The sequence below is a fragment of the Pipistrellus hanaki genome, assembly GCF_964339955.1.
Source record: "Pipistrellus hanaki genome assembly, chromosome: Y".
Classification (NCBI taxonomy): Eukaryota; Metazoa; Chordata; class Mammalia; order Chiroptera; family Vespertilionidae; genus Pipistrellus; species Pipistrellus hanaki.
Window position 1 is genome coordinate 284,219 of NC_140525.1, and position 72,089 is coordinate 356,307.

Consider the following 72,089-nt stretch of genomic DNA (forward strand, 5'->3'; position numbering starts at 1 on the left):
CCAATGACAATGCAAGAATCTTAAAGGCTGCAAGAGGGAGACAGAAAGTTACATACAAGGCATCTCCTAATGGAATAGCAACTGATTTCTCAACAGAAACACACAAGGCCAGGAGGGAATGGAATGAAATATACAAAGTGATGCAAAAGAAGGGACTGAATCCAAGACTACTATACCCAGTAAGACTATCATTCGAAATTGATAGTGGGATCAGAAGATTTACAGACAAAAGAAGGGCTAAGAGAATTCATCTCATCACTAACCAACCAGCAATGCAAGAAATGCTAAAGGGACTGCTCTAAAAGGAAGAAAGAGAAAGGCAAGAAGAAACACAAACGCTAAGGAAGAATATGTCAACAGGCACTTATCAATAGAAACATTACATGTAAATGGATTAAATGCACTAGTAAAAAGACATAGGGTAGCTGAATGGATACAAACACGTGACCCATATATCTGCTGTCTACAAGAAACCCACCTTAGAGCAAAGGATTCACACAGACCACGAGTGAAGGAATGAAAAAAAATTTCCAGGCTTACAGAAAAAAGAAAAAAGCTGGGGTTGTGATACTTATATCAGATAAAATAGACCTCAAAGTAAAGGCTGTAACAAGAGATAAGGTAGGCCACTACATAATACTAAGGGAAGCAATTCAGCAAGAAGATATAACTCTGGCAAACATATATGCACCCAATGTAGAAGAACCAAAATACATAAAAAATCTTCTAGAAGATATCAAGGGAGAGGTAGGCATCAATGCATTCATAGTAGGAGATTTTAATACACCACTGACATAAATGGATAAATCCTCTGGACATAAAGTCAGCAAAGAAACAGCAACCCTAAACAACACACCAGACCAGACGGACCTAATTGACATCTTCAGAAAATTACACTACAAAGCCAAGGAATATACATTCTTCTCAAGTGCTCATGGAACATTCTCAAAAATAGACCACATATTGAGTAACAAGCAAAGTCTCCCCAAATTCAAAAAGATTGAAATCATTTCAAGCATTTTCTTAGATCACAATGACATAATATTAGAAATAAACTATAATAAAAACATTCCCAAAAATTCCAACACCTGGAAGATGAATAGCATGCTACTAAACAATGATTGCATTATCAATGAGATCAAAGAAGAAATTAAAAACATCCTGGAGACTAATGATAATAAAGACACAGCACTGAAAAACCTATGGGTCACAATGAAAGCAGTCCTAAGAGGGAAGTGTATAGCTCTACAGGCCTATCTCAAAAAACAACAAAAATGGTTAATAAATAACCTAACTCAACAACTCTAAGAATTAGAAAGAGAGTAACAAGAAAAGCCCACAGTGAGCAGAAGGAAAGAAATAATAAAGATCAGAGCAGAAATGAATGACATAGAGACCAAAGAAATAATAAAAAGGATCAATAAAACCAAGAGCTGGTTCTTTGAAAGGATAAACAAGATTGATGAACCTTTAGCCAGGCTCACCAAAAAGCAAAGAGAGAGGACCCAAATAAACAAAATCAGAAAACAAAGAGATGAAATAACAACAGACCCCACAGAAATACAAAGGGTTGTTACAAAATACTATGAACAACTCTATTCTAATAATCTAGACAACCTAGAGAAAATGGACACATTCCTAGAAAAATACAACCTTCCAAAACTTAATCAAGAAAATACTAAAAATCTCAATAGGCAGATAACTATGGATGAAATTGAAGCAGACATCAAAAAGCTTATAGCAAACAAAAGCCCAGTGCCAGATGGCTTCACAGGAGAGTTTTACCAAACATTCAAGGAAGAATTAAAACCTATCCTCCTCCGACTATTCCAGAAAATTCAAGAGGTAGAAACCCTTCCAAGCTCCTTCTATGAAGCCAGCATCACCCTAACACCAAAACCAGATAAAGATAACACGATGAAAGAGAATTACAGGCCAATATCCCTCATGAACATAGATGCGAAAATCCTCCACAAAATTCCAGCAAATCGGATCCAGCAGTACATAAAAAAGATCATACACCATGACCAAGTAGGATTTATCGTGGGGATGCAAGGATGGTACAATATTTGCAAATCAATAAACATGATACATCACATAAACAAATTGAGAGATAAAAATCACATAGTCATATCAATTGATGCAGAAAATGCATTTGACGAAATCCAACACCCTTTCTTGATATAAACCCTCAGCAAAAACCATATACCTCAACATAATAAAAGCTATATATGACAAACCCACAGCCAACATCATACTCAATGAGCAAAAACTAAAACCATCCCTCTAAGAACAGGAAGAGGACACGCCTGTTCAGCATAGTGCTGGAAGTACTAGCCATCACAAGAAGAAGAAATAAAAAACATCTAAATTGGAAAAGAGGTAAAACCATCCTTATTCGCAAATGACATGATACTGCACATAGAAAACCCTAAAGACTCTATCAAAAAATTATTAGACTTAATAAATGAATTCGGCAATGTAGCAGGATACATAATCAATGCCAAAAAATCTATGGCATTTCTATACACCTATAATGAACTTACAGAAAAAGAGACTAAAAAAGCACTCCCATTTACCATCACACCAAAAAAATCAAGGTACCTAGGAATAAACTTAACTAAGGAGGCAAAAGACGTATATGCAGAAAACAATATGACAATGAAAAAAGAGATCAAGGAAGATGTAAACAGATGCAAGAACATACCATGTTTATGAATTGGTAGAATCAACATCGCTAAAATGTACATACTAACCAAAGCAATATATAGATTTAATGCACTCCCCATTAAAATATCAACAGCATATTTCACAGACCTAGAAAGAAAACTCCGAAAATTTATCTGGAATAATAATAAAAAAAAAAAGACCCCAAATAGCCAGAGCAATCCTGAGAAAGTGGAATAAAGTAGGAGGGATCTCAATACCAGATTTCAAGCTGTATTACAAAGCCACGGTACTCAAAACAGTCTGGTACTAGCACAAGAATAGACATACAGAACAATGGAATAGAACAGAGAACCCAGATATTGACCCAAACCACTACACTCAATTATTATTTGCCAAAGAAGGCATGAACAGACATTGGAGTCAAGACAGTCACTTCAACAAATGGTGCAGATACATGCAAAAAAATGAAACTAGACCTCCAACTTACACCATATACAAATACGTATAAACTTAAAGTGGATACAGGACTTAAACATAAGACAGAAAAGCATAAAAATACTAGAGGAATCCACAGGCAGGAAAATCTCAGACACATGCCGCAAGAACTTCTTCACTGTTGCTGCTCCTAGGGCAATGGAAGCTAAAAGGAAAATAAAGAAATGGTACTACATCAAAATAAAATGATTTTTCACAGCAAAGGAAACCATCAATAAAACAACAAGAAACCCCACTACATGTGAGAACATATTTGCCAACGATATCAAGGATAAAGGTTTAATCTCCAAAATTTACAGAGAACTCATACAACTTAACAAAAAGAAGATAAACAACCCAATCAAAAAGGGTCACTGAGCTATATTGGCACTTTTTGAAAGAAGACAGAAGGAATGCCACGAGGCACATGAAAACATGCTCAAAGTCACTAATCATCAGAGAGATTCAAATCAAAACAATTCGGTACCATTTTACCAGTCAGAATGGCTATCATCAACGAATCAGCAAATGACAAGTGTTGGCGAGGCTGCAGAGAAAAAGGAACTCTTTTACAGTGCTGGTGGGAGTGCAGACTGGTGCAGCCACTGTGAATAGTAAGGACTTTCCTTAAAAAACTAAAAATGGAACTCACATTAGACCCAATGACCCCACTTCTAGGAATGTATCCCAAGAAACTAGAAACACGAATCAGAAAGGATATATGCACCCCTATGTTCATACCAGCTCAATTTGCCATAGTTAAGATTTGGAAACAGCCTAAATGCCCACCAACAGATGAATGGATTAAAAAACTGTGGTACATTTACTCAATGGAATAGTATACTGCAATAAAAAAGAGTTCCTACCATTTGCAACAATATGGATGGAGATGGAGAGCATTATGCTAAGTGAAATAAGCCAGATAGAGAAAGATACACATCACATGATCTCACTCATTTATGGAATATAGTGAATGGCATAGACTAACAAACAAAAACAGACCCAGAGACTGAGTAACGTTGATCAGAACCTCAAACCCCAGGGAAGGAGGGGATTGCTGGGAGTAAGGGGGAGAAATCAAGCAAGAGAATTGTGGGCATATCAATGGCTACAGATAACATGGGGGTGGAGTATGAGGGGATAAGGCAGGGATAAGAACACATAGGTAAAATAATAATAATAATAATAATAATAATAATAATAATAATAATATGAGAGAGAGAGACAGATGGAAAGAGAGAGAAGAAAGTTGTGAGGTAACCAGAACCCCAAGAACACCTGAGAATGCCTTTACTGCCATGTTAGCAGGCATCAACAGTACGGTAATATAACCGAGGGCTATTGGGTAAGAATTTCTGGACTTATATTCCTAATCCTTCATGGGTGGGAGCCCTTACCTGGGCTGATCCTCCTGCCCAAAGTACTCACTGATGATACCTAACACCTTGGTCATCCAGGAGAACCACAGGTGGGACAAGGAAGTGTAATTATACAGCAATCACCATCAATCTCCCTTCTGTGTGACACAAAATAAAACCACTGCTCCTTTGTGTGTAAAATTAAACAGAGGTTTCTGGCTGGTGAATAAACCAAAGGAAGGGACCAACACTACTTCCTCCTGGGACAGGTGTAGAAAATGAAACAAACACCTTGTCTATACAAAAAGAAATTGACAGCGAGTTTAAAATGGAATTTCCATAGCACAGAGAAAAGAATATCCTTACATGATAATATTCTACAAGGTCACTATAATTTTTCTCAGATTTGGGTTGTCCCCTTTACCTATAATAGTACCTCACACCATGGGGTATTAATAAAAATCATTCATTTTATTACATATATATATATATATATATATATATATATATATATATATATATATTGGTAGTGATTAGAGACAAAGTAACACAGCTCTTACATCAGCATATTGTACAATTTTCCTAAACAAGCATACAAACCAATCCTTTGAATGTCTGGCAGCAATTTAAAACAACATGAAAGGACTTCTTCCCTCCCACTATGCAGAGAGACCCCTGGGAAGGCACCTGAGCATTCTATATTGGCCCGTCTTACACTTGTGGCCAAAAATGAACCTCTTCTCATGGTTCATGTGCCCACAACTATTGCCTGACCTTTTAGTTCATGCCGAGGCTGAAGCACCATGTGGCTGGAATCATGGATCTCTTGCCTGCCCAGTGGGGGAGCTGGACCCTCTCTGGAGAAGAAACATGGGTTCCCAGAAATTTTAGGATCAAAGCCCGGACCTCACCGCCAGGTGAGGGGTAACCTCACATCACCCTGCTTGGCCCAGAAGGATGGCTGGTTAGCCAGAGATGGGTAAGATTCCTCAGGTAAGGAACAACCTAAAACAGGCACAGTCGCAGAGGGGCCAACAGGAGAGAACTTGGGGGTGAAGAGGTGGGGCACAGACGCTTATCAACCCCCCAGCAGCCTGGCAGGCACCTGAACCTTCTCCCATTCTGAGGGAGGTCTCCTGTCCCAATGGCGGCTTTGCTTCCCATGCAAAGCTCAAATTGGGACCTAGATAACAGACAGAGACTTGGCTGACAACAGCTGCCCTCTCACTGCAACAAGACTTATTTGAGAGGTCTTATACCCATGGTGTGGGCAAGTGGGTTTATAATATCAAAGTCCAGCCAAGTAGCAGGAATGCTCAGGCCCTTCTCAAGAAGGGAAATAATCAATTCCACTAATATACACATGGTAAATAAGATTGTTGCTAGAGGGTTGATTTGCCAGATGAATAGTAGCCAACTTCTCAGAGGAAATTATTGTGGCTAATGGAAATAAATGAATATTCTAGAAAAACTGATTGCACTGTACAAAAAGCGTTAAGTGTTAACAAAAGTTCTTATTGGCAGAGTGTCCCACGGTAAAATTGCACAACATGTTATGAACCTAAAGCAGTCACAGTGTAGGGCAAATAAGTTAAAATGTGAAAGCTACCAAGAATACAGAATAAAATTTCCAAAAGTCTCCTATTATTTAAAGTAAAAAAGGGAGTGACAGTGGAAGATTATCATGTAAGAGAAAATATCCTGAGAATAATTTACATCAAAAAAATTTGTACTTTAGAAAATTAACCTTCATTTGAAACGCTAACAGCAAGATACCCATGAAAAGACACACATAGTGTCAAAACAAGCCAGGGGGAAATAATTGGGGAGCGGGGGAAAGAAAAAGAATACCAAATCAAATTTAAAGAGAATACCCATTTATTAACTTTTGGTCAAGAATATGTTTGCATATTTTCAGAAAACAACTCAGAGGACCATCTGGAATCCTGTAACAGAGAGGAATAGACACAAGCACTCCAGCTATGAACAGAGAAAGATACAACTCAGAGATGGAAGATGCTGATGACGCCTCAGCATACCAGCAGATAGCAGCTGCTTGTTGCTGAAGGATGCCCAGGACCAAACCAGAGATGATCGGACCTGTCTTACGACCATTTGTCCACCAACCAGATCTGAAATATCATGGCTGACATGTACACATAAGGAACTATTTGACATTGATATTGGGACTCATGAGAACTGTTGGCCCAGAAAGGAACTCACTACAGACTGATTCATTTGCCTCTCAGCATAACCATGATTGCTTGTCGCAGTTTAGGTGCTTACAAGGGTATTTCTTGGATCACATGATCTCACACATCTAGAGGAAAAAATGAACAACATAAACTGATGAACAAAAACAGACCCAAGAAAGAAAAGCAGCGATCAGACTCTCAAAACTCAGAGGGAAAATAGGGGAGATTGGGGTAAACGGAAGAGATCAACCAAAGGACTTGTGTGCATGGACACAAGTGGCCATGGAAAACAGGGGGGTGGAGGAATATGTGGGGAGGGGGTTGGGATGGGAATGGAGGGGATAAGGACAATTATGTGAGACCATAATCAATAAATTAATTAATTAATTTAAAAATATTGAAGGCTGAAGACTGAACAGGCTTGGCTTCCCTGCTGTGACTGGGGTGGGCAGAGAAGCCTCCAGCCTTGGCTTCTCTGCTGAGGACTGAATGGAGAAGCCTAGCTTCCAGGTTTGGCTTCTCAGCTGCAGCCAGAGCAAAGGCCTGGGTCCGGGGTGCTAGAGAAAAACTAGTGCCAGCAGCCACTGGGTGAGGAAGAACTATTGCAAGAATCTTCATGCAATGGGCCTCAGGAATATGACATATTTTGAACAATGGAGAAAGTGGAGAAATGGGATATTATTTTTCTGGAGAATGGGAGATTTGCAGGTAGTCCAGGAAGAAGAGAAAACACGTGTCAGGATAATTAAGAAACCATATGACAGAGGTTATGTAGCTGACAGAAACCTGCTTGAATCCTCATGTAGCATATCATTGAGAATTAAAGGACCAAGACTCGGCCACCCTGAAGCTGCTGTGGAGGATATTGAATTTCCGCTGTTAATTAACAGGCAAAAGTCTCAGAGAGAAACTTTGCACACCCCCAGCCCACTCCTGTCCAAAAGACTCAGAGAGGGAAACCTGCTTGAGGACGGTAGTTGCCTTTGCCTGGTTTGAGTGAAACATGGTACACAAGAGGGCTTCAGCAGGTGTCTATTAGCTAGAATCCCCTGCATTCCTATGACAGTATCAATCAGGTGTGTGCGGGAGCTTCCCAGACACTGTTGGTCCCAGGAGGAAGGGTTATCCATTCCATAGTGGCTGCTGGGACCAGTGCTGGAGATGGTGGCATTCCAGCTCACCCAGAACACCTCCTGATCCCACAGCTGGACAGGGAAGAGGTGGTATCTGGTAGGCTGGGCCCAGGACCTGGAGAAGAGTGAGAAGGCAGGGAGGGGTGACTCAGGTGAACCTGGAGGGGAGGGAGAGGAGTCAGTCCAGATAGCCACATAAACTGTCCTTTGGAACTGTCTCCTGGGTCCTGAGGGAGGACAGAAAGGGAAGTAGAGCCCAGGCCTTGGGAGAGACCCCATAGAGCTATGCCTCCTGAGACTCTGACACTTGTACAGGATGCCCACGACTGACTCTCTAAATCTCTCCAGAGCCAGCTTCTCAGGTGAGGAGGGATCTCCATGCAAATTTGTTCCTGAGCTCTGAGGATTCTAAGTTCTTTTGTTCCAAGCTGTGAGACTTAGCAACCGGGATAGCAACTGATGGACACTCAGTTCCAGGCAGGACTGGACCAGGACTGGTGGGGCAGCCTAGGTCCTGTCCTCTTCCCAAGAAGGTGCTTTGAGGCTGGTCCCAGGGCCTGGAGCTGTGGGAGCCCCTCCTGTCAGTGAGCCGCTGGCCTTCAGGTGAGTGTATGTATCTACACACCGGACCTCTCCCCCAACAGTCACACCCCTGGGAGGGCCACCAGACCTCTCCCCCAACAGTCACACACCTGGGAGGGCCACCAGACCTCTCCCCCAACAGTCACACCCCTGGGAGGGCCACCAGACCTCTCCCCCACCATCACACCCCTGGGAGGGCCACCAGACCTCTCCCCCAACAGTCACACCCCTGGGAGGGCCACCAGACCTCTCCCCCACCATCACACCCCTGGGAGGGCCACCAGACCTCTCCCCCAACAGTCACACCCCTGGGAGGGCCACCAGACCTCTCCCCCAACAGTCACACCCCTGGGAGGGCCACCAGACCTCTCCCCCACCATCACACCACTGGGAGGGCCACCAGACCTCTCCCCCAAGAGTCACACCCCTGGGAGGGCCACCAGACCTCTCCCCAACAGTCACACCCCTGGGAGGGCCACCAGACCTCTCCCCCAACAGTCACACCCCTGGGAGGGCCACCAGACCTCTCCCCCAACAGTCACACCCCTGGGAGGGCCACCAGACCTCTCCCCCAACAGTCACACCCCTGGGAGGGCCACCAGACCTCTCCCCCAACAGTCACACCCCTGGGAGGGCCACCAGACCTCTCCCCCAACAGTCACACACCTGGGAGGGCCACCAGACCTCTCCCCCAACAGTCACACACCTGGGAGGGCCACCAGACCTCTCCCCCAACAGTCACACCCCTGGGAGGGCCACCAGACCTCTCCCCCAACAGTCACACCCCTGGGAGGGCCACCAGACCTCTCCTCCAACAGTCACACCCCTGGGAGGGCCACCAGACCTCTCCCCCAACAGTCACACACCTGGGAGGGCCCTACCCTCTTCAAGTCCAGTCTCTCAGAGGCCTGAATCTGGGAGAAAGATGCCGGCCACAGGTGAAGGTCTCTGCTTTTCCTACTGGGCTCCTGGATACTACCCCAAAAGGATTTTCAAAAGGTTTGGTTCACCCAAATCTGAATGCACATCCTAAGGAATGCACACCAGGCACCCTGAGTGCTCCCTAAGACCTATCACATCAGCTAACCCTGCAGCAGACTGGCCATCTAGAAGCCATTGCAAGTGCCTGTTACTAAATCAGGAGGCTATTGTACAAGGGGTATCATGGAAGCACATGTCAGCCCCAGATTCCTTCCTGATTAGCCCACCCTGCTCTTACTCCTGGCTTAATCTGTCTCCTCTCAGTGTCTTCACCAGAAAGAAACAACAACTGACAGCATGAAATTTCAAAGTGTCCTGGCAGGAGTCTGGCTAGAAAACCACCTCCCAGTTATGCATCCTCTGCCCTCTGTCACTTATCATCTACCTTGTACCCCGGTCTCTCTTGTGTTCTCATATTGGCCAAGCGCTTTACTCTCCCAGCATTTGTGCCGTCTGTCCTAACAGCAGAACAGGATCCTTCCAAGCCCTCCAATGGCCCCTTCTTGCTCAGGCCTCAGGCAGGAGTAGTCTGTCTTTGTAAGTTTCCATACCAGACCCTGTGTTTCTTGACAGAATTCCCCTATTTTCCAGCGTATAAGACGACATTTGAAAGGAAAAACGTCAACAGGAAATCGGGGGCAAAAGACCAAAATTGCACAACAATTTCCTGCAGATCTTGACAGCAAAGAGAGTCTTTTCGTTGAAGTGGGGGGTAGTCTGATACAGCGAATATAGGCCTAAGTCTATGTTTTAACTGTAAAATTAGTGGGGTGTCTTATACGCCGAAAAATACGATAGTTACAGAGAGACAATTGTAGACAATGGTATCCTTTGCTTCCATTGTGTGTGTGTGTGTGTATGTGTGTGTGTGTGTGTGTTCATTCTATTCCACCCTAAATCTTGTGAGGAGAGACTGTGTGAAGCTCTCAGCATGCCATTTGCAGCCACCATAGGGCAAATACATGCCAAATGCATCTAGAAGAGAGTAGGGAGGGTAGGCTGACCCTCTAGTTCCCAGGTGAAGCAATTGAGGTTTTTGGTGTGGTTGTTGTTTTCTATCTGCTCTGCTCTTGGTGACAGTCCCAGAACCACTGGGGATGAGTGCCGTGGCCTCATTTGTACTCATCCATTCATCCATGTAGCTGGAAACCTAAAACTCTGCTAGTTCATAGGCATGGGGAACTTCTGGAGGAATTACAGACAAAGGCAGCCTCATCACCCTGCCTGTCACTCTCAGACCCATGGCCTCCCCACACCCTATGGTAAAGAGATGCAGGGCCACCTGCATGGCAGGGACACAGTGCCCAGTGCCACTATCCCTCTCAGGAAAAGTCTCACAGTTTGAGGAGTCTGAGTATTTCCCAAGCCTGAGTGAGGAAGGGAAAGGGACACAATGTGTCTGAGGCTGCCTGTCACTACTTGAGCCAAAATAAGCAGAGACAGAGTTGAAGCACAGGTTAGCGTTTATCCAGACAATGCAGTCAGCAGGCGCCCTCCCTGGCAATGCTGCTCTGACCCCCTGGGGAGAAGATGGCTACCTTTAGCTGCCAGCTACAAGTGTTACAGGGAGAGGGGAGGGGAGGGCCTGCAGTCAGCCTTCAGGAGCGCAGACTCTACAACATGGTAGCTAATCTTCTATCTCCCTAGCAACAGCTCAGCCTCTTCCTGGGAAGGCAGAATGGTTGGTGAGCTTTCCTGAGAAAGACCTCCGGTCGACCTAGCCCCAGCCCAGGGTCAAAGCATGCCCTGTCCCTGGTCTGTTTCCAAAATGCAATCCCTTTCTGAGTAATGGGCCCATGGAGGCAGCTTAAGTTTTTATACAGCCTGGTTCGTCCTCCAGGGTCCCAGGGCCTCTTATTCCTATTCTGTTAGGTGAGTAATGATTAAACAACTGTGGCCCTGTTCTTCTTACATGCCCTTCCCCCCTGTCAGAAGCTCATTTCAAAGACCCCAGGGAGATGCCTCAGGCCAGCTTGAATGACAGGTATCAGCCCCCTGGGTCCCCTAGAGGAGCCACCCCAGAAGAGAGCCCAGGTTCAGGTTAATCTGAGGGCAGCTCTGCCAGAGGCTGTGCACCAGGGGTGGCGAGTGAGAGGTAAGCTGGGGGTCCGGGCCTCCCGTTTCTCCCTCCCAGCGAGTCCACTCCACCCACGCTCACACCGGAAGCACCGCGTCCCCTACACAGCCACCCACCAGTTCCCGTCCCCACCCCTTGCAGTTGGTGTGCGGGCCCCAGCGCCCCCCTCGTGGGCCCCCCGGAGACCCCGCTCGCGGTCTTGGGATCTCGCGAGGTTTCGCTCCTAAGGACCCAGAGCGCAGCTCCAGGAAGCTTGCCAGGCGGCCACCGCTTCTGTCCCTGCAGCCGCTGTGCTGTGCAGGAGACCAGGTGGTGAGGAGCGCGGCCTGTGGGAAGGTAAGTCCACACTCTGGTTCTTGCTTTCTCCGGGGTGAACTTGAGCTGGTCACTGGTATTCCGCAGCCCCTCCCCCGCCGGCACTTTCCCTCTGAAAATGAGGTCCCCGGGGTTGGAGTGAAGGCCTGAGGGCACAGCCTGGCTCTTTGGCCCGAGGCCAGGCCCCAGCGGCGCAAACATGGCGGCGCTCACTGCGGAGACGGACACGCAACAATCCACGGAACTCCGTCCGGCATTGGCGTTGATTGTTTGATCTCAGCTGGCCGACTTTGTCCTTGACAAAGAGTGGCCCCCACTCCCCACCCCTGCCCCGGGATCTGCTCCTCTGGCTCCTCTGGCTCCTCAAGTCTGTGGGCGCTCAGGCCAGCCCAGCTCTCAGGCCTGCTCCAGGGCCTGGGGGGCAGAAGGGGCAGAAACGTGGCCGCTGGACGGCGGTCAGTGTCCGCTTGGGAAAGGACAGAGCATACGGCCTGTGGCCTACATTGTCCTCTGCTTCCGCCGCCGAGAAAGCGGAGGCCAGGTTGGAGACAGGAGGTGATGCCCCCTGCTTCCCTGTTTCTGGATCCATTTTTGTTCATCAGTTCCTGTTGTTTATTATAACCCACACCTGAGTGAGATCACGTGATATCTGTCTTTCTCTGACTGACGGAGGGCCTTCGCTCAGCATGAAGCTCCTCAGCCCCATCCATGCGGTTGAAATGGTAAGAGGCCCTTCCTTTTCCTGGCAGCGTAGTTCTCCAGTGTACAGATGCACCACAGGTTTTCAATCCGCTCATCTGCTGATGGGCAGTCTGGCCGTTTCCAAATCCTTGCTATGGAGAACTGTGCTGCTGTGAACATAGGGGTGCATGTATGAAGGTGAGCAGGCATCCCGCTTTTGGCGGGACAGTCCCGATTTGTAACAATTTGTCTGCGTCCCGCGCTGTTTTACAAGAGTCCCAGAAAGATTCTTTCCAACAATCGGGATTTAAAAACAAACAAACAAACAAAAAACGGCACGGGACGCAGGACAAATTGTTAAAAATCAGGACTGTCCTGTCAAAAGCAGATGTCTGGTCACCTTAGCAAATATCCTTTCTGATTGGTGTTTCTAGTTTCTGGGGTATAAAAGTGGATTACTGGATCATTTGGGAGTTTCATTTTTATTCTTTTGACTAAAAGTACTGATTTCCACAGTGGCTGCAGCAATCTGCTTTCTCACCAACAATGCACAAGGGTTCCTTTTTCTCCCCATCCTCGCCATTTGTTGATTTGCTGATGATAGCCATTCTGACAGGTGTGAGATGGTACCACATTGTGCTTTGTTTCGCATCTCTCAGATAATTAGTGATTTTGAGCATGCTTTCAGATGTCTGTTGGGCTTCCGTCTTCTTTTGACAAGACTCTGTTTAGGTTCATTGCCCATTTTTATGGGTCATCTTTTATTAGGTTGTATAAATTCCCAGTAGATGTTGAACATTAAACATTTATCAGTGATAACATTTGCAAATATGTTCTCCTATACATTGGGTTTTGTGTTGTTTTGTTGATGGTTCCTTTTGCTATGCAAAAGCTTTTTATTTTGATGTAGATCCCATTTTTTCTCTTTAGCCTTCAGAGCTAGATCAGTGAAGATATTGTTTGGGCATCTGTCTGAGTTTTGCTGTCCATGTATTCTCCTAATATTTTTATGGTTTCATATGTTCTGTTTAAGTCCTTTATTCATTTTGAGTGTATTTTTGTATATGGTATAAATTGGTGGTCTAGTTTCATTTTTTTTTTTTTTGCATGTATCTGTCCAAATTTCCCAGCACCATTTATTAAATAGTCTGTGTTGAATCCATTGTATGTTCTTGCCTCCTTTGTCAAATATTTATTGAGCATAGTGGGCTGGGTTGATATCTGAATTCTCTATTCTATTCCATAGGCCTATATATCTGATCTTATGCCAGTACTAGGCAGTTTTGAGAATAATGGCTTTGTAATACAGCTTGGTATTTGAGATTATTAATATCTCAATATCTCGTATTGAATTTCCCCCCTACTTTGTTCTTCTTTCTCATGATTGCTGGAGATATTCGGGATCTTTTATTTATTCCAGGTGAGTTTTGGGAGAGTTTCCTCTAGGTCTTTGAAATATGCTGTTTGTACATTGAATTCATAGATTGCTTTGCATAGTATAGATATGTTTGGATGGTGATTCTACGTTCTTGCTCCTGTCTATGTCTTCTTCTATATATTTTGTCAAAGTCTTGTAGTTTTCCGAGTAGAGATCTTATACCTCCTTAATTTATTCCTAGGATTATTTATTTATTTATTTATTTATTGGTGATATGGTAAATGGGATAGTTTTTTAAATATTTTTCTGTAAATTTACTATTGCTGTATAAAAATGCCATAGATTTCTTGGTGTTTTTTTTCTCTCCTGCTCCATTGCCAAATTCATTTATTAAGTCTAATCATTTTATGGAGTCTTTTGGGTTTTCTATGTACAGTATCATGTTATCTGCAAATTATGATAATTTTATTTTTTTGTTTCCAATTGGGACGCTATTTATTTCTTATTCTTGTCTAATCACTGTGTCTAGCATTTCTAGTTCTATGTGGAACAGCAGTGGTGAAAGCAGGCATCCTGTCTTATTCCTGTTCTTAAGGGAAATAGTTTCAGTTGTTTTTTTTTAATATATTTTATTGATTTTTTACAGAGAGGAAGGAGAGGGATAGAGAGTTAGAAACATCGACGAGAGAGAAACATCGACCAGCTGCCTCCTGCACAACCCCTAATGGGGATGTGCCAGCAACCAAGGTACATGCCCTTGACCGAAATCAAACCTGGGACCCTTCAGTCTGCAGACCGACGCTCTACCACTGAGCCAAACCAGTTTCGGTAGTTTCACTTTTTGACCATTCAATATTTTGTTATTTGTAGGTTTGTCAAATAAGGCTTTTATTATGATCCTTCTATTCTCACTTTGCTGAGTGACTTTATCAGAAAAGGGTGTTGAACTTTGTCAAGTGCCATTTCTGCATCAATTGATAATATAATTATGTGACTTCTGTCTCTCAGTCACTTTATGGGATGTATGACATTTATCAACTTTTGGATATTGGACCAGCCTTGCATCGTTGGAATAAATCCCAATTGTTCTGGTGTATGATCTTTCTGATGTAATGCTGGATCTGGTTTGGTGGAATTTTGTTGTGGATTTTAGAATCTGTGTTCATCCAGGATATAGAGTTGTAACTATTTCATGTGGTGTCTTTATCTGGTTTTCATGTTAGAGTAATGCTGACTTCATAGAAAGAGCTTGGAGGTGTGCCTCTCTCTTGCAAATTTTGGTATAGTCTGAGAAGGATTAGTTTTAGTTCTTATTTTAAAGTTTGGTGAACTCCACTGTGAAGCCATGTGGTTCAGGGCTTTTGTTGGCTGGAAGCTTTTTAATTCCTGTTTCAATTCATCAGTAGCTATTAGCCTATTTATGTTCTATTTTTACTTATTCCTGATTGAGTTTTGGAAGCTTGTATTTTTTTAGGAAGGTGTCCATTCCATCTAAACGGTCCAGTTTGGTGGAAGTATGTCTGCTCAAAGGCTGGGCAAAGAGAGCTGAATGTTGGAAAGCCCACGCATGGGGACTGATTCCCAGGGCCTGAGAAAGTCCATAGATGTGGGGATTGTTCTGGAAACCAGGATGGGCATCCTTCAGCCTCCTCGCTGCCTCTCTGGTTCTCTGGAACCAGAAAATGAGCTGGGATGTAGTTTTTCCTTCTGTATACTGTAGCAAGTCATGTTCTCTAAAAGAGCTCGGATGAATTGGGGAGATCTCTCTCCTGATTTCTGTCGTCAGTGGGTGTCCCAGCGTCAGGCTCGTGAGAGGTTGTCTGACATCCCAGGGATGCATGATGAGGGCTTCCAGCCTTCTGAGCACATTCTAAGTACCACTCTCCCACTCAGAAACAAAACAGAAAACAAAAGGTTGGAAGGACAGATGCCTTGGGATCCCAGTAGGAATCATGTGCTCAAAGGCTGCTGTGGCCTGTACATAAGTGAGAGCCGTGATGAGGGCAGGTGGATGGGGACCGGAATGTGGTGAAAACATCCCCAGAGTCATGTATGGGTGCTGGGAGTCGGCAGGAAGGACAGCCCTTGATGCAGATGTGCTCCTGCCTCCAGGGCCCCAGCTCATGCCCCGGGAAAGCAGGCTCTGCATGGAAAGAAGAGTGTTTCTTGCTCTTGAAGAAGACAAATTCAGCTCAGACTTTCTTTCCTGGTCATTCTAAGTGGTCCCTCCTGCCTCCTTGTAACTCCTGGATGCTGGGATCTCATGGAAGCTGCCTGAGCTTGGGCTCCTACAATTTTCCAGGTTCTTCCTGGTGCATGTAATGTCAGTGTTAAAGAGAAATACAGCCCCCCATGTGGCACCACTCCTGCTAAAAGCCCAGGAAAAAGTCAAGATAAACTTCCTGAACTCATTACAGTTTGAACCTTTTCCAGAAGTTTAATCCACCAGTCTGGAATTTCTGGTAAACATCACTGTGGTAATATGTCATATGATCCCTATCTCTGGAATAGGAGAGTTGTTTGAACATTACATTGGAGGGGATAGAGAAGAGCCCGTAGAAAATATTTACCTCTATCTCTATCTCTATCTCTATCTCTTCTCTTCTCTTCTCTTCTCTTCTCTTCTCTTCTCTTCTCTTCTCTTCTCTTCTCTTTCTCTCTCTCCCTTCCTCCTCTCTCTCTCTCTCTCTCTCTCTCTCTCTCTCTCTCTCTCTCTCTCTCTCTCTCTCTCTTCTCTCTCTCTCTCATTGTGCAGCATACAGCATATCTTTATAAGCCAAATTATAGTACACCATGAAATCCTAAATGGGAAGGTGTTTCTGCATTCTGTGCTTAATCCTGAGAGGGGACACTCTTCCCTTACTATCTGAGAGTGAGTTTTAGGCCTGGGCTCAGAAGGAAATTTTTGAAGCCAATTTACATGGGCTGTTCCATAGGGTTGAGCAAACATTAGTTACCCATACAGACTTTGGCAGTCATGTTTAGGGCCAGACCCCTGGAACTTGCCTGGGTCTAATCTGTTGCCTGTGGAAGGTCAGGATGTGGAATGGGAGGCCTGAACTAAAGAGAATGCCCTCTGGGAGCAGCTCCTTGATTAGGATACATAGGTCTTTTGGCCCATGTGAATATTTCTCTGTGTCTCAAAATTCCAAATTGCTCATGACTGTTGACCCTCAGTGGCTTTTAGATTTGGATAAGTCATGTTCCAGGTACTGCTGCCACACTCTCCTCTGGCTTCTTCACAGCGGAAGTTTTTACATTTAATTTTCTCAAGCCAGTTTGCTGAGTTTATCTCTGGAGGGAATGGACTTTACCTCCACAGAGGGGGTGTGATTGAATCCCCTGCCTGTACTCCCATCAGCTTGGTTTTAAGGGATCCACCCATTTCCTTCTTAACCACCAGCCTTTTCAGTTCTCTAGTTTACCCAGTCAGAGCCTGTGAGTTTCCCAAGGGTGCACTCTGTCTTGGCTGATTCCCTTGGTTCCATTACAAACTTGCACCCCTCCCTTCTCCTGATCAATCCCTAGATGTGATTTTGGCCCTTCCCCCTTTGGGGAAGGCTTGATCTTCAAAATCTGGAAGACCAACTGTCCTGTTACTCTTTGAATGGACAAGGATTGGCAATTGAGGTAACATCAGGTGTCAGGGACTATTTGGTACTCAATACTATTATGATACATTGTATTCCTTTTTCTCTTGAGAAGATACCCTGTCTGCCTAATGGTGTGTTAACACAAACATTAAGGAATTTAGATGTGGTACCAACAACCCATCAAGTCTACTTCCAGGTTGATTTCATTTTCTCTTCTTTTCATGAATGGATTCAGTTGGAGGTGTGCGGAGGGCACAACCCAATCAGGTAAACTGCCTGGAGAACCAGTTCTAAGGTTCAGCTTTCAGTTGGAAGTTGCCATTTCAGCTAGGATGTCAACAGGAAGGTGTGGCTAGATGGGGTATAATGGTTTCGAGGCGGCAGAGGAGGGATCAGAAGCAAGAGCATGAGAGACACTGCCCAGGTCTGAGCAGAGGGCTCCCTGCACCATGTCTGCTCTGGTAGTCAGGATCCTGAGATGGTCCCCAAGGAGCTTAACGTCAAGGTCCCACAGATAACTTTCATTTATTTCCTTATAAATGAGCAGACTTTGCCTTTTCCTCTATATGCAGGTTAGCCTTAATCCAAAACGTTCTGCTTTCTGCTTTGATATATTCCATTCGCAAAGGTTTAAGGACAAGTTTCCCTGCTTCTGAAAGTAGAATATCCCTAAGGAACCTATTGTAGACCAAATTAGAAAAGTTCTTTTTTAAAAGCAGGTCTTAGGGAATTCTGTAATAAAAGCCAAGTGATGTTTAGTAAGAGAGGAAGGGAGAAAGAGAGAGAGAAAAATTGATGGGAGAAATGTCCATCAGCGGGTTTCTGCCCACCCTCTATTGGTGCAAGGGTCGGGGGGGGGGTTCTCAACCAACTGGGCAACACTGACCAGGGCTTGCAGTCTCTTTTGGGAGGGGGCTTAGTTGGGGCATGTGAGCCCTCTGTTGTCATGGATAAAGTGGTCATTCTAATATTCATAGAAGGGACACACAATAAACTAACATCTCAGACTTAATGGTTATTTTTCTCATCCCCAGCTCCCGCATGCTTTAGAAAACTTTTTTGTTGCTTTTACTGTTTCTCATTTAAAATGTCTCGATAGCCACAAAGTACGCATTGTGTGGGTGTTCCTTAACCTTCCCTATCTATTTTACTTGTTGGAGCTTAGCAAGAGGCAGTGCTGGACCAGGGACTGCTGCCTACTCCAGGGGCTTTCAATCCATCAGCAATAATAAGAAAGGTTTCCCTGAAAAGGGTGGGGCCATCTCTCTGGTTTCCCAGTACTCATTGCACAGCAGAATTACAGGTAGGCAGTGAGTACATGTGGGAGGGGTGCAGTGGTCATCTCACCACTCCTTGGTGCCTGATGAGCTATATATCCTGCCACCAGCCTAGGAGAGGCAGGGCTGAGTGGCCTTGCGGCCCCTAAGCAGAAAATGGGATTGGAGTAAGTTGGGAGGCTGCAGTTGTTGCCAGAGCAGTGCCTTCGGTCCTCAGCTGCTTTCTCTGAAGAGACAGGAAAGGGGGTGCTCATGCTCAGCCTGACAGGATGCCTCTCTTTGGCTGTCTCCCCGAATCCTTTTCAGAATTGCTTCATCAGAATGAACCACCCGTCTCAACGCAGACTCCTGGACCTGGCATGCCAGAGCCTGTTGAGGGATGAAGCCTCGGCCATTGCAGCGGTGGAGTGGCTGCCTATGGAGCTCTTCCCACCTCTCTTCACGGCTGCCTTGGCTGGGAGGCACAGCAACGTCCTGAAGGCTCTGGTGCAGGCTTGGCCCTTCCCCTGCCTCCCTCTAGGAGCCCTGATAAACCATAGACAGCCTTACATTGATATTTTGCGAGCTGCATTTGATGGGCTCGATGCCCTGCTTGCCCAGGAGACTCGACCCAGGTGAGGGGGATTCAGTGGCCTGGTTGGGCCCCGGGGGTCTGAGCAGTTACAGCTGGGATATAGGATCGTATAGGGCCACAGGGAGAACTCAGGCAGGCCTTGGAGCCACTGCTGGGGTCATTCTGGGAACAGGCTTCACATATATAGGGCTGATGAAAATGAGAGGGTGACCCGAGGGACATGATACCCCCTTCCTGGTGCCACCTAAAGGTACCATAAAGGGGGACCAAGAATGATCCCAGTAGAGCAAGGAGCATCTGATTTCTGGGGTGAGGAGTAAAATTCTAGTCAGGTGTCTGGCCCTGGTGCCAAGATTCCTAGACTCATAGTCATTGTCTTATTCCCTGTTATCTCATGCACCTGGGTCTACCTGCTATTTTCTCTGCAGAAGATGGAAACTGCAGCTTCTGAATTTACAGAAGAGAGCTCATCAGGAGTTCTGGATCGTGTGGGCAGGAACCAGTGCTGATGTGTGCTCACTGCTGGATCCTGAGGCCCCACAGCCCATGAGGAAGAGGGGGAAACTGGACAGCATAAAGGTGGGGCCAAATCTACCCTGGGCCCCCATGGAGGTGTTAGTAGACCTTTGTCTCAAGACACGTGTCCTTGATGAGTCCGTCAGCTACATTATTAAGAAAGTCAGCGAGAGGAGAGGTTTGCTGCACCTTTGCTGTAAGAAGCTGAAGGTTTATGCCATGTCAAAGGAAAACATTAACATTCTGTGTATGGTGCAGCTCAACTCTGTCCGGGATTTGAAGTTAAAATGTACTGGGAAACTGTCCACTCTGAGGAAGTTCACTCCTTTCCTGGGCCAGATGGGCAATCTGCGTCGGTTCCTCCTCTCCCGTGTCTTTACGTCTTCTCACACCACCTTGGAGCAGGAGGAGCATTGTGTTAGCCTGTTCACCTCTCAGTTCCTCAGGCTTTCCTGCCTCCAGAAGCTCTATTTGGATGATGTCGCCATCCTCAAAGGCCGCTTGGACCAGATGCTCAGGTGAGGGATGGCGAGGTTTCTCTGCAGACCAGAGCAAGCCCCTTCTCATTTCATTCTACATTGACAGGACCTCCTAGGTGCCATTCATCAGCACTGCTACAGAGCCTGAGTCACTAGAGGCTGCACACAGTCAGTGTCTTGTTCACTGCTCTGTCCCCTTGCATATTGTCAAGTAACTTCCCCCGCCCCCCAGACAAAGGTAGGATGAATGAACTAAGAGAGATGCTACTAAATAGACTCCTTACTAGGAATCGAATGGGGGCTTTGGGTGAGGTGATGGGAGCTCGGGAATCCTAAGTGGTGTGCAAGGGAAGATTGTGCAGTGGAATCGTGAGGATGGCAGGGAGGAGAGGAAAGCCCATCAGAAGTGAGGTTTCAGGGATTTAGGTCCACACTTATTGATTTGGTGATGACAGCCTTTCAATCCAAACCTGCCTCTAATCACCTGTCTGCCAAAGGCTCCGGCTAAGGGAATGCCTCGTAAATGCAGGATTCTGGAGGGAGCAATAATGAAAAGAGACATGTGGTTTAGGAATAATACAGCGATGTAAATTCCTGCAAGGTGCCAGCCCCTGGATGTTGCCTGATCTTACCCAGGTTAGCCTTTTCTACCTCTCTGCCAGTAGCCTCATTGGCTACGTGATGAGGGTAACAGGAGGGTCCAGGCTTTGTCTAGAAGGAAGCTCGAGTTGAAGGCATTTTAGGTCATGTCTCCAATACTGAAGTTCACTGGTTGCCTACTGCTTGAGATCCTTTCTGATCTTCCCTCACATTTACTTCCCATCATTCATGCTCACAACACCTGAGGGTGCCTGAGGGTGGGTGTATGATGTGCTCCCGGTGACAGATGAACAAATGAAGGGTGTGATGTTTCATGGAGCTGAATCCCTCGCAGAGCAGGTAGGAGATGGAGAACGGATTCCACTCAAATTTGCACTGACTAAATCACACTTTTCACTGTGCAAGGTCCTGGGCTTGATCATCATCTGGAAGACCTGACACTAAGGTGACATGGGCCTTTTTACCTTAAGGCCCGTCTCATGCTCGCTTCCCTCTGTCTAACCATTCCACCCCCCCCCCCTCTCACCTAACTGCTCTGTGTCTCCCCAGCTGCCTGAAGACCCCCTTGGAGACTCTGTCCATCACTAGCTGCATGCTCTTAGAAAGTGACTTGAGACATCTCTCCCAGCATCTGAATGTGAGCCAGCTGAAAGTCCTGAATTTAAGGAGGCTCAACCTGACCCACGTCAGTTCTGGGCCCCTCCAATTGCTGTTAGAGAGAGCCTCCCCCACCTTGCAGGAGTTGGACTTGGATGAGTGTGGGATCATGGACTCCCAGTTCATGGACCTCCTGCCTGCCCTGAGCCACTGCTCCCAGCTCATGACCCTAGGGTTTTGTGAAAACACCATCTCCATGACCGTCCTGGAGGACCTGCTTCGCCACACCATCGGGCTGAGCAAGCTGAACTGTGTGCTGTATGCTGCCCCCCTGGAGAGTTACGAGGAAAGGAGCAACATCATCGACCTGGGCCGACTTGCCGAGGTGCATGCCATGCTGAAGAATATGCTGCAGGAGTTGGGGCGCCCCGGCATGGTCTGGTTCTGTGCTTACCCCTGTCCTCACTGTGGCTATAGAATCTTCTATAACCCAAACCCCATTCTGTGACCCCGTTACATGTCTGTCTAGCTGGGTGCATATCGCATAGGCTTTATTCTGGGCTCTTGGATACCTAAGCCCGCACATAAGTGAATCTTAAAGGAACCCAGCAGCCAGTTTGAGACAACTACTCAGTGGGGGGAGAGGGAGAGAGATATCTAATTCTGAGGAGGTTTGATAGTTTCTTTGGGGAGATGTATCCTAAGGAGTTAGAAATTTGCACCTGAATCTCTAGTGGGGGAGGGATTCAGGCTTGGGAGATAGATGTGGTAATTACCTTTGCTTGATTGGCTGTGAATAAATGTCAGTAATAAAGGGAACTGAATGTGAACCATCTAGTGTCCTCTATGACATCTTAACACAATTCTCCCATCTGCAGTTACTGCTCAAATAAGAGGGATGTTTCCTGATCCTGCTGCATCCCCTGCTCCTCTGAAGCCCCTAAAATATTCTGGGTGCCCAGTGTTCAGAGGCTCCCATGAGCTCATGGAGAAGGGCCCTTTGTCAGCATCTTTTTTTTAAATTTAATTTACTACATTTCTGCCCTGTGCAGTGATCACACTTCCTCTGCAACAGGGCAGGCTCAAGTAAGTGATCATGTGGAGCCTCTAGGGAGGGGAAGTGGCCTTAATGTCCAAAGCCAAGTTCCAGGAGGGGGCTGCACTATTGGGATCATGTTAGCTGTGCTGGTCCGTTGATGCCTGACCTGTCCTCTTGAGATTGAACCTAGAGGATTACTGAGGAAGCCAGTCCCTAGTTCTGCCACTCATTTGCCACCTATTGATTGGAGTCTGGGGGCTGGAGGAGGGACTAAGAGGTCTGCCTTTGAAGCTGCTCAATAGTCATTGCTGCCACTAATTGATCAGATCCCATTCCCTCAACTCCCTAGCCTGGCATGGTGAAGCCTTCGGTCCTAGTTGATGTTATGACCCTAGCTCTTTATTATATAGATGCGGGGGGCTGATCTGGCGGGATCTCCCTTTTTTGCATCCCGCAAGGAAAGACAGATGAACGGACCGGTTCTAAGTGGAGGTGCCCAGGGAATATAAAAATAATAGAAATAGAGAGAAGACACAGATAGATTTTAAGCTGAGCTGAGAGCTGGGAGGGCCGCCGAACTGACTGACGACCTCCTGAGCCACGCAGCACATCTATTTATACTCCAGTCCAACAAGGGGGTTTCACAGGAAAACAAGGAGCCCGGGAGGGCCCACTCCTTTCTCCTGGACGAACACAAGTCAGGAACTAAGAACATCTCTACACGCCCAGGGCGGGAGTGCAACTGACATGATTCTGCCAACATCCAGGGCCCAGTCAGCAACAATCTAAAGAAAGTCCAGCTGTCTTCCCATTTGGCCCTCTACATCTCACCTTTTTTTTCTTTTTTTTAATTTAAACATTAAGAATAAAACTCCAAATTAAAACAATTGCAAACAATGCCAATGCAAAACTAAACTACGTACATGTTGTCATTTTCAAAACTTGAATGTCAAGAGCAAAACTCTGGCTATTAAATGATAACAAAACAATACCAATGCAAAACAACAATATGAGAAATCAGAACTATGGACATATTAAAATTTTTAGCTACCAAATGAAAGAAAGTGTCTTTTGCGCCTGGTGTTTATTTACTCAGAGTCCTTGGACTTGGCTGCGCAAGACTTCAGAAGACTGGAAGCTAACGGATACTAGCACGAGCAGGTACAAGGTTGAAGAAGTAGCTTCCACTTCAGTCTTTAACTCTTGAGATGACTCCATGTTAGCACCACAGACCCTTACGTAGCTTTCAGTTTTCTTCTGCTGCTTTGCTGTCAATGAGCAACTCTCAGTCCTTTTGGGTGAAGGGACATAGGAGCTTCTCTGAGTCCAATGTGGTGATGGACGTAATGCTCCAGTACCCGAATTGGCTGCACTGCTCCTTCTTCCTTGCCCTTGGTCCTGGGCAACCTGCAGCAATGCACAGGTGCTTACTGCTATCATGGCAAGGCATCTTCACTATCTTTATTTCTGGACTATTTCTCCTCTGTTCTTTTGAGCTCCTACTTATTCTGTGGCTAGAACAGCCCTATCAGGTCCTCTCTTGGATCCGGTGTTGCAGGAACCCATATAATCTTGGAGTTTTTCTGGAAATATAAACATATTCTCAACCTTTTAATAAATAAATCTTTTCCATAAATTAGAATTGGGATCTTTTTGATTTTTGCCCCCCAAATTTTTCCTTTGGCTTATTCTGACACCATAAGATTTTTCATAGGTGCCTCGTTACCAGCATTATAAATAAAAATTAGTTTTTTAAAGAAAATTTTTTCTGGGTATGTTTCCTTACATAATATTTTTCCATTACTCACCCCCCTTTTTGATGTATTTAATTATTAGGAGGCTTTTTGGAAAATTTTTATAATGCAGTCTTCAAATTTTTAATTTTTCGCACAAAAATATCACTGCTTTAGGGTTAATTGCATGTTAAACAATTTTACCATGAATGAACCACCAATAGAAATTTTAGTTAATACTTTAAATAAATATTTTATTGATTTTGTACAGAGAGGAAGGGAGAGAGAGAGTTAGAAATATCGATAAGAGGGAGTCATCCATCAGCCGCCTCTTGCACACCTCCTACTGGGGATATGCCCGCAACCAAGGTACATGCCTTTGACCAGAATCAAACTTGGGACCTTCTGTCCCCCAGCCGATGCTCTATCCATTGAACCAAACCGGTTTCGGCTAGTTAATGCTTTAGAAACAGCTTTTTGTACAATGTAATTTTCTTGAATGTTTACTTATTTCAATTAGCCAATTTAAATTAACCTGAAAACTTGACTACTATTTTACTGTAAAAATTTGATACTCTAACAGTAATTTTAGTTTATTCAGTGAATATTAGTGAAAGGATTATTTGCATCCTTGAGAAGGTCTTAAGCATTCCTGGTATTAATGGATTTAAATATAGCATCAGCCATGTCTCTGTTGCCTAGGTCCTGGTCTAAACTGGACAAGTCTCCGTTTGTTGCCTGGGTCCCAATCTGAGCTGGGCATGGGAAGCACGAAGCAGCCATGAGGCAGGAGACCTCCCTCAGAAGGGGCAATGTTGGGGGGGGGGTGAGGATCTGTGCCCCACCTCTGTTGACCCCCAAGTTCTCTCCTGATGGCCCCTCTGCGACTGTGCCTGTGTTAGGTTGTCCCTCCCTTGAGGAATCTTACACATCACTGGCTAACCAGCCATCCTCTGGGGCCAAGCAGGGTGATGTGAGGTTCAGTTCTGTCTCCTCGGTAGCCTATGCCCCTATGGCTCCATGCCGAATACCTGCCTTGGGATCCCCTAGCCAGCTGGCGGGACCCTCGCATTGATCACATATCTTGGGGAACCCAGGTCTCTTCTCCAGGGAGGGCCCAGCTTACGCCATTGGGCAAGAGAGAGATCCATGGTACCATCCACAATGAGGCTTCAACCTCATCATAAACAGAGAGCTCAGGAAACAGCTGTGGGCAATTGCATTGTGACAAGAGGTCCTTCTTGGCAAAAAGGACAAGAAGGACCAATATAGAATGCCTTCCCAGGGGGCCTTTCATATAGTGGAAGGGATTAAGTCCTTTCATGTGCTTTTTAAATTGCTGCCAAACGTTCAAAGAATTAATTTGTAAGTTTGATATACACTGGTATAAAATATCAAAAATTATAATGACGTTGTAGAATAATATCATGTAAAGATATTCTTTGCTTTAATCCATGATAATTCAATTTCAAACTGGAAGAAATATTTAGTTACTTTGTTTTGTCCTTCTAAAGAGGCCAAAGCCTTCATAAAATTTGAAATATATGTACATAAGTATCATATGTTAACTTTTATTTGATAAAGCAATCACTAGTTGTTTCTGGTCTTTATTAAAATTGTTTATAAAATTATTCGCTTTTCATTTAGCTAAAAACCTTGATTATAATTTAATAAATCTAATTTACTTAAGTAATTAAAGTAGGTATCTTCATTTTTAAAATAAAGCAAATTTACTTCTGAACTCACAAGCCACAAATGTTGCCCCGCCTCTAGCTTAATTAAAAATGCAGGTGGCTACATAAAGTTAGGATTCAATTAATGTCGTTTTTTAACATTCGTTTAAAATCTTGCTTGGCGTTGACTTGTATTGACATAACCTTCAAACACGTGGTATCTACAGAACGTGTGAAGTGCAATTAACAAGTTTTGCTTGAAAAAGTTTGTGTTTGGTTTGGGTTTTGTTGCAAAACTAGGGCTAAGAATATGGCGGATGAAGAGCATATTCGGCACTGCATGCTTTACGAGTTCCAATTAGGAAGAAAAGCAAGTGAGGCTGCAAAAAACATCTGTAGTGCTCTTGGTCAAGATGCAGTTAGCGCCAGAAAATGCCAGCATTGGTTTGAGAAATTTCGCGAGGGAAATTTTTCGTTAGATGACAAGAGTGGTCGAGGCCGTGTGTCCAATTTTGATCAAGAAGCTCTTCAAGCTCTTTTGGTGCAAAATCCTCAAATTACCCAACAAGAGCTTGCGACAACTTTAAATTGTTCACAAAAAACAATTTCCAATCAATTGCGTGCACTTGGCAAAGTCCAAAAGTTTGGAAAATGGGTTCCTCATGAGTTGACCGACAACAACCGTAATCAAAGAGTCACAATTTGCAGTTCGTTCCTCTCTCGTCAAAACCGTTTGCTGTTTTTAGAGCAAATTGTTACCGGAGATGAACAATGGGTCCTGTATGTTAATTTGAAAAGGCGGCCTCAATGGTTGGACAAAAATGAGGCTCCGCAGCCCACGCCAAAACCTGACTTGCATGCAAAAAAAGTAATGTGTGTTTGGTGGAATTTTAAAGGAATTCTTCATTATGAACTTTTACCATCTAACCAAAGCATTACAAGTGCAGTGTATAGTGCCCAATTGGAAAGGTTAGCCCAAGCTTTAAGAGAAAAAGAACCCGCGCTGATTAATCGGAAGGGCATAATTCTTCACCACGATAACGCACGACCGCATACTGCAAGAATCACTGCTGAAAAACTGCGCCAGTTGGAATGATAAGTTCTCCCTCAACCTGCATATTCTCCTGATATTGCCCCTTCCGATTACCATTTGTTTTGTTCTTTGCAAAACTTTCTTCTTGGAAAAAAATGTAATAATGAAGAATGCCTCAAAAATGCATTGACCGAATTTTTTGCATCAAAATCACAATAATTTTACAACAGAGGGATTAAAATGCTTCCTGAGCGTTGGGCACAAGTAGTAGAAAACAACGGCAACTGTATTGTTGATTAAATTTTGTTGTATTGTTTAAATAAATTCGATTTAAAAAAGTATTAGAAAACGGCATTAATTATTACTAGACCTAATACTTATAAAATATTGGCTTCTCATGTAACTTAATTTATATGACATTGATCATATTGTAAAAGCTAATTTGTAAAGTAACTTAAGTAGGTATCTGTAATTTAAAAAAGAGGCAAAGAAACTTATTCAGTAAAACTTATAGGTTTGACACTTTATTGTTCTGATCCAAAAGCATTAAGTGTCCCACCTTCAGCCAATTTAAAATTACAGGCTGCATGAGGCCTTTTTTGTCTTTCCTGAAATTCTCCTGCTGTTGAAAATTTTGGCTATATTTAAGAAATATATTGTTTTTGCCTTTCTTACAGGCGAAAGGTTCATAACATTTAATATATAGTATATAATTTTTATTTGATAAAGCTTTCCATGTGATTTCAGGTATCAATCTGTTTAATTAAAATATTTATTTTAGGAGAGAACAGACTTTTGAACATTTCTGAAATATGGTAGCAGTCATACTTGGGTGAAAACTACTGTTTGAATTTTAACCCTACTATTCTGACTTCGACCTTCACTTACTTGCTTTGTTCATCGCGCAATGGGCTTAGGGAGGATGAGTTCAAGTTCTGGGCAAGGTTACAGGCAGAACTTTCTTTTTCATAAAAGAGCCAGCCCTATGTGCACTTAGTGGTTATCTCGATGCTGGCCACGAAAACGATGCTGTTCTATCCAATTAAAAAATGCACCTGGCATGGTATTGAGACTGTGGGTATATCTGGTCTCTGGCCTGCAAGGTCAGACAGCTAAGTGTATCTTCATCATTCTTCAAACAGGCTAAAGCAAACTAGAAAGCAACATTTTATCTAGGAAGAACAGCAGAAAATTCCAAACTACAGTTTGTTGCAGAATGGGGGTTTCCCTTCTAAGAACCTTTAAAAATAACTTACCTGCCCCTAAAGCAGTGCAGTTGTGTAGGGTCTGCCTGCGTGTGGTGCTCTTGCACCTGCCCTGGCCAGTTCAATAAAATCTTGTTTGCTTTTTTAAATAAATTATCAGCCTCCAGTGGTCTTATTTTGAACCCAGGGTTCCACCCCGCAACAATTTGAGGGCCCTTGAAACATCCAAAAGTTACTCTCAAAAAACCTCGAAATACTCTTGGAAAGATCAAATACAGAATACATTTATATTTATGATTTAAAGATTATAAACCTAAATTATCTTAGAGAATATCATTTTCATTTAATTTGGATCAATGAATTAATCCTCTTTCTTTTAAACCAGACCAAACAGGTAACATATTTTCAATTCCTAATTATATAAGAGAAAACACATTTTAACTATATAATTTTTCCCCATTTAAGTTACACTTTGACCTTTTATAGCTAACAAGTCAAATATATTTTGCATGTCTTAGATTAAGAACACTTTACATTTCTAAGAAAAATACAAGACATAATTAAGGACCTCAATTCTGTCCTCTAGATTTTTTATGAGGCAAATTTAAACTTTACTTTTTTATTTATAATTAAGTGCCAACTTACAAAAAAAATTTCTTTTTGCCACAGGAGTTTGGAGGAAGTTTGTAGCCATTCAGTGCAAATTACCACCTTCCTTAGCTTACTGGGAGAGTGGTTAGAGCAATTAAGGTTGCTGACCAGCCTTCCTGGTTTCCTGTCAACATGTCTCTTTTAGTGCAACTGATTTGTTTCCGGTATCATGGCAAAAAAAAGACACTTTAAACTTTCAGAACTTTAAAATTTTCAGGTAGCAAATCAACTATTTAGCATTTCTCAAATTAATAATACTTTTACATTTTTAAAGATACATTTCAAATAAAATATGAGGCATATTTAATTAATAGACTAACTTCAATTATCTAGACTTCATGCAAGGCATACTCGGATCAACATTGTCGTATTATAACAATTCAATACATTTAGATTTGAGTTTTTATCATTTGATTAACTTCCAAATTCTTTTGAATTTCCAACCAATAGGCCTGACCAAGGCTTTGGTTTTCAAAATGGTCACAATTTTCCTGCTGGGCAAGTCAAGAGATAAACTCTCAGCCATTCATGTGGGAACTAGACTTGCCTCTGGGCAGACATTTCAAAATTTAAATGCCTTGGGAAACTAGCCTGTATTCATCTCCACCACTTATAAGGCTAAAAACAGTCTGTACACAGCAAAAAGCCAAGCCCAGCTCAAAAACGATACGCACTCATTTTAAACAGGCTTTTCCCCTTTACATGTGCACAGAAATCCCTAATGCATTTATGAATTCATTAAAGCTTTAAGTCATTAGCTGGAAAAAAAGAAGGTGGTGAATACGAGGCCTCTTAAAGTGGCCTTTTTGGAGAATGGTGTTGTTTATCTTGTTTTTTTATTTTGTTACTTTTTCACTTTTTATTTATTTTTATTTTTAAGGAAATAAAAAGATTGTAAGATAAAGAATTATTGGCAGTTGCTAAGAAATTCCTTTACTCTTTTTCACTTGGTTACAAGTAGTTTACACGTGGAGGTGAAGGAGGTGCAGATGGTATTCTTAAAGATTCACACGCTTCCACACCAGGCTGCAAGGTCATGGCTGCACCCACTTAAACATTCTTAAACTCTCCTGTGCTGAATCAAAAATTGAAGTAGGAATAGGAATTTTCTCTGGACTTTCTGCTGAGTATTGGTCATGCGACTGCTTTCTAGCCTTTTCCCAGGTTCATCAACAAACTTTAAGAAAGAAATCAAGAATCTGACTAAGCTTAACAGAATCTCTTGGAGCCATGAGCGTAGTTTTAAAGCATTTAGAAGGACACCCATGTTTTACACCCAGCTAATTCAATTTCATAGCAATACACTCCCTCTACCCTACAGTTCCTTAAATCTGTGGCATGCACAATTCTTGGGAGCGATCCCTTACCTCTTTACCTCTCGTTGCCTCTTTCGGCCCATGCCCCACGTTTGGTTCCAGAATGCGGGCGCCTGATCTGGAGGGATTCCCTTTTCGGCGTCCTGCATGGGAAGAGAGTTGAACGAATTGGTTTTAAGTGGAGGCGGCCAGGGATTGAGAAATATTAGAAATAAAGAGAAAAGACATAGAGATAGATTTTAAGCTGGGAGCTGGGAGGGCCGCCGAACTCTTTTGCTGGAGAGGCAGACTGACGACCACCTCCTAAGCCATGCAGCACATCTATTCATACTCCAATACAACAAAGGGGTTTCACAGGAAAACAAGGAGCCTGGGAGGGCCCAGGTCCCACCCACTCCTTCCTCCTGGACAAACACAAGTCAGGAACTAAGAACATCTTTGCACTCCCAGGGCGGGAGTGCAACTGACATGATTCTGCTAATATCCCGGGCCCAGTCAACAACAATCTAAAGAATGTCCACGTGTCTTCCCATTTGGCCCTCTACATATAGACACCATCTGAACCCACACTGATCGCTTTTCAGCCTGTTGACAATATACTTATGTACTATTGATTGAGATGTAGTTAATTGGTCTTGATACTTCCTCAACAATTATGCAGAAGAACATGTGTTGAAATCAAGAGCACATCCTTCCACACTATACTTGAAACAACAGCCTTAGTTTGGCTCCAACATGATCCAAACACAGAAAGAAACAATAAGGTGCATAGCAAGTTTCTGTTATTACATACTTATTGATCATGCCTCAAAACACATTTCCTGATGGTGCTGTTGATCCGAATATGCACTCACAGGACATTAGGGCTTTCATGCAAAACTCCGTACTGAAACCAAGTGAAAAAGAAGTCTATTGGACAAAAATATAGCAGGGACTTTAAAATTAAGAGAGATTTGAAGAGGATTAAAAATGGTGGCAGAGGAAGTGGATGCTGCAGGGACATGGCCCCAGGAACAAACTGATATAACAACTAACACACAGAAAAACTTCCTGAATAATCAACGGAAAATGCATAGGAGAGATACTAAGGACTGAAAATGGAGACCATGTAAACACTGGTAAGAAGGGAGGAGGTACTTAAGGTCTGGCCAGACACCCACAGACAGAAACTAAAGTCCCAGAGAAATATCTTAATTGTGGAGTTTTGCTATTGAGAACTTTAGGGGTATAATTCCTAAGCAGGATTTCCTAGCAGAGAGCACCAGAAATAAGGAGGGTACCCATATAACATCTGGCTGAGTGGAAATTCTAAAACTATTAGGAAAGAGAAAAGCACACTTAGAGGAGATGTGTAAGTAAGGGCAGAGGTATGGAGAGACACTTGTCAAGAGGGCTGGCAACTGAGGATGAGGTTGTCATTTTCAAGCAGGACGGAGACACAGGCTCCTGACTCCTCTGAACTCCAGTTCTGGGCAAGTCTCAATGGACCCAGACTCATACAGGGAGAAATTGAACTGTCTGCCATCAGACAGAACTCGAGGGCAGCTTTCTCTCAGAGGTGCTTGCAACAATTACTGTGGGACACTGAGATCCAGTCGCCTCTTAGGGCAAAACTGACTGGAAGCCATTGCTGTTGGCTCTACTCTGAGACCCGGCCCCTGCCAAACTGTGTGCGGAGACTTTTGCATAAGAATGACCTGGTCCTTTGAAATCTAAAATTACCTAACAAATTGTGGTTGAATCTGAGAAACCCAGAACATCCAAAAGTCGACCCAAGGCATCACAGCATACTGCATTGCTTCCTACTGGCCTCATCTGGCACCTCCATAACACAGAGAAGAGTGATCTGTAGATTTCTCCTTAGCTCCTGCTGGGTGGCCTTAGGTAGAGGCTAAATTAGCACCTCCTTGGGGATCCAAGAGCAAGTGTACCTGGTGGTCAAAAAGAGACCATCCAGATTACAACTTTCTCAGATCCATAAAGGACACACTCATAGCAAAGACTCAGTCAGTGAGAAACAAAGTCCCACTAAGGCAATAAGTTTTGCCTCATAAGGGGATCTCCAGCATACAAGTTCTCCCATTGTAGACTCAGCTGATCTTCACAGCCATTTGGCCTGTAGATCAAATTCTCCCAGTGGTACCAACAACAATCAAGATTTAACTACCAGGCTGTGCACACAACCCACAAAGGAGTGCACCAAAAATGTCCACCTCAGGTAACTGAGAGGGGGCGAGAAAAGGGGGCTGAGCTACTGGGCAGTATAGAACACCTAGTACACAAAGCCACTCGATAAATACTGGGAAGTAGCCAAAATGCAGAGACAGAGAAACAGGTCACAAATAAAAGAATTGAAGGAAAGCAAATTACTGGATGTAGTATTCAAAACCAGTTATAAGATTTTTCAAGAATTTCCTAGAAACTGCAAATAAATTTAGTGAGACCCTCGAGGCTATGAAAATGGACCAACTAGAAATTAAGCATACATTGATTGAAATAAATAATATAAGGAGCTTCTGGGAGAAACCAAGATGGCGACATAGGTAAACACCTAAATGTAGCCTCATACAATTTCAAAAAAAAAAATACAACTAAAATAGAAAATGAACATAACCCAGAACAACAGGAAAGTCGACTGACTGGAAATTCTACAACTAGAAGGAAGGAGAAAACCAGAAGGAAAATCAGAGGAGCTGTAACAGCCTAAGGTATGGTGACACAGTGCGTGTGGGGAGTGGACGAAGCTGGAGAGGGAGGGCAGCTGAGTGCCTGGCTGGTGTTCCCTAGCAGGAAGGAGATAAAAGCTCTAGATTGTGCTGAACCCCAGTTCCGACAGCACTTAACCCCAGTTCTGGGCTAGGCCCTGGGGACCAAAACACATAAGGAGGGAGTTTGAGCTGTAAGGCGGCAACCCAGGGAGCAGCAAAAAACAGTACCGGAGGCACACACATTACAATCAGAGAACGGACAGTTAACTGTGCTGCTGGATTGCCCTAAAGGAAGGAGACAAAAGGTCCGGACTGTGCTGAGTTCCAGTTCCAACTGCACTGAACCCCAGTTCTAGGCCAGACCCTGGGGACCTAGGCTCAAACGGATAGAGTCGGGGTTGTAAGGCAGAAACTCAGGGGAGGAGCGAAAGAAGTCCCAGAGGCACGCACTTTGTGCGCAGAGAACAGATGGTTGACTGTGCCACTGGATTGCCCTACCGGGAAGGACACAAAAGCTCCAGACGGTTCTGAATCCCACTTTCAACCCCGTTTCCAACTGAACTGAACCCCAGTTCTGGGCTCATTGGGGAAGAGCCTAGACTGCTTGGTAGCGAGCGAAACGCAAGGGCACCTTTCTCTCAGAAGTGCTTGTAGCGAGTACTGGAGGACACTGAGGAACACTGACACTCAGGAACCTCATACGGCAGGGCTGATGGAAGCCAAGGCTGAAGGCTCCACCCTGAATCTCCTCCCCATCCAAGCTGAGCACAGAGACTTTTGCAATTGGCCAAGTCTATTCAAATAAGGCTGTCTCCTGGCATTGACACTGCTGATCCTCACAGCCAATTAACCTGGAGTTCAGTTCCTCACAGTGATACCAAGAACAATCAAAACTTAACTACAACAAGGCTATACACACAGTACACAAAAGGGGGCACCAAGTGTGTGCACCTCAGGTATCTTGGAGATGACCCATGGACACAACGCCACCCAACCAACTCAGGGAAGCTGCGAGAATGCCAAGAGAAGAAAACAGATCACAAATGAAAGAAATGGAGGATAAAAAGTGACTGGATTTAGAATTCAAAACCACACTTATAAGATTTTTCAAGAGTTTCCTACAAAAGGCTGATAAAATAAACAAGACCTAGGAGCAGGGGTCCTCAAACTTTTTAAAGTGGGGGCCAGATCACGGTCCCTCAGAGAGCTGGAGGGCCGGACTATATGAACTACTAAACCCTACTGTAACACCTTGGCTGCACTCACTACCCAAAAACCTGGCAGGCAGGATCAGACTCCCCTGGGTGCTGCATGTGGCCTGCAGGCCGTAGTTTGAAGACCCCTACCTAGGAGGATATGAAAAGTGTTCAACTAGAAACAATAAGGGATTAACTAGAAATAAAGAATACATTGTCTAAAATAAAATAAAAAATATTATATGAAGTCCTAAAAACAAAATGGAAGATAGCAAGAATCAAGTCAAAGATTTGGAACATAAAGAGCCAGAAGACACTACTCTGCAGAAGCAAGAAGACAAGAGAATACAGAAAGTTGAAGATAATGTAAAAAACCTCTGGGGCAACTTGAAGTGAACCAACATCAGAATTATGGGGGTGCCAGAAGAAGTCGAGAGCAAGATATTGAAAACTTATGTGAATAAATATAGACAGAAACTTCCCCAACTGGTGAATGAAATATAAATACAAATCCAGGAAGCACAGAGAAGCAAAACCAGAAATGAATCCAAAGAGGACCACACCAAAACATAATTAAGATGCCAAGAACAAAAGACAAAGAGAGAATATTAAAAACAGCAAGAGAAAAGCAGTTCGTTACCTACAAAGGAGTACCCAAAGGACTGTCAGCTGATTTCTCAACAGAAATTATGCAGGCCAGATGGGAGTGGCAAGAAATATTCAAATTGATAAATATCAAGAACCTACAACCAAGATTACCCAGAAAACCTATTATTCAGAATTGAAAGTCAAATAAAGAACTTCACAGATAAGAAAAAGCTAAAAGAGTTCATCACCATCAAATCAGTATTATATGAAATGCTGAAAGATATTCTTTAAGAAGAGGAAGAAGAAGAACAAAGATAAAAAAAAATTATGAACAACAAATCATATCTATCAAGAAGTGAATCTAAAACTCAAATGAATAAAAAATCTGGTGAACAGAATGAACTGATAATAGAAACAGAGGAATAGAAAGGGAGTGGACTGACATCCTTGGGGGAAAGGCTGTTGGAAGGCAGGAAGACACTGGAGAAAAATCATACACCTATGCCTGAGGACAGTGTGAGGAGGGAGTAAGAGTGAGGGTGTGGTGGGGACTGGTCAAAGGGGAGCTATGAGGCAGGGGAGGAGGAACAACTGTAATAATCTGAACAATAAATATTTATTTTAAAAAATAATAAGTACCAATCAATAATAACCCTTGATTCAAATGGAATACATGCCCCAATCAAAAGGCGTTGGGTAGCAGAATGGATACAAAAATATGAGCTAACACTAAGCTGTCTATAAGCGACCCACCTCAAAACAAAAGACACTCACCGAATGAGAATGAAGGGATGGAAAAAATATTCAATATAAATAGAAAATAAAACAAAAGATGGAGTAGAAGTAAACATATCTGACAAAATAGACCTTAAAATTAGGCCATCACAGGAGACAACAAATGTCACTACATAATACAAAGGTATTGACCCAAAAAGAGGATATAACCCTGGTAAAAATGAATGCACCAAATATAGGAGTACTAAATATCCTATCTAATAAAAGAGAATATGCAAATTGGCCTTACCTCACATACAACCAAAACCATGCCCACCAGCCAATCAGGAACTAGTATGCAAATTAATCCACCCAAGATGGCTGCAGTCACAGAGCAAGCAGGAGGCTTGGCAATGGAGGAAGCCAAGCTTCCTGTACACCTGGCCAGGCCTTTGCTCAAGGCTACAAAGTTCCAATTATCAAAGATAAATAAGTCCCAGATACCAGGGCCTCCTCCTGGCCAGGTGCCATGGCCAGCTTACAAACTACCACAGACACCTCTCCCAGGCCATCCCACGCCCCAGGGGAAGTCCCACCCTGATCCAGATCCCATTCTGGGCAAACCAGCTAGCCTCTCCCAGGCCATCCCACGCCCCAGGGGAAGTCCCACCCTGATCCAGACCCCATTCTGGGCAAACCAGCTAGCCTCCACCCATGCACCAGTCCTCTAGCCTATCAAATAAAAGGATAATACGCAAATAGAACATCATTTATACATACAATATGACTGCCCCTATGTGGTCAAAGATACTACTCACTTCTGCCTGATAGCCTGATCACACCCTACCCACTGCCCTGATAGAGTCATTGATGCCTAACTGCTCCCCTGCAATTCTTTTTGCACCTATCTACTCTCTGATGCAGGCCTGGTCGCCCCTAACTGCCCTCCCCTGCAGTACTGGTTCCCCCAACTCACCTCATCTGCTGACATCTTGCAGCAGCCATCTTTTGTCCATATGGATCTTAGACCACCTGGGGACAGCTATCTTTATGTTGGAGTGATGGTCAACTTGCATGTTACTCTTTTATTAGATAGGATAGAGGCCTTCTGCATGGGTGGGGGCTGGCTTGTTTGTCCTGAAGGGTGTCTTTGATCAGGGTGGGTGTTCCCTTCTGGCAGGGGGTGGCCTCTGCCAGGGGCCTGTAGTGGTGTGAAGCCTGGCCATTGCTCCTGGTGACCCAAGTAGAATCCCTGGTATCAGAGATTTATTTATCTTCTATAATTGAAACTTTGTAGCCTTGAGTGGGAGCCTAGGCTGGCCAGGGTGTACAGAAAGCTTGTCTTCCTCCGTTGCCAGGGAAACCCAAACTTCTTGCTGGCTAAGTAGCCTCAGCCATCTTGGTTGAGTTAATTTGGATAATCACTCCTGATTGGCAGGTGGGCATGGCTTGTAGGTGTAGTGGATTGATGACTAACTTGCATATTACTCTTTTATTAAGCAGGATTCACTCCAATTCAGTAGAATATACATTCTTCCCAAACTCCTATAATAATTCACAAAGAGAAAACACATGTTAGAACACAACATGTTTCTCCAAGTTCAAGAACTGAAATCATATCAAGCATCTCTCAGATCACAGTGGTATGAAATGAGAAATCAACTAGAGTTAAAAAAAAAAACATACCAATATATGTAGGATAAATACCATGTTCATATACAATGAATGGGTTACCAATGAGATCAATAAACAAATAAAATCTTCCTGGAAATAAATGAAAATGAACACACAACAACCCAAAATATCTGGGACACAGAAAAAGCAATCATGAGAGGGAAGTTCATAGCACTACAGGCATATCTAAAAAAATAAAGGAGGAAGGAAAGAAGAAAGGAAGAAAGGAAGGAAAGAATACAAAAAGGAAGGAAGGAAGGAAAGAAGGAAAGAAGAAAGGAAGATCAGTAAAATAGAATTTAACCCTACAAATTAAAGAAGTAGAAAGAGGAAAACAAAAAAATCTGTTTAGCCGAAACCGGTTTGGGTCAGTGGATAGAGTGTTGGCCTGCAGACTAAAAGGTCCCGGGTTCGATTCCAGTCAAGGGCATGTACCTTGGTTGCGGGCACATCCCCAGTAGGCGGTGTGAAAGAAGCAGCTGATCGATGATTCTCTTTCATCGATGTTTCTAGCTCTCTATCTCTCTCTCTTCCTCGGTGTAAAAAATCAATAAAATATATTTTATTAAAAGAGAAAATCCCAGTTTAATTAGGGGAATGAAAAATTAAAGAATAGAGAAGAAATGAATAACATAGAGACCATATATATATATATATATATATATATATATATATATATATATATATATGTAAGGGAGAGATGGTTCTTTGAAAAGATTAACAAAACCAATAAACCATCAATCAGTCACACTCATCAAGAAACAAGAGAGAGAGGCGGAGCTTGAAGATGGCGACCGAACAGTCGGACTTGTTCTGACTCTGGTCCCAGAACAGATAAAAGTAACATCTGAGTCGCTCAGGGAGGGTTGATTGGCAGCTGAGGGGCAGCAGAGGTTTCAAGGAAGCTAGGCAGCGATCCGCTGGACAGGATTTCCAGCCGGTGGCCAACACAGCCACAGCGGCGGCCGCGGCGGCTGCGGCGGCGGCAGAAGCAGCGGCGGCAGCGCTGTGAGAAAGGAGTGGCTTCTCTGAGGCCTGGAAAGCCCACTGCGGAGAGCTCCATCCAGTAGCTGAGACGCCCGAGTTGGCGCTGGCGTGTGGATTCAAAGGAGTTCTTCGGTCACCCACGGAAAGGTCAGAATTTGCGGGGAAAGCCTGAGAGATCGCGGTCCCGCGGTGCCGGCAGCCACAGTAGCCGGGGAGTTCCGGCCCTGCCTCCATGCAGCGCCCGCAAAGCTGAGCCCTAAGAAGGCTGCAGCGACATCTAGTGCTGGGTTTGGCATAAGCTTCCCCAGAAGCGGGAATTTTTTTTTTTTTTTTTTTTTTTTTTTTTTTTTTTTTTTTTTTTTTTTTTTTAAAGCCAGGGGACACGGGACAGAGTGTTAAGAATCGCTGCTGTCCCGCCAAGGGCGGAGCATCTGGACACCTCGGCGCCTGATCCCCTTCACCCCCTAGCTTCGGAATACTAGGGAAGATCAGCCTAGTTGGGCATATCCGGGGAATTTGCAGGGAGAAAGTGCCTCCCTGGAAACAAGGGATCGGAGCCAGAAGAGATAGTCTGGGAGCCAGCTGCCTTCCAGGCAAAAGCAGTATTCCTGAACACCAGAGATCCTGTAAAAGTTGATGAAGTTTGCTGCCTTAACAAGGCATGAAAAATTTGATGTGACTGGAACCATATGTCAATCTTTGCAGGAAAGAAGTTCTCAGGAATTTGAGCAGCAGAGAGGTCAATTATGGTGATGTACATCACAGCCACGAGAATATACCCCATCTTGTCCATAGTGATAGTGTATGGTGGAAACAATTCCCCCACACCCCTAAGAAAAGGCCCAAGAACAACTCTACACATGTCTCCCAGTGTTTAGGAATGATAAACTGGCCCTACTGTGCCACAATGATGCTGAAAATTCCCAGGACACAAAAGATGGAGAGGCAGATGAGAGTAGGCTATGTGAAGTAATAAATCCAGGAAATAACGTTCCCCATAAACAGTAGATCAATCCCTGAATAATTCAGTTTGGAAAATGTCCAATAGATTTTCCTTGAATGACTGGAGATGCTGTAAGAGAGACAGAATATGCTGTGCCAGAACACTGTACCCAAGAACATCCCTAAACCACCTTCTCTTCCATGAGGGTCCTGAAATACATGTTTTTGTTTTGTTTTTTTGCTGAGCATGGTAAATATTCCCAGAAAGAAAAACAGCACAAAACAAAGTAGAGGGTCCAGATATCGCTAGACTCTGTACTAATGCAGAAAATGTTCCTGAAGAAAGCCTGAACACAGGGCCTGGGCTGTGCAGCAGGTAATTGTTGCCCTTCAGCCAATTGGAGAGCACATAATATACGATAATCCTCTATCAATCCTCTGACAGCTTATACACAAACTCCTCCATCTTCTCAATGGCATACTATGCTTACAGGAAAGGGACAGGATATGCACCTTCTCCTCCTCTGGAGGCACTGTTCATACATGTTCTTCAGTTTTAAGTGTGGTTTACCATTTACAGTCCTTTTCTAGCAGGTATCCAAGTTAGGCCAGTACTCCCATGTTAGCTTCCTTGTTACTGTTAGGAGCCCCATTGCACTGTGTCATCACTGTTCTTTGTGAATAGATATCTACCTGGTACATCAATTCCTTGCAGCTTCAGTTGGAGGAAAGGTGGAGGCCTCAGCCGCAGGAGTCAGATATCTTCTTATGAGGGAAAACAGGCCAGGCAATATGCTCAACTGTGGGCTACTGATGGTGCAACATCTTTGTAGCAGGACAGGCTTTCTGCTGCAGAGCACTTTCATAGGCATTGTTTTTGTGTTGCCAATGGCAACTTACAGTTCGCCTACAGGTTTACCTGCAGGAAACAGACTCTTTTACTTTTTAAAGAAATTAATTAATTTATTGTTTAAGGTATTAAAAATAGTAGTACATATGTCTCTTTTCCCTCCCATTGACCTCCTCCTGGCCTTATCTACCCTCTTGCACTTGTTCTCACCCCCAGTGTCTTGAGTCTATTGTTTGCGCTTATATGTATGTATGAGTCCTTTGGTTTATCTGTTATCCCCAAACTCTACTCTCTGCTTCCCAAATTGTCTCATTGGCAGCAACTCTTTTTGACTGTATATAGCAGGTGTCGGCAACCTATGGCTCCAGAGCCACATGCGGCTCTTTTGAAGCATTGCCGTGGCTCCCAGCAAGGCCGACACTATCAGGGCCGAAAGCCGGGGCAGGGAGCTGTATCACTTACCTCCGCCCGCCTCCGGCGCTCCCAGAGCTCTGTGTGGCAGGTTGCTGGCGACTTAGTGTCGCTAAACAACCACAGCGTCCCTGTCCTGGCCCAGCCTCCTTCCACTCTCACCAAAAATCAATGGAAAATAAATTAATGCCATATCTACAAATGTGGATAATCTAAAAAGTGATGGATGTGGTCATTCAGATTGTTAATAAGATAATGGCAAAGGGTTTAAACCACTGCCAGTTCCGTTTGCTATTGGATGAGATGGAAAGCATATATTCTGACCTCCTGCTCCACAACAAGGTCCAGTGGCTGTCCAGAGGTGAGGTGCTAAAACGTTTTGTCGCATGTTTGGAAGAAGTAAAAACTTTTCTGGCCAGAAAAGAGCTCCCCTTTGCTGAGCTGGAACAACCAGAGTGGCTGGAAAAATTACATTTTATGGTAGACATGACAGCACATCTAAACACACTAAATACAACCCTTCAGGGAAAGGAGGCACAGCCCTGCACATGCTGGAGGAGGTTTTGGCATTCGAGCGCAAGTTGACAGTGTTTGTCAAAGATTTACAGAGAGGTACACTGTCTCACTTTCCCTCTTTGAGAGAGTTCAAACAAAGTCATGATATAATAAATTTGGAATATTTGAAGTCTGCAATCACCACAATGCAAAGTTCGTTTGGGAAACGATTCTGTGAGTTCAGAGAGGAAAAAAACCACATATCGTTCCATGTCACTCCCCTGGCGATCGATCCATCCCTATTGAATATGGCTGCATTTGCAGGTGTAAGTCAACCTGATCTTGAGATGGAACTGGCTGATATAGCCTACAAAGATATATGGGTGTCCAAGTTCAAATGCTTGACTGCTACTCTTGAGGATGTTGCCTGTCAGAAGATCATTCTGGCTCAGAATCTTAAATGGAGTGATATTGAAAACCTTCCCAAACAGGACAAACTTGTATTCAAAACATGGAATGCCATCCTCAACACTTATATAAACATAGAAAAAGTATGCATTTGGAGTCCTGTCGATCTTCAGCTCCGCATATGTATGTAAGCAGGTCTTCTCCAACATGAACAATATTAAAAACAAACATCGATCACACCTCACAGATGACAACTTGCAAGCCTGTGTGAAAATGAAGGAAACGTCTTACAGCCCTGATGTGCAGACACTGTGCACTGAGGTTTAGGAGCAAAAATCCTATTAACCAGGTAAATTAAATATTTTAATTAGCTATTAATTTGCAAAAATATATTTTACATTGTTAAGTGAAAAAGTCCTTTTTTTCTTCAGATTGACAGCTAACTGCACAATCCGGTATATAGCATTAAGGTAAGAAACAATATATGCAGTGTTATATTTGTTTTAAATGTCACAATGGTTTTGCAGCTCCCAGGTGTTTTTTTTTTCCTTCGGAAACAGATCCAAGTGGCTCTTTATGTCTTAAAGGTTGCAGACCCCTGGTACATAGAGTTATAGAAACATATTGTTGTGGCCGGCAAGACCCAGTCGAGGCAGAGCTCCAGGCCAGGGAAGGAACAAGCAACCAGACCCACAACAAAGAATGTAGCATGACTGTTGGTCATGAAATAGTTCTGTTGCAAGGCTCAACCCCCGGGCAGGCACGTCCTGTTTCCAGTAGCCCCAAGGCAGAACAAACAGACCAAACCAGGTCAAACAGAGACTGCTTAAGCTGAAAATAACCCCCCAACCCCAGGTGTTGTATAAACTTTAAATGTTACTGTACTAGTGGAATTTTTCTATAACTTATAACTGACCTTTCTTTGTTAAAACTTTAGCCAATCATAATCTGACAGGCATCCCTAAGACGGGGATGAAAGTAGCGTGCTGAGAGTGGGTCGGGGCTCTCATTGCTCGCTGCTGTGTCAGTTGAGATGGGAGCCTGTACTCGAGTTTGTAATAAAGGCTTCCTAAATTCCAATTTGGCTGAGTGGTGGTCGTCATTCCCAGGTTGCCCATATCAATATTATCAGATGTTCCATAATCAAGAAAAATATTTTTTGTGAATCTGACCTCTGCAAAGTTCTTAAGCATTTATTAAAATTATAAAGAGTAATACAAGATTTCCAGATCTGATATCAGCAAGTTTTTCCTATGTCAGTCAAATAGTAAAAGGCTTATGGTCTCAAAGCTCTAAGTCCTCTCCTCATAGTTTACAGCAATCATAGACAATATGAAAGTAAATAGGTGTGTCTGTATTCAAATAAACTTTAATTTGAACAGTATATGTGAATATCATATAACTGACAAGTATTAGGCTGAAAGCATCCCTCAGACTCTTTGACAGCAGCTCAGGTTCAGAGGTGCCTGGGCTTGGGCCTTTTTGGAACATTCCAAAAGAGAAGTTTGGGATAGTCTCTGCTCTTCTGAGTAGGCCACACACTCTGAAGGTTTGTGGCTATGTTTTGAGACTAGCATAAATCTTTCATGATGTAACATTTTACATTGATAAGTTGTATACTTGTTATTGTGTTGTCAGTGGCAATCTAACAATTCTAAAGAGTCTGAGCACCAGAATGTTCTAACACATACCCATTCCAAAACACCATCTTTCTTCTAAATTCCCTCATAATCCTCTATGGAGAGCAGCAGCCCAGAATAGTTTCATTTTTCATGCACCCAAACTGTGGTTTCCTCCCCGCAAATTTCTTTCAGAATCAGTGGACCAAATCTCTCATGTTTAGCCTGGGGGAGGGGGGCTTATTTTGGAGGGATGCCTTATATTTCACTCAGAAGGAAACCTGTAAATAGGTTTTATTTTCGAAGGATGTCTTATTTTCCGGGAAACACGGTAATAGTCATGAAAGTATGTGGTACAGCTTTTTAATTACTATTTACATAGAGGCAAAAAATGTCTTCTACTTAGACTTCACAACTATAGTATCACTCACTCTATAGTAATCCAGGGTGTGGATTAATTCCACAGCTATGGCTATTTCAGTTATGCATTTTAGAACCTCAAAGGGAAGGTGGGGGAAAAAGGGAGAGATCAACCAAAGGACTTATGTGCACACATATAAGCCTAACCAGTGGTTATGTATTTTAGAACAATAGGCAACCACAGAATGGTTTGAGGACATTTAGGCTCAATTCAAAATGGACTTAAGCTAAAACACTTGTCACTTGATCCATAAAAGCTCCAATAGTCTTAGGGTAGTCAAAAGTAGGATTTTTGTTTTTGAGACCAATTTCAGTTCAGAGCCAGTGTCCTGTAGTGCCAGAATTATCTAGTTCTTTGCTTTCTCCAAAACAAACAGTTGCCCTGGGGGGAAAAAGTCAATCAGTCCCTTGGGAAAAGGCATGAAGTAATAAATTTTATATTGTATTAGGGGTCTTTACTGAAGAGACACTGGTATTTCCTTCAATAAGAATTGTAAACTGACTCATGTAAAGTATTGATTAAAGGCCTGATTGAATATATTTATGATTCTAGTAACACCATTGTTCAATTCACCTAGAACATTATGGCTTCAGCAGATTGAGGAAGAATGCTGTGGGCTTGTTATCTTCACTTATAAGTTCATGATTTTTCAGCCATCTTGTAGTCCAGTGCCAGTAAAACTAAGTAGATGCTGCTTGAATTTATTGTTTTTTTAGGGTGATCAGAACTAACATTAGTGACTGGGCAAGGCCCATTAGCCCTTGCCACCTGGGATCCAAAGTCTCCCATTACATTTATTTTTAAAATTATTTTTAAATTAATTTCTTTATTGATTAAGGTATCACATATTTGTCCTCAACCCCCATCCCAATCCTCCATCTTTTACTCATGCCGCCACCTCCCTATTGTCCTTGACCACTGGTTAGGCTCATATGTGTGCACATAAGTCCTTCGGTTGACCTTTCCCTTTTATCCCCACCCTCCTTTTTAGATCCAATAGTCTGACCCATGGTTCCTTATCTCTGGGTCTCTTCTTATTCATCAGTTTATGTTGTTCACCATTTCCCCTAGATGAGTGAGTTCATGTCCTACTGGAAATATAAGAATAAAAATTAAGACAAGCAATAATTATTATGCTGAAAGGCATATGAATCAGTCTGTAGTGAGCTTCTTTCTGGGCCACCAGTTCTTTTGAGACCCAATTTCAATGTCAAACAGTTTCTTATGTGTACATGTCAGCAATAATATTTCAGTTCTGGATGGTGGGCAAATGGTGATAATGCAGGTCCAACCCTCTCCCGTTACATTTAGATTATACCATTTAAATTATTTAGTTCCTAATGTCTGGCCTTCAGAGATTATACCTGTGTGACTTCAGTGGTAACCATGTGTAAATGGTTAGAAGTGTATTCCTAGAGTACCACCATACTGTGTGGGTAGTGAGTGCTACAAGTGTCACAGTGGAATGTGTCTTGAGAGGGCCCAATATTACAAATATTGATTGTAAGAATTGTGAGCTCTCGAGAGTCACAATAAAGTATTGTACATGGAAGTCTGACTACCCCTAACTGCCCTCTCCTGCAGGCCTGTTTCTCCCACATCTGCCCATCCCTGCTGTTCTGGTTCCTACATCCAACTTCCCTCCCCTGCAGGCCTGGTCCCCCACCCCCCACTACCTTTTTCTGCAGGCCTGGTCCTTACCAACTGCCCTCCTCTCTAGGCCTGGTTTCCCCAAACTGCCCTCCTCTGCTAGCCCAGTCACCACTATCTGCCCTTCCTGTTGATCTGATTGACCATAACTTCCCACCCCCCCCACAGGCATGGTGCCCCCCAACTGCCCTCCCCTAATGTCTTGTTTTCCCCCAACTGTTTGTTATGCCCAGATTTCATTATCCCCAAAGACCACCAGGGAGCTGAATCTGATGCAAAAGTAATAGTCCTTTATTCAGGCTAGCCTGAGCTCAATCCCACATACACAGACCCAGCGGCGAAGTGGAGAGAGAGAGCGGGTTTCTCTAGAACAAAGAATTTATAGGGGTGTGAGGTCACTGCTTTGTCTGACCCCAATTGGTTGATGGAGGGCTAGGGTCCAGTCACATATTGACATAGTTATTCAAAATGGAGGATGTAGCACAAGACAGTCAGGAATTAATCCTTTTATTGAAATAGAAATCTTTCTATGTCCTTTTAAAAATGTATAACCATGCTTTAGACCTTCTACTCAGTATTCTTTATTCTTTGAATCTTCAGTCTTTTAATGATTCCTAAGAAGCAACAGCCAGAATTTCTTTTTAAACTAGTTGTAACATTAAAGATATTATATCTTAAAGTTACTTTGCTGAATATTCCACCACCACCCAAGTAGTACCCAGTAACCCCATCCTTGTCAAGCTCAGTCTTTTTGTGTATTGGAAGGGTTAATGAGAAGAAAACAGGGCAGAGGAAGATCCGCTGGGTTCTGCCAGCATAGTTCAGATAAGCAAGAAACCAAGAACTCCAGCAGAGTGGATTGTAGCCAGTAAAATCAACAAAACCTATCTCTTCCTGCTCCCCCCCACCTACAGCTTCTCTTTTCTGCATTAACCATTTGTTCTGTCTGTCCTGTCATGTCCTCCACTGAAGGCCCAGGCACCCCTAACTGCCCTCTCTGCTGGCCTGATTGCTCACAAATGCTTTTCCTTGCAGGCCTATTGTCCCCCCCATTTGCCCTCCCCTCCAGGCCTGGGTCCCCCCCAACTATCCTCTCCTGCTGTCCTGTTTCCACACAATTCTCCTGCCCTGCAGGCCTGGTTTCCTCCCCGCAACTGCCATCCCTTGCTGGCCTGGTCCTCCTCAACTTCCCTTCTCTCCTGGCCTGCTCACCCTAAAATGTCCTCCCTGCTGGCCTGATTGCCCATAGCTGGGTCCCCCTCAACTGCCCTCCCTTGCTGGACTGGTATGGCCCAACTTCCCTCCTCTGCTGGCCTGGTCAACCCTCACTGCCCATAACTGACCTCCCCTTCCCATATTGTGGCAGCCATCTTGTGTCCAGTGGGGGCAGCCATCTTTGACCACATGGGGGCCACCAACTTGTGTCTTGGAGTGATGGTCAATTTGCATATTACTCTTTTATTAGGATATTTACAGGTGCCCTATAGAGTCCCTGTAGTCAGGAATGGCTAACAAATGTGTAAATAGCACCACAAAGATAATTTTATGAAAACCAATATTTCCAAATATTATAAAGTGCATACAGTACCCTAGATTAGAGTTCTGTGAGCCTTTTCTATAACAGCCAATGTATTATGGCACCTGCAGAAACTCCAAGTTATTCCTCACAGTCCTTCAATAGTCATAGACTATATGTAAAGAAGTACCAGTTACTAAATTAGAATGAATCATTATTTGTAGACATGGATGAGTGAATTTTATAAAATGACCTGTATTAGGTAACAAGGCATCTCCAAGACTCTAAGAAATAGACACAGGCACAAGGAGGTGGGGCCCCTTAGACAAACTTGGGCCATTTCTGCTTCAAAAGATATGAATAAAATGTTATGGACTTGAACTCTTCAAATGTAGAAACACTGTGATTGATTAGCCACCAAAGTAGTTCAATGACAGACATACTTATCCATTCCTCCTTGAATTGTTTATTATGCTGATCAGATTTCTCATGAATTTAGTGACTGGAAAATTCTCATTTGTCTGTGTCACCCAGGTATCCAATGTCTCTCATTACAATTAGATTTTTCCAACTGGACGACTTCCATTCCTAAGATCTGGTTTTCCTAAATGAATTATTATTCAGGCTTCTCATTTGCCATTTCCAGTCATCAATATACTTTTAAAAGAATCTTTGAAAGTTATGTTATGTGGGCACCCCAAGATTAGTCAATAGATTTCATAGGAATAATTCACTCTAAATTTTATAAAGCTCCCTCTCTCTTTTATATGCTTCTTCTTTATTTAAAACTAGAGGCTTGGTACATGAAAATTCGTGCAGTTGGAGTGTTCCTCGGCTCAGCCTGTGCACTCTTGCAGTCCAGGAGTCCTTGGAGAATGTCAACTTGCCAGGTTAGGCCTACTCCCTACCACTGCCTCTGCACTTGAAGCTGTCATCCAGACTCTAGCTGAGCAAAGCTCCCTCTATAGGAGTGCACTGACCACCGCTGTGCTACTTGCCCCGCATGCCTGACTCGCTGTACCCACTGCTTCTACTGCCTCGGTTGACTCCGCTGCCTCTGTGCTACACCCTCTGCCACCACCTCTGGGGCTGCACGCTCTGCTGCTGCATGCCCTGCACCACCCAACCTGCTGTGCCTGCCACTCCTGCTGCCTCCTACCTCTGCCAATTTGTACCTTTCCCCAACCCATTCTACATGTGCTACCAGTGCTTTCCCTCCAGCAGCTGCAGCCACCTTGCTTTCCACTTTTCCTCCCTCTTCTTTCTATGCTGTCTTCAGTCTTCACTCCTTCCTCCCTCTGTGTATGCAAATTAACTGCCATCTTTGTTGGGTTAATTTGCATACTCACTTTGATTGGCTGGTGGGCGTGATTGGTGGGCATGGCTTGTGTAGCGGTGTGACATTAATTTGCATATAACTCTATTATTAGGTTAGATACTAGAGATCTGGTACATGAATTTATGCATGGGTGGGGTCCCTCAGGCTGGCAGAGATGAGGCCCTACCTCATGCTCCAGGCTTGCAACTTCAGATCTCACCTCCAGTCTTGCAGCCCTACATCCCTGCATGGCATCCTGCCTTGGATTGGTACCACCCCCTCATCTATTCCACAATCATGCCTGAGAGGTAATCAGACATGGCTGGACCCCCTCCTGGTTCCCTCAGTACCTGGGAGACAGTTGGGCAGCAGCCCCCCAGTCCCACCGCTGCCACTTATCATCATATTCAGGGCTATTGAGGGAGTTATCTGGCCCCTGCTCCCAGCTTCCTTGGCCTGGCACTGCCCACTCGCCTGTTCCAACATCCTGCTGCAGTTCCACTCTCATCGGAACCTACTGGGCCAGGAATGCCTCCAGTGCTGCCCACTTGCCAGTGCTGTGTTGCTGATGCCCACCATATTCTACACTACCTCCTGGTCATCATCGCACATTATAACAAGTGGTGGAACTCCCAGTCTACTGGACAAACAATGGCCTGAAGAGAAAATTTGCTATTAGGCTATTATATAGGATTGTACAATCAAGTGTTTAATAAAATTATATAAATTTTAAATGTAAGATATAGTAACAGAGAAACATGTCATTTCAAAAATAAGAGGGAAATGACAATAACACTTTTTAAATTATTCCATTATTAAATATTAGATGCCCAGTGCATGAAATTTGGGTGCAAGCGTGGGGAAGAGGGTGTTCCTCAGCCCAGCCTTCACCATCCCCAATCTGGGTCCCCTCAAGAGATGTCCAACTGCCCACTTAGACCTGATCCTACAATCACAATCCAGGACTGCTGGCTCCAAACTGCTCACCTTCCTGCCTTCCTGATTGCCTCTAACCACTTTTGCCTGCTAGCCTAATCACCCCTAACCATTTCCTGCCAGCCTGTTTGGCCCCTGACTGCCCTCCTCTGTAGGCCTGGTCACCCAAATGCTTGCCCCTGAGTCCTCCCTTACCCACCAACTGCCTTTCCCTGCAGGCCCAGTCACCTTCAACTTCCCTCCTTTACATACCTGGTCCCTTTAAACTGCCCTCCCCTGCTGGCCAACTTGTGGAGGCCATATTGTGTCCACCTGGGGGCAGTCATCTTTGACCACATGGGGGCAGCCATTTTATGTGTTGGAGTGATGGTTAATTTGCAAATTATTCTTTTGTTAGATAGGATAGAGACCTGATGCATGGGTGGAGGACACCTGGTTTGCCCTGAAGGGTGTCCTGGATCAGGGTGGCGGTCTCCTTGGAACATGGATTGATGGGGGCGAGGGGCCTGTGGTTGTCTGCAAGCCAACCATGCCCCTCGGTGACCCGAGTGAAGGCCATAGTATCTGGGATTTATTTATCTTCTATAATTGAAACTTTGTAGCCTTGAGGGCACACCTGGGTTGGCCAGTGTGTGTGGGAAGCTAGGCTTCCTCCATTTCAAGGGAAACTCAAGCCTCTTGCTTGCTCCATGTCTGGAACCATCTTGTTTGGGTTAATTTGCATACTTGTTCCTGATTGGCTAATGGGCGTAGCTTGTGGGTGTAGGAGAGGTATGATAAATTTTCATATTACTCTTTTATTATATAGGATTGCTTCATCAAGTGGTTAATAAAATAATATAAACTTAAATTGTATGACATATACAATAGAGTATATTCTGACATATGCTCACACAAGTCTGATTTTTTTTGTATTTGAATACTTTTGTCATCCTCGCTTAAGTTTTCCCCACTCTGGTAACTACAATGGATTTGAGTAAGAGGTAGAGGATTATGTTTTCCTCTTTGTTTTGTTTGTGGTTTTTGCATCTATATGTAAGAGAGTATATACAATGTGCCAACATATCTTCTTGATGAATGAAATCACCCATTTTGAGACTACCTTATGATAAGCCTTAAAGACACACAAATATCTTTGTATATTTTTGCCTGTTGAATAAAATCAACTCAAATTTTATTGTGAGGAAATTTCCAATCATGTTTCTTATCTATTTGTCTTATAGGCAACATGAGTAAAAAATGAGCTTCCCCAGACTCAGTCCATTTTTATGAGTTCCCTTGCCCACTGTGCTAAAAGAATATCCAGAAATGTTGTTTAGTGCTATGGTTGAGCGCAGTCTTTTGAGAGATTATATTTAAGATGAGCCAATACTTTTACCCATGATTCAAGGAGTAGTACAGAGGATTTTAATGGGGCTCAAGGAGAATTATTCCACTCCTTATAATTGCTTTTACCTCCAAGGTTACCCTTGGTTTGACCACAGACTTACAACTTAAAATTGACTTTGTCATCCTCCCATACATGCCCTATAATGACACAGTGGGTGACATCATAGGCAGGTCATAACAGAGAGTTTATGATGCTTGGTAATGAGGTGTCCTATGGTTAGGCATGGCATTTTAAAGCCAAGAAATCTTTTTGAATATACCACAGCCATTTTGAGGTTAGTAGACATGACACTCAACTTGAGTTCCACACTTTGGTTGAACTGCCTTGACGTTTAGAAGGGTTGGAAGCCATCTGTGATGCCCAGATAGACCTCAGCCAATGGCCAATGATTGAACCCTTCAACTTCCAACAAGTCTCTGGGTAATCCAGATACATATTTAGAAACACCACTAGTCCCTTTATTATTCTTACATTGCTGGCTATTAGTGATAAACTACCTAGCTTTTCCAGCTTGTTTTTTTTTTTTTGTTTTTTTTTTTTTTTTTTTTTTTTGGTCTGCGAAGGTCCTTATTTCCCTTCAATTTTGAATGATAGCCTTGCTGGATAGAATATTCTTGATTTAGTCATTTTGTGTCACTGTGTAAATTTCCTTCTAACCTTTTAAAAAATGTTCTTTATAAATGAAGGTTCTACATATGTGTCCTCATCTCTCCATTAACCCCTCAAATCACCCCCTACAGTCATGCCCTTAACCCCCTACTGTTCATGTCCATTGGTTAGGCTTATATTCATGTATACAAATCCTTTGGTTGATCTCTTCTCCTTTCTCCCATCCTTCTTTATCTTCCCTCTGAGGTCTGGCAATCTGATTGATGCTACTCTGTCTCTGAATCTGTCTCTGTTCATCAGTTTATGTTGTTCATTATATTCCACAAATGAGAGATCATGTGGTATTTGTCTTTCTCCTACTGGCTTATTACACTTAGCACAACAGTCTCCAGTTCCATCCATGCTGTTGCAAATGGTAAGAACACTTTTTTTTTAGCTGCAGCATAGTATTACATTGTTATACCACTTTTTTTTTTTTTTTTTTCCACTCATCTGCTGCCAGGCACTTAGGCTGTTTCCAAATCTTAGCTATGATGAATTGGGCTGCTATGAACATAGGGGTGCATATATTATTTCTGATTGATGTTTCTAGTTTTTTGGGATATATTCCTAGAAGTGGAATCTCTGGGTCAAATGGGAGTTCCATTTTTAGTTTTTTGAGGAAACTCCATATGTTCTCCACAGTGGCTGCACCAGTCTACGTTCCTACCAGATGTGCAAAAGAGTTCCTATTGAAGGTCCTTATTTCCCTTCAATTTTGAATGATAGCCTTGCTGGATAGAATATTCTTGATTTCCACATCCTCACCAACATTTGTCTTTTGTTGATGATAGTCATTTTTACATGGGTGAGATGATACCGAATTGTCATTTTGATTTCTATCTCTCAGATACTTAGTGACTTGGAACATGTTTTATATGTCTCTTAGCCTTCCTTCTTCTTTTGTAAAAAATATATTTTATTGATTTTTTACAGAGAGGAGGAGAGACGGATAGAGAGCTAGAAATGTCGATGAGAGAGAAACATCGACCAGCTGTCTCTTGCACACACCGTACTGGTGATGTGCCCGCAACCAATGTACATGCCATTGACTGGAATCAAACCTGGTACCTTTCAGTCCGCAGACCGACGCTCTAACACTGAGCCAAACCAGTTTCGGCATCTTAGCCTTCCTTCTGTCCTTCTTCAAAATGCGTCTATTTAGGTCCACTGCCCTTTTTTTTTTTTTTTTTTTTTGGATTGTTTATCTTTCTTTTGTTAAGTTGTATGATTTCTCCATAAATGTTGATATCATCACCTTATCGGTGATGTCATTGGCAAATATGTTCTCTCATGCACTGGACTTTCTTATTATTTTGTTGATGGTTTCTTTTGCTGTGCAAAAGCTTTTTATTTTGGTGTAGTACCATTTTTTTTTCCTCTTTAGTTTACATTGCCCTAAGAGCAGTATCAGTGAAGAAGTTCCTTCGGCATATGTACGAGATTTTTCAGCCTATGGATTCCTTTAGTAGTTTTATGGTTCCCTGTCTTATGTATAAGTCATTTATCCATTTTGAATTTATTTTTGTGTATGTTGTTAGTTGGTGGTCTAGTTTCATTTCTTTGAATGTCCAATTTTCTCAATACCATTTGTTCAAGAGACTATATGACTCTATTTTATGTTTATGCCTACTTTGTCAAACATTAATTGGACATAATGGTTTTGGTCGATTCTGTGTACTCTATTCTATTTCATTGTTCTCTGTGTCTGTTCTTGTGCCAGTACCAGGCTGTTTTCAGAACAGTGGCTTTGTAATACAGCTTGATATCTAGTATTGAGATCTCACCTACTTTGTTCTTCTTTCTCAGGATTGCTGCAGATATTCAGGGTCTATTTCCATTCCAGATGAATTATTGAAAAGTTCATTCTAGGACTGTAAAATATGCCATTGGTATTTTAATGGTGATTTCATTGAATCTGTAGATTGCTTTGGGTAGCATAGACATTTTGATTCTACCAACCCATGAACACAGGATGTTCTTCCATCTATTTATGTTTTCCTCTATCTCTTTTTTTAGTGTCATGTACTTTTCCCCATATAGGTCTTTTACCTCTTATTTAAGTTCATTCCTAGATATCTTAATTTTCTTGGGGTGAAGGTAAATAGGATTGATCTTTTAGTCTCCTTTTCTGTAAGTTAATTATTGGTACATAGAAATGCCATAGATTTCTTGGTGTTAATTTTGTACCCTGCTACCTTGCCAAATTCATTTATCAAGTCTAATAAATTTTTGATGGAGTCTTTAGGGTTTTCTATGTCATCTTTAAAAAAAGGAACATTTTACTTCTTTTTCCAGTTTGGATGACTTATTTTTTCTTGTTGTCTGATTGCATGGTTAGTACTTCCAGTACTATGTCAAATAGGAGAGGTGAGAGTGGGCATTCCTGTCTTGTTCCTGTTCTTAGTGGAAATGTTTTTAGTTTTTGCCCATTGAGTATGATGTTTACTGTGGGTTTTTCATTTATGGCTCTTATTATGTTGAGGTATGATCCTTATATTCCCACCTTGCTGAGGTGATCATGATGGGGTGTTGGATTTTGTCAAATGATGCTTTTTCTGCATCAATTGGTATGATGATGTGATTTTTACCTTTCAATTTGTTTATGTGATGTATCACATTTATTGATTTGCAGATATTGTACCTTCCTTGCATCCATGGGACAAATCCTACTTTGTCATGGTGTATGATCTTTCTTATGTATTACTGGATCCAGTTTGCTATAATTTTGTTGAGGATTTTGGCATCTATATCCATGACAGATATTGGCCTATAGTTCTCTTTTATTGTGTTGTCTTTATCTTGTTTTTGTATTATGGTGATGCTGGTTTCATAGAATGACCTTGGAAGTGCTCCTTCCTCTTGAAATTGTTTGAAATAGTCTGAGAAAAATAGGTTTTAGTTCTTCCTTGAATGTTTGTTTGGTATAACTCCCCTGTGAAGTCATCTGGCTCCAGCTTTATTTTTTTCTGTAAACTTTTTGATCACTGATTCAATTTCTTCCATTGTTATTAGTCTATTGAGATGTTTTAGAATTTTCCCAATTAAGTTTTGGAAGGTTATATTTTTCTAGTAATATGTCCACTTCCCCTAGGTTGTCTAGTTTGTTGGAATAGAGTTCTTTATATAATTTTTAAACCATCTTTTGTATTTCTGTGGGGTCTGTTCTTATTTCACCTTTCTCATTTTTTATTTTGTTTATTTGAGTCTTCTCTCTTTGCTTCTTGTTGAGCCTGGATAGAGGTTCATCAATCTCATTTATCCTTTCAAAGAAACAGCTCTTGGTTTCATTAATCTTTTATATATTTTTTTGTCTCTATGTCATTTATTTCTGCTCTGATCTTTATTATCTCCTTCCTTCTGAACACTCTTTTTTTTTCTCTCTCTTTCTAATTCTTAGAGTTGTAGTGTTAGATGATTTACTACCATTTTTTCTTCTTTTTTTTGATGTATTCTTGTAGAGCTATAAACTTCTCTCTCAGGACTGCTTTCATTGTGTCCCATAGATTTTGGTTTGTTGTGTTTATGTTATCATTATTTTCCAGGATGCTTTTAATTTCTTCTTTGATCTCTTTGGTAACCTAGTCATTATTTAATAACATGTTATTCAGCTTCCTAGTGTTTGAGATTTTTGGATTGTTTTTTATTTCTAATATTATGCCCTTGTGGTCTGAGAAGATGCTTGGTATGATTTCAATCTTCTTGAATTTGGGGAGACTTTACTTGTGACCTAATATGTAGTCTATGGTTGAAAATGTCCTTTGTACACTTGAGAAGAATGTATATTTCATGGCTTTGGGATGAAATATTCTGAAGATGACAGTTAAGTTCATCTGATTTAGGAAGTCATTTAGGATTGCTGTGTCTTTTCTTATATTTTGACTAGAGAACTTATCCAGTGATGTCAGTGGATATGATTGTATTGTTGTCTATCTCTCCCTTGATATCTTCCGGGAGTTTTGTTATATATTTGAGTGCTCCTGCATTGGGTGCATATGTGTTTATCAGGGTTATATCCTCTTGATGTATCGATCCCTCTAGTATTACGAAGTGGCTTTCCTTATCTCTTGTTATGGTATTTACAGGTCTATTTTGTCAGATTAAGTATTGCTACCCCAGCTTTTTTTTATATATATAATTTATATTTGCCTGAAAGATATTTTTCTATTCTTTCAATCTGTGTGAGTCTCTTGTTCTGAGGTGGGTCTTTTGTAGACAGCATATATATGGGTCATGTTTTTTATCTATTCAGCCACTTGATGTCTTTTGATTAGAGCATTTAGTCTGTTTCCATTTAAAGTTATTACTGACAGGTGTTTGTTTGTAGTCATATATATTTTTTATGTCTGTGTTTCTTCTTACTTATTTATTTCTTCTTTTTACACTATTCCCTTTAAAAGCATTTCTTGCATTGCTGCTTTGGTGGTGATAAACTCCCTTAGCCTTTTTGATCTGTGAAGCTCCTAATTTCCCCTTCAATTTTGATTGATAGTCTTGCTGGAGAGAATATTCTTGGAGTCAGTGCTTTGCTTTGCAACACTTTGTATATATCTTTCCATTCCGCTTTTGCTTGATGTGTTTCTGTTGAGAAATCATTTTATAATCTGATGGGGGATCCATTGTAGGTAACTCTCTGTCTCTTGCTGCCTTTAAGATTCTCTCTTTGATGTTGATATTTGTCATTGAAATTATGATGTGTCTTGGTGTGGGTCTTTTGGGTTGATCCTCCTTGGTACTTTCTCTCTGTGTGTAACTTTTTTCTTCCTTATATCTGGGAAGTTTGCTGTGATTATTTCTTCAAATAGATTTTCTAATTCTTGCTGTTCTTCTTATCCTTCTAGTAGCCCTATTATATGGATGTCACTTCATTTCATGTTGTCCCAAAGCTACCTTAGACTTTCCTTCTGCTTTTAACTTTTTTCTCCAATTGATGATCATTTTGAGCTTGCTTCTGTATCTCACCTTCTAACTCATTAATTTGGTCTTCTGCTTCTACTAGTCTACTGTTGAAACTTTCCATGGTGTTTTTTGCTGTAGCTATATCACTTTTCATTTCCTCCTGATTCTTGCATAGGCTGTGTATTTTCTTATCCTTCCAATGTATGAAATGCACGACCATTACTATAAACTCTTTTTCAGGCATGTTGCATGCTTCAATTTCACTAATTTCCTTTCTTGGCAATCCATCATTTTCTTTCCTCTAGGGATTGTGTCATCTGCCCATTCTATCACCAGAAGGTTCAAGCTACAGGTTGTATGGACCTGGGCCATGTGCAGTGGGAACTTAGTACCACTTGATTTCACTGAAGTGCTCTGATACGAGGGTGCGTGGCTTCCATGGGTTGGTGGAAACCAGTCTTGCCCAGAGTCAGTGTTCCCATTGTTCAGGGTGGTCTCATGTGCGCACTTAGAATCAGGGACCCTGCCTTCAAGACACTGTTTGTTTGTGCTGAAAATGAGTTATCTAGCATGTGTCATGAGTCAGAGTTTCCCTGTATCTTCATCAAGAATTGAGTGTTAGAGTCTCTGTTGCCTCATGTGGCTTCTTATTGAGAACCAGGGTCTCCGTGTGCACATGCACCGAGTTGGAGTCACTGGCTCTTAGTGTGAATGTGCTGTGAGTCAGGGATCCCAGACGCACAGGGTAAGAAACAGAGTCAAGTAGGTGCTGTTCAGTGCTGCCTTTTGCTGGGATACTTTGGTTCTGGTCCACATTGGGGACTGGGTTGCAAATAGCTCTGTGGCATTCCTGAGCTGTGCAAAACTAACTTCTGTGTATCCTTGGCCCAAATAAAAATCAGGTGGAATTGCTACCCTACATGGGTTTCTGATTTGGTTGCCTGATTGCATTGCAGGAAATAGATTCTAGTCTCTCAAATTCCAGTACTAGTGCTGCTGTCTGCAAGTGCACTCTCTCAAGATCAGATTTCAGTAGGGAAGCTATGTCCCATGCAAGCTTTCAAGTTCAATCTCCCCGAAGGGGAGCTGTGTCCTAAGCAAGCTCTAAAGTTCATTTTCCAGAAGGGGAGCTATGTTCCCATGTGCTTTCAAATTCCTAGTAGGGACAGGCAGCTCAGGTGAGAGGCAGGTCTATCAGTTACTATGGTGCTATTCAGGAGCCTGTGTGGAGAGGGATAGGCTCTTTGACTGCTCAGAACTCTGCTGTCAGAAAATCTGGATTCTTATCTGTTGGTCTGAAACTGTGGTCGCAGTTCTCTGTCCCCAATGGCTGCAGAGTCCTGGTTTGTGTCTGAGACTAGAATGCTTTAGTTTCAAGCAGCTCTGTTTCTCAAGATGGCATGGTCTATGTGCCGGAAATGGCCGTCCAGAAATGTCTGCTTTGTGTGCAGGGCTTCACAGTCTAGGATTGCCTTATTTGGAGAATTTGAAGAATGTAACTGTCCCTAGCTCATACACATACACACCACACACATATGTAATCTCCACTATGTTTCCCTCACTGTCTCACATTGTCTTCCTCCCTACTTTCTGCTAGTCACCATCTTGATCTCTCTTGCTTTTATTTTCTTTCCATTCTTTTCTGTCCTGGTGTGTTTCTGTTGAGAAATAATTTGATAATATAATAGGAGATCCCTTGTAGGTAACTTTCTGTCTCCCTCTTTCAGCCTTAAGATTCTCTCTTTGTCTAGAACATTTGCCATTGAAAGTATGATGTGTCTTGGTGTGGGTCTCTTCAGGATCATCTTATTTGGAACTCTCTGTGCTTTTGTGACTTTTTTCTTCCCCACATCATGCAAGTTTTCTGATATTATTTCTTCAAATAGGTTTTCTAACCTTTGTTCTTCTTCCTGTCATTCTGGCATCACAAACTTTAGTCAGACACATCTAGTTATAAGGATGTGGAATTTGATCATCAAGTTTGAAAAGGCCTGATGCTGTTCATACAATTTTTCAGTAACCAAGGAAAAAGCAACATGGTTGAGAGTCCTGATGTCCTCTGTTATAGTCTCCAACACTTTGTAAGTAGGGAAACTAAAATGACAAAAGATGAGGATGCTTACATGTTTGCTTTCTGGGAGGAGTTGATTTTCAATGTTGCATTGTAATCAAATCACACTGCTCCAATTTCATGAAAAAAATTTCTTTTCCAAGTTTACCTTTAAAGGCCAAAATATGTTACTGAAAAGAAACATATTTACCTTTGTGTGATGTCAAATCTTAGTCCCTAGATCAACATAAGGTTCCCTACAAAATTTCTCTTTTAAAGAGAAGCTGTAGGAAGAAGGCTGCTGCCATCACCAGGACAAAATATAATCAGATAAGAATGGAATCATATGCTATGTTTTCCAGAAAATAACTGTACAGTAATTCAAGCAGCAGAGATACCAGATCTGGTGAAGTACATCACAGCCATGATTATTAATCATCCCAACTGTATACATTAGTGGGCTTGACAAATCACTCAGAAAGAGAAAAAAAAATGTATGTTGGGCCCAAGGCACTTAGAATCAGGGACCCAGCCTTCACCACACTGTTGGTGTCTACACATGTTTTGAAATCACAAACTGTTCCCTCAAGCCAGAGTGAAGGTGATGAATATCAGGACAAAGATAAGCTAGGGATAGATAAGGTGTGATTATGGGGAGTAATAGGAGTAATTGAGCCTGTGGATAAAACTCTCCATAATCAGTATAACAAACATTAATTATTCCAGTAGTAAAATATGTGAAAGAACTTCTTGAAAGAGTAGATGGTGTGAAAGTATTAGTATGATTGCTTGCCTTTGCTCAGTGGCTATACCCTCAGCCTGAGGACTAAAGGGTCCTAGGTTTGATTCAATTCAAGGGCATATGTCTGGGTTGTGGGCTCAATCCCTAGTAGGGCACATGCAGGAGGCAGCTGATCAATGATTCTCTCTCATCATTGATGTTTTTATCTCTCTCCCTCTTCCTTCCTCTCTGAAATCATTAAAAATGTATTTATTGTTTTGCTATTAAAGCCACATAAGGTGTATCACTCATTGTTCCTAATGAAGTCTAAGAAGTTCAGTTGCTAAGTGACTTTGCTGAATTCTTATCAAATAAAATCATGGAAAAACAATAGTACACTATGTAAAGCAATCACTGTGCTCACATTCAAATAAATTTCATTTGGGAACACCAGAATTTGAATTTTCTATCATTGTCATGTATAAAACTGAAAGTATCTTTTGCCATTCTAAGAGATTATTCTGGGACCTAAAATGAGGGGGCCCTGCTTATGGCTTGGAGCCTTGGAAGACCAGCTTGTGTTTTGGGGGCTAGTCATCACTCTTAAGCTTTATAGTATGCTGTTTGTTGCTGCAACCTCATCTCAGAGACCAAAGATTGAAAGAGTTATTAATTATGCCAATGATGCACATTAATAATTTATACCAAGCATGTCAAACTCAAAGGCTAACACAGGTCAAATAAACAAGGTTTAAAAATAAAAGCTTCAATTTTCATAGAAACATAGGTTTATTTCAATAGAGACATGCTAATGTAAAGAGATTAGATAAATAATAATTAACATATAATAATAAAATATTTTAATAAAAATTAATATTTTTATTGAACATTAACTTACTAGAGACTGAATAACTTCACAAATTAGTAAAAATAACACAAATAAATCTTTCTTTAATTCTCCAGAAGTGAAATATTTTCTATTGCACACACCAAACAAGTCAGCACAAAACTAATGACGTGTCAATTGGCTACTAAAATATTTGCTGCCATTATTAGTAGAGAGAAATGGTGCACTGTATGTAATGTGCATAAAGGAAATAAATGCAACACAATTATAGTCATTAGAGAACATTGTAATTCATTATTAATAATTATGTACAATATATTATAAAAATTAAATTACAAAATTTTTATTAAAATATTTTTTTACATGCTATTATATTAGCTGGGCCACAAAAATATTTGTTGTTTGCCACATGCAACCTGCAGGCGTCAAGTTTGATGTGCTCGATTTACTAGTACACCATTGTTATAGTATTAGCATTGGCAACTTGTGGCAAATTAAAGTGGTCTGAGCACTAGATTTGCATGCATGGTACACTCATTCAAACATACCCATTACTTTTGAGTTCCATTATGAGCCTTTTACAGAGGGAAGCCACTTTTCTGGACTAGTTTTATTTGAACATATACCAACTTTACACAGAAGTATGAAAACATATTTACAGATGACCCATAATATTCCCATAATCAGGAATAACAAAATAATAGATAATTTGCATGGGAAATGTTAGTGGTGTGAACATTTCCAATCACCTAAGGGAATCCAAGACCCTAGATTAGAGGTCTGTGAGCTTTTTCAATAACAGTCAGAAAGTCAGTGTCTTATGGCATCTGGGAAATTCAATTTTTTCCTCATAGTTTTTTAGCAGTCATAGACTATATTTTTAAAAAATATGTTGCTCTATTATTAATTGTGGACATGAAAGTGTGAGTTGCATATATTTGTCCTGTATTAGATGACAAGGCATCTGCGTGACTCTCTAAGATATGGTCACCAAGTCTAAGATCTTGGCCCCAGGGACACAGTTGGGCCATTTCTTTTTCAATAGTTTTAAGAAAAAGGCACAAGGTTTTCTCCCTTCACATGTCATAAAACCATGATTGACTGGTCACCATTGTAGTCAGTGTACAAACATGGGCATTCAGACCAATGGAATAGAACAGAGAACAAGGAATTCAATCCAAGCCATTGTGCTAAATTAATATTTTACAAAGGAGGAAAGAGCATACAATGGAGTCAAGCTAATTAATTATGCCAATGATGAAATATGTGAAAAAATGACCACCAACTTACACCTTATACAAAAATAAACTCAAAATGGAAAAATTTTCTGGATATGTTTCCTTACATATTTTTCCACAATCCCCCCTTTTTTGATTTATGTAATTATTAGGAAGCTTTTTGGAAAATGTTTATAATGCAGTCTTCAAGTTTTTAATTTTTTGGACAAAAATATGACTGCTTTTAGGTTCATTTTTTGTTAAGCAATTTTACCATGAAATGTTCTACTAATAGAAATTTTAGTTAATACTTTAGGAACAGCTTTTTGTACAATTAAATTTCCTTGAATATTTACTTATTTCAATTAGTCAATTAAAATTAATCTGAAAACTTGACTACTATTTTAATATCAAATTTAATACTCTAACAATAATTTTTGTTTACCCTGTAAATATTAATGTAAAGGATTATTTGCATCCTTGAGAAGGTTTTAAGCATTCCTGGTATTAGACTGTATTTAAATATATCAGCCACGTCTCTGTTGCCTGGGTCCCGATCTGAGCTGGGCATGGGAAGCGTGAAGCAGCCATGGGGCAGGAGACCTTTCTCAGAAGGGGCGAATGTTCAAGTCCCTGCAACATTTGGGGGTGAGGATCTGTGCCCCACCTCTGTTCACCTCCAAATTCTCTCCTGATGGCCCCTCTGCGACTGTGCCTATTTTAGGTTGTCCCTCCTTGAGAATCTTACCCATCATTGACTAACCAGCCATCTTCAGGGCCAAGCAGGGTGATGTAAGGTTCAGTTCTGTCTCCTTGGTAGTTTATGCCCCTATGGCCTCCATGCCCAGTACCTGCCTTGGGATCCCCTAGCCTGCTGGCGGGACCCTGGCATTGATCACATTCGTTGGGGAACCCAGTTTTCTTCTCCAGGGAGGGCCCAGTTTACACCATTGTGTGAGAGATAGATCCATGGTACACGAGCCACTACAAGGCTTCAACCTCAGCATCATTTGAAAATTCAGGCAACAACTGTGAGTAATTGAATTGTGAGAAGTTGGTCCCTCTTTGTCAAAAAGAGCAAGAAGGGCCAATATAGAATATTTAAGTGCCTTCCCAAGGCACTTTTAATTTAATCCCTGTGTGGAAGGGATTAAATCCTTTCATGTGCTTTTTCATATTGCTGCCAAACATTTGAAAAATGTTTTTATCATTTGATTTAGTAACTTCCAAATTCTTTTAAATTTCCAGCAAATTGGCCTGGCCCAGCCTTTGATTTTCAAAATAGTCACAATTTTCCTGCTTGGGAAGGCAAATTCTCAGCCATTCATAGTAAATTTGACTTGCCTCTTGGCAGAAATTTCAAGAGCTGTTTTAAATGCTTTGGGAAACTAGCCTGTATTCATCTTCGCCATCTATAAGGCTAAAAATAGTCTGTACACAGCAAAGAGTAAAGCCCAACTCAAGAACTATGCACACATGTTTTAAATTTGATTTTCCCCTTTACATGTGTACAGAAATCCCTGATGCATTTATGAATTTAAGTCATTAGCTGGAAAAAAAAGATGGTGAATATGAGGCCCCTTAAAGTGGCTTTTTTGGGAAATGGTGTCATTTATCTATTGTTTTTATTAACTTTATTACTTTTTCAATTTCATTTATTTTTATTTTTAAGGAAAGAAAGGATTTTAAGATAAAAATTATTGGAAGTTGCTAAGAAATTCCTTTAATCTTTTTTACTTGGTTACAAGTAGTTTACCCATGGAGGCGCTGGAGGTGCAGATGGTGTTCTTAAAGATTCGCATCCTTCTACTCCAGGCTGTAAGGTTGTGGCTGCACCCACTTAAACATTCTTAAACTCTCCTGTGCTGAATCAAAAAATAAAGTAGGAATAAGAATTTTCTCTGGACTTTCTGCTGAGTATTGGTCACGCAACTGCTTTCTAACCCGTTCACAGGTTTCATCAACAAATTTTAAGAAAGAAATAAAGAATCTGACTATGCTTAACAGAATCTCTTTGAGCCATGAGCGTACTTTAAAGCATTTAGAAGGATTACCCATGTTTTACTCCCAGCTAATTCACTTTCATAGCGATACACCCCCTCTACCCTACAGTTCCTTAAATCTGTGGCATGCACAATTCTTGGGAGCAATCCCTTGCTTTACCTCTTGTTGCCTCTTTCTGCCCATTCCCCCTCGTTGGGAGCCAGAATGAGGGGCCTGAAGCTGCAGGGATCTCCCCTTTCCATGTCCCGCATGGAAAGAGAGATGAATGAATCAGTTCTAAGTGGAGGTGCCCAAGGATTGAAAAATATTAGAAATAAAGAGAGAAGACACAGATAGATTTCAAGATGGGAGCTGGGAGGGCCACTGAACTCTTTTGCTGGAGAGGCAGACTGACCACCACCTCCTAAGCCATGCAGCACATCTATTTATATTCCAATCCAACAAAGGGGTTTCACAGGAAAACAAGGAGCCTGGGAGGGCCCAGGTCCCACCCACTCTTTCTTTCTGGACAAACAAGCCAGGAACTAAGAACATCCCAGTGTGGGAATGCAACTGACATGATTTTGCCAATATCCCCAGCCCATACAGCAACAATTTAAAGAATGTCCATGTGTCTTCCAATTTGGCCCTCTACAACCCAGTCCTACTAAATGATCAGTCTGGCATTTCTCAAGCGGTCCCAGATTGGAGACAGTGCTGGCTGGGCTGAGGGACAATTCCTCTACCCCTGTGCATGAATTTCATGTACCTGGCCTCTAGTAAGAGTATATGAATTTTAATTGTATATATGACATGATAATACAATATAGCATACTACAGTGTATATTCACCACCCAAGTTAAGTTTTATTTTATTTTAATACTTTGCCACTTTACCCTCATCATGCTTTTTCATCATTGGTATCCACCATGGATTTGTGTGGGGGTCAGAGCTTATGTTTCTTTGTTTTGTTTGTAATTTTTGCATTCCCTATGTAAAGAAATATACATAATGTGTCTGCATGTCTTCATTAATGAAATCCCACACTTTGAGTCTCCTCTAAGATAAGCCTTAAAAGACATTTAAATATCATTGTATATTTTTGTCCATTGAGTAAAATCAGTTCACACATCACTGCCCATATTCCAATGTGAGGAAATTTCAAATCATGTTTCTTACCTTTATGTTTCTGTATGATAAAAGCAATGTGAATAAGGAAATGAACTGCCCCATACTCAACCCATTTTGGTGGTTTCCCTAATCCATTGTGCCACATAAAATCATGAGAAAGTTTGCCATACTATAACTAAGCACTGTCTCTTGGCTATATCATAAAAGGTTATCTTCAAGCTAAGTCATATCTTTCCTTCATCTTTCAAGACTCCTAGGTGTGGGAAGCCGTGTTCCGAGGGGCCTGAGGGCAAGGATGGAGCATAGGGTAGGGACGCCTACCTGCTCTCCTACAGGGGATTGAGCGCAGGGTAGGGACGCCTACCTGCTCTCCCCTAAGCCTTCAGGGTCAACTAGGGACAGGGCAGACCATAGCCCCATTGTTAGGAGTGCGTGTGATGACTTATCTGGATGTTCTCAGCTAAGCTGTTCTCAGTGATATCTAGCCAGATGCCTGCTCTATGTATCTTTTTCCAAGAACGCCTTAAGGAGCTGACGGGCAGCCTCGTCCTGGGAAAGAGGCACTTGGAGAAACGCCCAGAAAGGCCGCATAAATGTACGCCTGCAACTAATAAAGCTGCTGCAGTCTCACCATGGACTAGCAGTCCTCCTGAAGCCCCGCGTTCTCTTGTCTTTATTTCTCTTAAACCTCCTAGCCCTACCTTCAGGACTTCTGATACCAGCTGGATCCAGTAGGTGGCGCCCCAACAGGGACCCGAAGACACTGGGATGAGTAGGATGGTCGCCTTTATATTCAATTGTAAAGGTCATGACGGAACAGTGACTAATGGCGGATTGGGTTTTTTTTTTTTTTTTTTTTTTTTTTTTTTTTTTTTTTTTTTTTTTAATTCAGGAGTAACAGAATGGGGCAAGTACAGAGCAGGGATCTTTTTATACAGGTCCTGCACAGCATGCTTGTGTCTCTCGGTGCGCGAGTAGAGAAGTCTCAGCTGGTTGATACAGTCTATACAAACAGTTTGTCCGTGGTTCCCTGGGGGTGGGACAATTAATGTTGAAGTATGGGTGAAAATTGGGCAGAAAATTAAGGATTTTTATAGTGCTCATGGGTCAGAAAAGGTACCAGTAGATGCTTTCACATTGTGGACTTTGATTCGTGACTGTCTATGTGTTGACTCTGAGCTAGTAAAATGGCAGAAGGCAACGGGGGAGAGCTTTCGAGCCCGGTCCCGGTCGCTTTCATCCCGAGAGTCCCCACTTTCTGCGCCGCCTCCACCAGTGCCAAGGGCTCCACCTGATATTCCCTTACCTCCACCCCTGTGGGGGCATCTGAGGCCAAGGCTGCGGAGCCTCCTAAGTGTGGGCAGCCTGAGGGGATAAAAGCGGAGGGGGGCACTCAAACTTATGAGTTGTTGAAAGAGGTGCAGACAGCAGCAACTCAGACTTACGATCAGTTTCTTCAAGCCTTAGGCCAGGTCCCCAAAATATATTCTGAAGTGCCTAAAGCAGGGGCCATGGCCATGAAACCACAGTCTGGGGTAAGCGGCCTGGATCCGGGGGAGTGGGACGATTTAGAAGAGCAGGCTGCGAGGTCTCACCCGCAGGATGAGTATCCCTTTTTAGCAGCAGTCACCAAACAGGAAGCAGTGTGTTCGGAGCTGAAACAGATACAGCAGGACCTGAGTGGGATGGCTGACCTTATGCGCCAGCTGATGGAGGAAAAATGTAAAGATACAGAGGACACTGCTCCCCGCACGGAGGAGGTAGCCCCTATTGCTACTCAGCCACCTCCCCTGCCCGAGCCGAATATGCCACCAAGGTTATCGTCCATCATAGCAACGGTTGGGGTAGATCCTCACCAGCGGACTATACCCTCTGGCGGGCTAGCTTCCCGCCTGGATGATGTGGTGTCACCTTTACAGTTGTCCTTGAGGGAGGCCCGTAGGGCTGGAGAGGTGCTAGAAGGTTTCCATGCATACCCTGTTGTGCAGAGAACGGACAACCAGGGTAATGTATGGAGAGAACATGAGGCTGTGCCGTTTAAACAATTGAAGGAGCTAAAGACTGCATGTGCTCAATCTGGGCCAACAGCTCCTTTCACTGAAGCTATTTTAGAAGCTGTCGCCTCTGCAACCTTGCCACCCCAGGATTGGAAATCAATTGCAAAAGCTTGCCTATCTGGGGGTGATTTCTTACTATGGAAATCTGAGTATGCTGAGGCCTGTAATCAATTTGCTGTTGACAATCGAGCTCATGGCATACGGGTAGATTCGATCAGCTGGCTAGTATGGGACCACATATGCACCTGCACCAGCAGCTAGATTACTTGCCCATTGCCTATCAGCAGATTTGCATGGCTGCGACCACAGCATGGAGGATGTTACCCAGAGCAGGTGCTAAAAAGGAGGAATTGTCCAAAATTCGCCAAGGGCCAGATGAGCCGTTTCAGGATTTTGTGTCTAGACTGATCCAGGCTGCTTCACGTTTGGTCAAGGACCCAGAAGCAGGAACCTTGCTAGTGAGACAATTAGCTTTTGAGAATGCAAATTCGGTTTACCAAGCAGTCATGAGGCCCTGGCGACACAAGGCAACGGTTGGTGACCTTGTTAAGCTGTGCGCTGACGTGGGAACCGGCTGTGTGCAAGGTTTGTCTATGGCAGCTACCATGCAGGGAAAGACAGTTCAGGACATATTGTTTCAGCAGCAAAAACAGGGAAGGAAACGTGGTCCTCCAGGGAGCTGCTTTTCTTGTGGTGAAATGGGGCATTTTAGTCGAAACTGCCCTAAGAAGAGTCTTGGCCACACCACGGGTAAGGGCCCAGCACCCAGCCTATGTCCTAGATGTAGGAAGGGGAGACATTGGGCGACTGAGTGTTGGTCTAGGACTGATGTGGAAGGGAAGTCTATCCAGCAGGGAAACTTCCAGAGGGGCCAGCCCCAGGCCCCGAGACAATGTTACAGGGCGCTCCAGGGGTTGAGCCAGGAACCCTCAGCCCTGTCCAATACCAACCCATTTCATCCCTCCAACGGGCAACCGCAGGGAGTGCAGGACTGGGCCTCTGTTCCTCCACCCACGTCGTACTGACTCCCAAAATGGGGATGCAAGCAGTACCTACAGGAGTCTGTGGCCCGTTGCCATCTGGAACCGTAGGACTGATACTGGGTAGAAGAGGGTATACCATGAAAGGGCTATCTGTTGCCCCCGGGGTTATTGATTCAGATTATACAGGAGAGATAAAGGTGATGACGAAAACTACCCAAGCCATTTTTGACATTCCTTCAGGGACTCGAATTGCCCAATTGCTATTACTGCCATATGTTCAGGGAGAGAATGAAAATCAAAGCCGACGGGGAAGAGGTACCAGTGGGTTTGGATCTTCTGATGCTTATTGGATAAAGGAGGTAAACAAGGAGAGGCCAGAGCTAGAATTATGGATAGATGGGAAAAGATTCACTGGACTCCTAGATACTGGCACGGACATTTCAGTAATCTCTGCTGATCATTGGCCTGCCGCATGGCCATTACAAGATACCAGTACATTCCTGCAAGGGATAGGGAGAGTCAATCGCCCCAGCAAAGTAGCAGAATACTGACTTGGAAGGACAAAGAGGGGGTGTCTGGTAGTTTCCAGCCTTATGTAGTACCATTTCTGCCCGTTAACCTGTAGGGACGTGACATTATGGAGAAAATGGGTGTGTTTCTTTGGAGTCCAAATGCTACTGTGACAAATCAGCTGATGAATCAAGGACTGCTTCCTGATCAAGGCCTTGGTAAAGAAGGGCAAGGTATAACCCAACCTGTCCTCCCTAAGTGGAAGCTAGACAGAGCAGGCCTGGGACATTTCTAGCAGAGGCCATTGATTCTCCTGCTATTCATGCTGATAAGATTCAATGGAAGTCTGATGACCCAGTATGGGTAGATTAATGGCCTCTGACTCAGGAGAAACTACAGGCAGCCCAGCAACTGGTGCAGGAGCAGTTATAATCTGGGCATATTGAGCTCTCCAATTCTCCCTGGAACTCACCTATATTTGTCATTAAGAAGAAGTCAGGGAAATGGAGACTATTACAGGACCTAAGAAAAGTTAATGAAACCATGTTTATGATGGGAGTACTACAGCCCAGATTGCCATCACCCATGGCCATACCAGCTCAAACCTTTAAAATAATTGTGGATTTGAAAGACTGTTTTTATACCCAAAGGATTGCCAGAGATTTGCTTTTAGTGTACCATCTGTTAATTTGAAAGAGCCAATGACTAGATATCATTGGAAGGTGTTGCCTCAGGGCATGGCCAATAGTCCAACTTTATGCCAGAAGTTTGTCCAAATAGCTATAGCAAAGACTAGGCAGAACCATCCAGGGGTATATATCATCCATTATATGGATGATATCTTACTAGCTCATGAACAGCATGAAGAGTTGACAGCGGCCTATGGACATATGCAGGAAGGATTAAGGCGGTATGGTCTGCAAGTGGCTAATGAAAAGGTGCAATTACAGCATCCATATGGATACTTGGGCTATACATTATACCCTAGACATTTCACACCGCAGCGGATCAAAATTAGAATGGCAGACTGTAGGACTTTGAATGATTTTCAAAAGTTGTTAGGGGACATAAATTGGATTCGTCCTACCTTAGGACTCACAACAGGAGAGCTAAAGCCACTATTTGACATACTCAAAGGTAATTCTGATCCCACTTCGCCAAGGCAGCTCACTGAGGAGGCTAGGCAGAGCTTACAAAAGGTTGAACAGGCCATTACTAACTCTCAGCTAACTTACTGTTTATACAGTGAACCTTGGCAGCTTTTAATTTTGGCAACTGCCCTTACCCCAACAGGTGTCCTATATCAGCACGGGGTGCTTCAGTGGTTACATGGAGCCGCCACCCCTTCTAAAGTTTTGGCACTGTATTATGAGCTTGTGGCTGAAAGGATACAGCAGGGAAGGAAATGTAGCATCTTACACCTTGGACAAGAACCAGCTTCTATTGCTATTCCTTATACAGCCAAACAACTTGACTGGTTGCTAAACATGACCAATTCTTTTCCTCTAGCCTTGGCTCATTACACGGGAAAGATATTGCACCATTACCCTCTTGATAAAATTATTCACTTTGCTTCTAGAGCAACGTTCATCTTTCCTTCAATTGTAAAAGCTCAACCCATTCCCCAGGCATTGTTAGTTTTCACTGATGGGTCATCAAATGGGACTGCAGCAGTCACTACCTTTGATTGCCAGCGCTCTTTGTGTACCACTTATACCTCAGCTCAGCAGGTAGAATTGTTCGCCATCAAGCAGGCTTTGACATCATATCCTCAACCTATCAATATCTACTCAGACAGCCAGTATGCTGTGTTAGCTCTAAACCTGATAGAGACAGTACCCCATATTGCCGCTGCCAATGAGACAATACAGCAATTGTTTCAGGAGATTCAAGAAGTTTTATGCTCTCGCAAGCGAGCTTGCTTTATAGGGCATATTTGGGGTCACTCTCAGCTAGCAGGACCTTTAGCAGAAGGTAATGAGCTTGTGGATGGTCAAACGCAGGGCTGTTTCCTAGCCATCACTGATCCAGTGCAGGCAGCAAAAGACTCTTATGCGCTACATCATCAGTCAGCACAAGGGCTTCGACAGCAATTCAAGATCTCACTCGAGGCCGCCAGGCAAATTATTCGTGACTGTCCTCAGTGTCCACAGCTGTTACCTGTACCTTATTTCGGGGTGAACCCCGCGGTTTAAAGCCCTATCAGTTATGGCAGATGGATGCTACGCATGTTCCCTCCTTTGGATAGCAGAAATATGTTCATGTAACTTTAGATACCTTCTCTCACTTTATTCTAGCATCACCTCAGACAGGTGAGGGAGCCAAACATTGTATAGATCATTTATTATATTGTTTTTCCATTTTGGGTATTCCACAGCAGATTAAGACTGATAATGCACCTGCCTACTGCAGTAAAAAATTTCAGCAGTTCTGCACAACTTTTAGAATCTCCCTTAAACATGGCATTTCTTACAACCCACAGGGGCAAGGCATTGTGGAGCAAACTCATCAAGAACTCAAAAATCAGCTTTTTAAAATTAAAAAGGGGGAGTATTATACCCACACCCCCAGGAATTTACTTAATCATATAATCTTTATTTTAAATTTTTTGCAAATGGACAAAGACGGTCAGATGGTGGCTCAGCGGTTTTGGGAGCCCACACCAAAACGCTTTCCAGATGTATACTGGAGAGATCCGCTGACTAGGGAATTGCATGGGCGGGATCCAGTACTAATGTGGGGTCGAGGCTATGTTTGTGTTTTCCCTACAGGAGACTATAACCCGCGGTGGTTGTCAGAGCGGTGTGTTCGACATGCCTCAAAGCAAAATCGCGCGGCTGTGAGCCCAGCTGAACGGCCTGATGCGTCAGAAGAAGAGGCAGCATGGGGGCCGGCGACGGAGAGTTTCCCTTTATCGTGACAAGCTGCCAGAGATCCTTGTGGTTGCTCAGTTGGTTTCCTTCCTATGGCTACTATCAAGATTGATGGCTGTGCATGCTGCTGTTTATTGGGCGCCACATTCTCATGGATTTGCATAACCCCAAAAGAATATAATGATTCTAGGTTTCCATGGGAAAATGTCAAAAGGCATCTTCAGGGTATATGGCATGATGCAAACACCTCCCTTGATTTGGGAATGTTGCATGGAGAAATCCAAAATTTGCTGAACGCACCAAACCTTGATATTGATATAGCCAGAGAAGCCTCGGAGTTTGTATCCCGGCTATGGGACAACTTCCCAACTACAAGTGCTTTCCTTCATGGAGTAATAGGCCTAATTGCAGTAGCAAGTTTCCTGGTACTTTTATGCATGTTGTTGCCTTTCTGTATAAGATTAATCTGTAAGCAAATGTACAAGTTAGCCATGGAGCTGCTTCAGCTTCATCAAGAGAAGGACAGCATTCTGCTTAAGTTGTAATAAATTAAAAAGGGGGAGCTGTGGGAAGCCGTGTTCCGAGGGGCCTGAGGGCAAGGATGGAGCATAGGGTAGGGACACCTACCTGCTCTCCTACAGGGGATTGAGCACAGGGTAGGGACACCTACCTGCTCTCCCCTAAGCCTTCAGGATCAACTAGGGACAGGACAGACCATAGCCCCATTGTTAGGAGTGCGTGTGATGCATGACCTATCTGGATGATCTCAGCTAAGCTGTTCTCAATGATATCTAGCCAGATGCCTGCTCTATGTATCTTTTTCCAAGAACGCCTTAAGGAGCTGACGGGCAGCCTCGTCCTGGGAAAGGGGCACTTGGAGAAACGCCCAGAAAGGCTGCATAAATGTACGCCTGCAACTAATAAAGCTGCTGCAGTCTCACCATGGACTAGCAGTCCTCCTGAAGCCCTGCTTTCTCTTGTCTTTATTTATCTTAAACCTCCTAGCCCTAACTTCAGGACCTGTGATACAGACTGTATCTGGTACCTAGGGGAATGTCCATGAGCTCAAAATTATAGGCTGAAGGCATAATCATTGGGAGAGCATTGAGTCCCAGAGACAAATTGTCTACTATTTTTATGTCTTCTTTGTCCTCCAGGCCTCTCCTAGATTTAATCATGTGCTTGACATTTTAAAATAACTTTGTCTTCCTCCCATATATTGCTTCTGAGGACCCTGTTGGTGACACCAGGTCACAGTGCATAGTTAAGGTTTTTTGGTAAAAAGGTGGCCCTGTCCTTCTTCCTGTGAGCATCAAAGTGGTTATCAGCTGAGGGGTTGAGGACTTCTGACACCTAAGGAAGAAGGTGAGGACAGTGATTAAGTTTTTTTTTAATCAAAATAATCCAATGGCTTGGTTACCCAAGAACCAAAAGCAAATCTGGTCTCTTTCATTCTTTCTCAGCCTGTACCCCTTGTCCCAATCTGCACAGTATCTGAGACTCAGGGACTTTTATTGCCACTTTAAATGCTTTGGCTCTACACCAGAGCAGAACAACAGAGTTGGATTTCATTCTACTGCTGCCCTTTTCAGTTACATATGCCCTAGGCTCTCTAAGGCAGGATGGCCCTCCTCAGTGTGTTGCCCCTGTCCAGGCCTGTTGCTGAAAGAAGAGCAACTGGGAAAAGGTGACAGTGTTGCTAAGGGATGGAGGACAGAGTTAGGTACTCTTCCTATGGGATATCTTTTGTTGACACCAAATCCAAGGAAGCTGAGCAGTAAAGATTTGGAGCTGGAACTCTGTTTTATAGAGCAAGTCCTCTCCCTTAGAGCAGTGCACTCCTAATCTGGAGGCAATTCTGCACAATGCATGTCTCACATCACCTAGGCTCTTTACAAAATGGTTCCTATTTTCCACAAGGGAAGAGATTCAGGGCGGGTGTGTCCTGCTTTTTTCAAGGACACTCAGGTGTCTGTGATACGTGGTTGAGCCAATCCCATTTCTACCTGGCACATATATATTATGCCTGTGCACATACAATGCCAGGAAATGTTTGGACATCTCAATCAGTCTAGGCCTAATCATCAGAAAAACTGCACTGTGACCAACTCCTCCCATTTTTCCAGAATTTTCCTGGCTTTACTGCTGAAAATGCCATATCTTAGCAAGGTCCTCATTCTCAGGGCAATTAGAATATATGTTTACAGTCAAGATTAA

The 72,089-nt window shown here is 42.9% G+C and overlaps 1 protein-coding gene across 1 annotated transcript; it reads left to right on the top strand.

Annotated features, from left to right (window-relative positions):
• Positions 1-19,035: 19,035 nt before the first annotated feature.
• Positions 19,036-21,988, top strand: LOC311615855 (melanoma antigen preferentially expressed in tumors-like; the record flags this gene model as incomplete). The annotated part of the gene is made up of 3 exons (XM_084871288.1): positions 19,036-19,328; positions 19,717-20,322; positions 21,433-21,988. The coding sequence occupies 3 exons, from the start codon at positions 19,036-19,038 to the stop codon at positions 21,986-21,988; spliced, it is 1,455 nt and encodes a 484-aa protein (XP_084727414.1).
• Between the last annotated feature and the right edge of the window lie 50,101 nt (positions 21,989-72,089).